Below are 72,089 nucleotides of genomic sequence, written 5' to 3' on the forward strand. Positions count from 1 at the left end.
CCTGCACACTTGGAAGAACAAGTTATTGTGTCAGATGTACAGAGACATCTAGCCGCCTTGGATGATGCTACAAAGGATTATACCAAAGCCACTAGCTCAAGTGTTAAATTCTTGATAGCAGAAAATGAGCGCATGGTTAAGGAGTTGCAAGCAGCCACACAAAGAGAGGAATAATTAACAGTATTCGCGATAGCAAAGATGAAGATGGCCATACTTGCTGAAGTATCGACTCTTGAGACATTCACGTAGAGATTGTATGAAATGTTCCACCATGCACAAGGAATATATCCACCTACAAGTTCATCCACAACGTTGCACCAAGATAACGTGAAAGCTAGCAGATATACATGCCGCAGTTGATCATGTATAGACATGGAAAAGGAGGTACAAGGGAGCCTCGCTTCACTTGCACAAGATTATGAAGCCACAAGTGGAGTTGGAAAAGGCACGCATCCAGAGTCGGATCTAGAAATATGTGGAACTCTCATCACTCATCACTAGTATCGAGGCTTCGTATGCACAGTTGTATAGGAGTTTGGATGTTGTGGTGAGGAATTATGGCACCCCATCAGTTGGTACACTGACCTAGGCCAAAGAGAAGAACCAAGTCAGACTAGAGTTCAATGCGTACTTCAATGAGTTGATACTCATGGCCACCAGTGCATATTTGCAAGTCAACCCAGATAACATGCAGATGTACATCATGGGTCTGGCCATGCTCAAAACTAAGCTACGCATCTTACAAGATGAGTTAAAACGACGTTCCAAATAAGTATATTGAGAAGCAATGGAGGCAAGAGTTCATTTCTAGAAGGACTTCATAAAAAATTACATGGACACCATTGCACACTATCAAGGATTGTATCAGTTCGTCATCGAGTGTTGGAAATACTAAGAGGGGGGTGAATCAGTATTCCTTAGCAATTAGCACTTTTAATATTTTCAAAGCATTAGTTAATATTCGATCATTATTAATGTTTATGCAATAATAACATTAAATAAAAGAACACAATAGGCACAATAATTTTAGGTGGAAAACCCCCTTCAGATCAAAAGCCACCAAACACTTTTCTAATAAATTCTTTAATCTTCAGCCCCAACTTAAATGAAAGCAATAGCTTCATAGAATTCTAGAAAAGCATTATTCTCTAGTTCCCATTGGAAGGACGCCCTAATGCCGTAGTTTCTTCAGTAATCAACTGAATGGATGCCCCAACACCCTAGCGAGACATCTCACCCTAGCACCACCCTACCACCTTGAAGTGTTCATAGGTCCCAACCTATAGGCAACTTCACACACCTGCCTAGCACCTCCCTGTCATCCTTAATGATTGAAATAAGAAAATACTATGGATTCTCAAACCAGGGACAATAATCCACCATATAATAAGATGTACAATGATTTTCGTGTACTTTACCAAATATCCAATCACTCTATGACCTACAACCCAACCATGACAACATCCCAACAATGAATCCTATACCTCCCAACACTGCCTCTTTGACTCTAGGTAGAATGATTCTTTGACAAATGACTCTTTTACAACTTTACAATGATGAATCTTTTACAAATGACTCTTTTACATGTTTACAATGATGACTCTTGGCCTTAACAATACTTCATGATATATAGATGGTTGTCATGTCTTAAAGGATGTCTTGTTGCAATGCTTCCTTTGATTTGATACTTCTACTCTTGAATTATTTCTTGATGTTGTACTTTAATCTTCTTCTACCTACATGCAAAATTCGCCCCGTGAAACCAATTCCAAAATGAACAAAATACCCTTCAACTTACCTTTGTCTGCAAAACACATGTAAGTGCATAATAATGAATAAATACAAATTAAATTACAATCTGTACCTGAAGTGTGATTGTCACTTCTATTGTTGACTTGTTGTAGTAGTAGACAAATAATCCCACTCTTGATATAGGTCTGGACTCTATGCAAGACTATATCCAAAACTGACCTAAAGATATATACAATAAAAACTTATGAGAGACCTTCAACTTGTGATGGACCATGTTCTAAGTACAAAAGCAGAGACCATTCTATTAGCTATGACAAGACAAGTGACATGAACTTACAACATCATATAGATTTAGCAGACATGGTGTGGCATCAAATCTGTAGTATCAAGAATAGGACATCCGAAAAACTAACTGTGACATATAGAGACATAGAGATATAACTAAGACACTATATATACTTATGTTGTCCTGAAAAAACATATGTCAGAGATGATACTAAAAATTCAAATGTAAACACTAATCATACATACCTTGTTGTAGGAGAGCTACCATTGTCTGTTGATGTGTGGTCATTACTGCAGTGATCCTTAAATGCATGCTTTTTCTATCTTTCTAGAAACTCGATATTGAATTTGTTGTATATATGTAATTTAGGATCTGCAAGGTCTGAAATTTCATCCTGTGGTAGCCATCTAAGTTTTCCTTCTAATCCCACAATTCTAATCAAGATTGGATTCTTCAAGAAATAGTTATGCCCAATCTCCCACGATGACTTGATTATAGACAAGTTCAGTAGAGTGAACATGTACGAAGTGCCATGTGTCATTGTTGCGACGTTCGGACCTGAAAACGATACCCAAAAGAATATAGTCCGTCCTATTTATTTCACTATTTACAAAAATTGAATCCAATGCTCAGAGAGAAAGTTATGATGATTTCCCAACATCACCTGTTTGACACGGAATTCGGGACCCTGCAAAAACCCTAACATCCTCAGATCATATATATGAAAATATAGCGAACCAAGATCTAAAATTTGGTCACAAGGTTCATCAAGATTTCCTATCAAATGGGTTTTACTTTAAGCTTCTAAAGCTTCGCATAAATGAAGGTATAGCGAAACGTCCACGATGACATGTTTGAAGCCACAAAATCCTTACTAGAGGAGGATATGAGGGTCACTATTTATATGAACGTCTTGAGTTGAGAGGGTCCTAAACAAGTGAACGTTGGAGGGGATTTAGGAGAAATTTTTTATTATTATTAATTATTGACTATTCAATGACCACAACCAATTATGAGTGTCGTGCCACAACCCCATGGGGTTTTATCCCACAAATTGGGGCTACTAACTTCAGACACGAATATCTCTCAAACCGTGAACAATTATGTGGCATGTCATATATCAACAGAAACATATCAATGAGTAGAATCCATATAGGAGATAGCTGACTTGGAATAGAGTATGTTGTCAAGTCAAAATTCCCATGCAAGATCGGCATAGCCCCTAGTGATGCTTGGGTTGACATCAATGACAACCACTGATAAACACTGAGGATCACGGAGAGAAGGTTGATGAGTTGGTATTTCCACAGTCGTCCGAGTCTTAGTGTTATATTTTTTGACTTACTTAGACCAATTTTGTCCCACATGGGTATATGTGGAAAATTTATAATTTTGTGGACATGATTTAAAGTGAAATTCCAAGTGTCATTAGTGGAATACAAATAGTCATATGTAAGGTAAAGAGTCATGAGGGTAGTCCAAGTGTCAGAAAGGGGAATGTCAAGGGTCACCCCCACCCTTTGCTATAAATAGAACCTCATAACTCATATAATGGGAGCCAAGATTTTGCTAGGAAATTCTTAGAGAGGGCTTGGAGAGTATTATGATGAGTTCTCCATAGTAAAAAGCGAGCACAACTCTTTGGAGGCGAAAGCGGTGTTGACTGTAACATTCCACTATTGGGGCTAGTGGCTATCATGGTTGTATGTATGGATGGAACCTTCACTTTATATAATATAATAGAGCCAGCATGTTTCATTCATATGCTGTAATTGTAGTTCAACTATTCTGGTTAATTTAGCAATGTATGTAGTTTTACTTATGCATTGATGTATGGACTATTATGTATGTGATTGTATGGATCTTATTGAAGTGTGTTGTTGGTTTAAATCATAACTTTGGATTGCCGGTTACTCTTATTTCCATCTTGTGATGTTTTTCAGCTCATGTGTTCCTTTCAGGCTGCGTACTATTATAGGCTTCTAAGAGACACACTTTTTTTCCCCTTCTGTGTATTAGAACCTCCCCATGCATCTCTCCTAACTCAATGCAAGGTCATGCACTTGCTTCTGACAAGGATATACTACTTACCTCTGTGTGCTATCGTAGTCAAGGCATAGATTTACTACCCACTACCGACACTCCTACTCCAAACAATCTAAGGTCCAGTTGGGACTTCTTACCAGGGAGATCCCCTGACATGTTGGTGGTCTAGTACCACCAATAGGATGATAATGATGAAGATCATGATGCCAGTCGAAACCATAACTAGAATAATACATGTGTCCATCACCTCTCCTATCTGGAGTGTATAACAACTTTCCATCTCTAATCATGTCATCTCTATCTGACCGGTGACCACCATAAGACCTGCTGCCATATGCACCATTAGCTTTTTCCTCCTACTCATGGCTGATCCGAAGTGGTCGTTGTCACTGCAATTCTGAGAAACTCTGAAGTAATATTGCATTAACCTCTACTTTTTTCTCTTGCATCTGCATGATTTTGTCATTGTCTGGCTTACAAATCCTTACTTCTTCCTTCAATCTTCTCAATGAATCTTCCAAATCAAAAGATAGCACAATACCACAATTCTCTTTCAATTCATAGTGAGAGTCTTTGTAGTCTACCATCTTGCTAGCCATTTGATCTCTTTCATGCGAGGCATACTATATCAGCTAAACCAAATCACCATAACTCAACATGCCTTAGCATAGTTAGGGGAGGATATCTCATCTGTAAGATCATAAAATCAACATGATACATGTACAACATAATCATGACATCATATAAAATATAACACATAGGCATGTAACCATATTTCCATCATTCTAGCTAGGGAGTAGTCATCAATAATCGAACATATCAACTACAAATATACCATGACTACATGAATGACAACCACAACCATAACACCACTATATACTTGACCACATGCAAACATTAAAATGTATAATAAATATGTAATTGACCACACACATGCATGAACACATATAATAAAGCATGAACGACGATACTTGTAACCAAACCTAAAAGAATGATACATGTAACCAAGCATCCAAGAATGTAACAAAACATATGAGAATGTAACCAAGCATACAAATGACACATGTTAGTGACATATAACAACATGTAGCCAGTCATACACTCATGACAACATGCTTCACACAACGACATCCTTATCCTCATGGCTATATCACTATGACCATGACCAACACCATTTATATCCAACAACCATTCAAGGATGACTCATTGTTGGGAAAGAAATCATTTCTATGGATAGAAACAATCCCTCTAGTCATATGGGAGGATCTAGCAACAAACTAAAACAAATACGTGCAAAATTTCCTAGTTTATACCAAAAACCACAAAGGAGCGTAGATGACTGACTTCACTCGGATGCTAACGTCCGTTGGTGTCATCCTGGATTCGTCTACTTCTAAGATCAATCTCCCATTCACCGTTGTGGATGAATACCTGCAAGGAAAATCATGTGGAGACAGCAAACACATACATAGAAAAAACCATTCTGATATAAACCATATAACAGATCAAGGAATATTATACTAAATGAGAAATGATAGACACATTTATGGGAAGGAAAAAAAATAATGTATTATTTATAGATGGTAAAGGGAAGCATTACAAACTCTTAAGCCTTGATGTTGGAAGCCTCCCTTAGGTGAGTTTCCAATTCCTAGCCTTAATGTTCAAGAACTCCTTTCTCCTTAGAAAAATGGGAACATTTGTGCATAGTTCAACACTAGGAAGGAAACCAAGCAATAGCCAACCAATTGTGGATAGTAGGGATCTCATTTATAGGGAAGAATAGGGAGTTAAGGATCCATAAAAGGAGGGAGAGGTTCCAAAAATCAAGGGAAAGATCCATGAAAGTAGGATCAAGGACCAAGAATGGGATATATCGCTCTAAAACGTATTCAAATGTAACCAACTCGTTGTTCTCGAGACTTCTAGTAAGAGAAGCTTCTTCTCCACTTTAGGAAAAACTTTCTAAAGAGGTTCAATGCAAGTTTTAATTATAAAATCCACAATGGCAGTGCTAGGTCAACATACTAAACAAGTTACCAGCATGGGTCACTAGTGGTGCAAAATGCGTTCATCCTGAAAACTAGGTTTTTGACAAGTTTTCTCAAAAATCTTTTAAGGCAAGTTTTTCTTCTTTTCTTCAGGGATGCTTTTGAATATGTTTCATGGTGAACATATTGAAATATTTCATCATTTTGACACTTCAAGATATGTGATGAGGAGTGCAACAAAATACTGTGTAACAGATGCCCCTAAAGCATGAAGGAAGAATAAGAAGTGACGGGTGAAATAATTTACAAGGAAAGGACCCCGTTAAACACCCCTCAGGAGACCTACAAATCAAACATGATACAAGATATTTGACATCTCTGATGCAAGGATTCCTAATAATACATCTCTGAGTAGGAATCTAGAAATGCATGAATCCATGGCATGGATGCAACCATCCGAATAGAAAGGGTCATGTGTATGGATCCATGACATGGATGCAACCATCTGAATAGAAAGGATCAAGAGTACAATCATGAATATCTAATAACTCCACGCAACCTAGATTTATCAAACAAAACCCAAGGTCTTTATATCTTTCTCGATCCAATCAAAATATAAATCCTGCCATGTGAATAAATGTGTCAAAGTCTAAATGGTAGAACCCACCTGATTACTGTTCAATGATGTGAACCATTTAGGCACAAGAGAAACCACCATTAATGACGATTGTCCTCAAGGTACAATAGCACAATCCATGAGTGTGAACAATGAAGCTGAATTTGAACACATGTAGAATCACTCGATTGAATCCAAATGATGTGAACCTATTGTCTAATGCAAAAACCTACCATTGAAGCATACAAGATCTAAGGTACTGAAAGGGAGTTTCTAGTTCACCTTCCTAGATAATGAGTTGGAGTCAATGGGAAGTGATCTGTCGAAGTAGGGCCATAGTGTTTCCCACATGAATGACTTGAAACATGGGATTTTACGTAGTTAGCAAGAGTGATTGATGATTGTTCCAAAAACATCAAACAAGGTATAAGCGGTTTGAAGTGCATATGAGACTTCTCTTGAACATATCGGTGACATGACTCTGGAATTTGGCACCATTTCAATCAACATAGGATCAGATGTCATGATGGTAATAGGATATAATCAAATGAGAGGAAAATGGATTCGCAAAACCTATCAAGGCAAGAGATCAAGTGAGTATAACCCAAACCCAACATGAGGAACAAATAAGTGTCATTTTCAAGAGTGGCATACTGCCTTTATACAAAATACAGGACATGTTTACTTCCATTTTTCCCCACTATTTCTAGCGAGTACCTCATTATTTTTAATCTCAATCTTGAAGAGGATGCCATATGCTTGTCATATAAGTTCATTCTTCAGATGAATCTGTCCTAGTATTTTTAATGAGCCCTATGAAGGAGTAGCTCAGTCTCATCATGGTGATAAGTCCTTCGTCATTTCAATTTTATGAGTCTGACGGAGGGGTAGCTCGACATCTTTTTCATGTTTAGAGAGTTTTAAAAGGATGCAAAAAGGAAACTCCATAGGTCCTTTTTCATAGATAGTCTCTCGAATATGAAAAGGTAGAAAACAATATTCAAGAGAACCTCTTAGCCTCATTCAACTAAGGTATTCCTTTGTTGTAGCTAATATATCTCAGTCTGGAAAAGGCTTGAACTTATACTGAGTAGATGTATCTTCATTTACTTTAATGAGTTCGAAAAGTCAATTTCTTGGTAATATTTTCATATTTTTGGAGTTTGAAAAGAGTTGAAAGAGGACTCCACCTCGAGGAACGAGTGGTATAAAAGGATAACAACTGGTTCCAGTCATGATAGAACTGCTCAAAACATGTAAAGGTCAAGAGGCTTTCTAATAAGACCACTCATCATAGATGTTCCCCAAGAAATGATAAAATAACCAAGTGAAAGTGTATGATTGGCCAAGGACATGGTGACGATGGAATGGAAAAATCAAGGCTCATCTAGCAAAAAGAGGTTGATAAAAATAACAATAACGAGGGGTAAAGTGCGAATGGTTTCATTTTTACATCAGATTGAAACATGGAAAGCTATGCTTGAGGATACTTGAAGATGGTTTCATTTTTTCACAAGCTTGCAACGTGAGAAAAAAGTATGTTTGGATTTCATTTCAATTTTACACAAGCTTGAAACAAAGAAAAACTATGCTTGAGATAAGTTTGCATGCCCCCAACATAATGACTCAATTCTAGGTACATGCCCCCCAAGCTTCATTTCATTCACCTAAGTAGATTATTGGTTACTAACAAGTGGATGGAATGAGTGTTCGTTTATGAGATCAAGTTAAAGTCTCTACTGGGAATTTATGAGATCTAATCAAAGACTCAAATTGGAAGGGGATTTGTTTAATTTTTTAATGAGCTTGACACAAGAAAAGAAACATTCTCATGACACCTTGTTTCATTTTTTAACGAGATCAACAAAAGTAAATGAACTGTGCTCAGACATCTTGTTTCATTTTTTAACGAGCTTGACACAAAACAAGGAACTTTGCTCCGACATTTTTTCCATTTTTTAAGGAGATTCACATAAGACAAGGAAATTTTCTATGAGAACCTTCATTCATTTTTTAAGGAGCTTCACAGAAGAAAAGGAACTCTGCTCCGACATTGTGTTTCATTTTTCAAGGAGCTTGACACAAGACAAGGAACTCTACTCTGAGAACCTTAATTATGGACCATAAGAGGACATGGCTTCCAAGAGGTTATCATCATATGGGAAAACAATGCTCTAGAAGGGATACATGTCAATGGATCTAATAGAAATATTAGACTCTAATTCCCTTAGTACATGATGCACTATATCACTGACTAGATCATCAGTAGACATGACCATGGAACATGTTGTCAAATAATTAACCTATGGTTGGGGTGATACAGTTGCATACAATAACCATTTAATGAAGATGGTTGATTGAGAGTCAAATTAGGATCAACGAATGAAAGTTGATCAATGGTCACGATTCTTCATTCACGAAAGAAACATATCACATGAAAGAGAGAAGAGACAAGAGCTCCCATGACATAAACATAGTCATGGCCAAGGAGAAAATTAAAATCCAAAGGGACTTGAACATCCATCACATCGCTATAGATGTTTTTTCCTCCCAAAGTAATAGGAAACATAGGAAGGATCCCTAACAGTTGACTGGTTCCTCGGTTAAAAGCCAACAAATTATGGGTAATAGACACAACCCGCAGAGAACCTAAAGCTTTCCAAGTATTTGAGGACAAAATACTAACAAATGAGCCTTCGTCTATGATTGTTCCATGTACGGGTATATTATAAACCTGTACTATGATCTAAAAGGGCAGATATGAAGGAAGACAATATCCTACAAGTTGAATCCAAACAAAGGAAGTGAGCATACTACTTGGAGGGGGTGCCATGGGAATGGGAAAACTACCCCCTTGCGTTATGGGAATGGAAGGATCTCCCCCCTATAGCATGGGAAGGAGAGGACTTCACCCCAGTTCATTGGAATTTGAAGAAACAAGAAGAACCTGAGTGGTATGAAGTTCACTCTCTACGGGGAAGGTATGATCAAGTGAAGGTGGAATCAAGTCAACCATTTTCTTAGCCAACAGTTGGTCAGGAATGGGCTCATGGGTTCACATCTAGAGAGAGTGGGATTGACTAGAGATGAATTGTGATCAATCACTTGATCAACTAGTTAAGGATTAGGGGAAAGATTTCGATAACCAATCAGAAGACGAGGCTAGAAGTTGTAAGGTTTTCCAACAATTTTGAGGCTTCATCCATATAAGGACAAAGGTGAATATGATGATTCCCTTCACATAACGTATAGTGAAATTTGACTTTACCGTTTCTCCCATGGAGCTTACAATCACTAGTTGAGGGTCTATCACCATCATGATCTCTAGAACCTAATGACAAAGGCAACTTTGAGTCAGTGGACCACACTTCTAATACCTTCAGAATACCGAGACAATCTCTAAGAAGGTGGTCACTGTTACACAACCGATAAGAGAATTTGACTTCACAGAGCTGATTGGATGACTTCTCCCTATGAGTCATATCTGTAGCAATGGCTTCTTAGTTACCCCTTTGCTTATTTTTCTTCTTCTTAATCTTCCTTTTCTTCTTCTTCTTATCCACCTAGTTACTAGCTTATAGGCTTTCACCAGATGAAGAGGAAGAATAGGAAGAAGACCGAACAAGAGAAGAAAGAAAAGAGTCAACTTTAGGATCAACAGGAGGTTGATATTGTTCAGGTGGAGGAGAACAGAATTGAGAAGCAGTTCAGACATTCAGAACCATAAGGGTCGAAAATAAGCAAACTGGAAAACCAATGGTAAATCCAGGAAGGGACAACGTTGTCATATCAAGAGAACCAACATTTCCAAAAGAAGGAAAAGGGCTAGGAATCTTGTCAAAGGGGTTTCCTTGATTGGTGGACTTGGGAACTATTGCCATTAGTATAAACCTAAGATTGACTAAGGAGTATTTCCACAAGAAGGATGTCGTTTTGTGGTCAATTAATTTTAGAACTTGACAAAAATAAATAAGTAAGGGGTAACTAGGCATAAAGGTTTACCAAGCAACTGTGAACTGCAATATACACCTTAGTGAACCATGGAATTAACGTAAGGCAACCAATCTTCTCGAAATTTTGTGTTCAATGTATCATGGTATACAAGGTGACAAACTCAGTTACCTATGAATGGATAACAACCTATGGGGAACTCCCAGAATATACTCGACAGCACGTGGGAGTGTTGTCCATAGTAGTGTTGTCTAATGCGTCATTGTTCGATGAGAGTGTTCCCATATACTTACCTTTCGTGGAGTGCATCTGATATACCCAAAGGTACTGGAGAATGGTCATATACACTTCTATATGTGGAATGAGATTTCACCCCTGGGATGCAACGCTGGAAAACAATGAAAACTCCTATCTTTAGTGATGTCAGAACATGTATCTAGCCTATAACTCTAGATGTTTTCATTAATGTTCCAAATGATCCTTAGGTTAATTGAGATATATTTTAGACTTGATCTTGAATTAAGTTTAGGTTTTAAGGCTCAAAGATCGATGTCACCTGAACACCCTATGACACAACTAGTATGAGAAAAAGATTCTTTCAATTTCAATGAAGCCTATCTAGCATAGGGAAGAAGTTGAAACATTGATACAACAAACAAGTATGTAGCAAACAAAGCTTCCTAACTAGATATTTCACTTTCACTATTCCAATGCACCCACCAAAAGTAAAACGAATTTTAATTCACTAAGATGCACCTACATGAATTTTTCACTTTTCTTTTTAATGAATGAGAATGCACTTTTCAGCTTTCAACACTAAGAAATGTAATCTATGCTCAATGATAATCCCAAAAATGACTTTTCAATACAATGTAATCTAGTGCAATTTCGAAAAGTAAACCTTAAGATGAAAGCTAAGAAAATGGAAATGAATTTTTTTTATGGTTTTCAAAAGAACTAATAATGATTTAACCAACAACAAATCAATATTCCTTCCACACATACAAGAAACAAACAATAAATTCAATTGACCCAAAGAACTAAAGACCCAACCAAAATTCACTTTCACTTCTTTAAACAACGGGATGGCTTTTTTCAAACCAATAAGAAATCAACAAAAATAATGGAAAGTTCTATGCACACAGAGAAGGAGGACACTTTAGACATCAAGACACACTAGAGCTTTCTGGTAGAAACCCTAAAAATTCTCCCTTTTTGGACCAACGTTACTTTAATGGTCCAAAGTCGTGCTGACGGGCGTTTTCAACACTACATTAATAGTAAAAACCCGTACTGACAGGTTGATAAGGTCTTCAACATGACAATAATGGTTAAAACCTGTGTTGATAGCGAGATTATTTCTGGACAAAACGCGTTGTGCGAGAAAGACTTAGGAAAATGAAAATAAACTCAAATATAAATCCAAAATTGACACTCTAAAGAACATACTACTTAGAATGCAGACCCATAATGAACCTAAGTTACATATCACTAGGATGTTGGCCAAACTAAACAAAAGGACAAAACATATAAAGGAGGTTTGAGGGGTTATAAGCTCCCCAATGGAGTCGCCATTTTGTTGTGTAGACAATCCTTTCTGTGAAGATAAATGATCCCTCTAGTCCTATGGGAGGATATAGCAACAAACTAAGACAAATATGTGAAAACTTTCCTAGTTTATACCAAAAAACACAAAGGATGATAGATGACCTACCTCACTCTAATGCTAATGTCCATTGGTTTCATCCTTGATTCTTTTGCTTCCAAGCTCAATATCCTCTTCATCATTATGGATGAATATCTACAAGGAACATCATGTGGAGACAACGACCACACACATAGAAATAACCATTCTGATATAAACCATATAATAGATCAAGGGGTATTATAGTAAATGATAAATTATAGACACATTTATAGAAAGAAAATACATAATGTATTATTTATAGATGGTAAAGGGAAGCATTACAATCACTTAATACTTCATGTTGGAAGCCTCCTTTAGGTGAGTTTCCAAGTCCTCATGTTAACCTTGAAGCACTCCTTTCTCCTTAGCAAAATGGGCAGCATTTGGGCATAGTTCAACACTAGGAAGGCAACCAAGCAATAGGAAACCAATTGTGGGTAATAGGGATCTCACTTATTGGGAAGGAGATGGAGTTAAGGATCTATAAAAGGAGAGATATGTTCCACAATGCAAGGGAAATATCCATGAAAGTAGGATCAAGGACCAAGAATGGGAGATCTTGCTCTAATCTTTATTCACCTGTAACCAACTCGCCATTATTGAGACTTCTAGTAAGAGAAGTTTCTCCTCCACTTTAGGAAAAACTTCCTGAAGAGGTTCAATGTGGGTTTTCCTTATAAAAGGCATGCTAGCAGCACTATGTCAACATAGTGCCACAAGTTACCCACATGGGTCATGAGTGGTGCAAAACGCGTTGATCTTGAAAACTAGGGTTTTGACAAGTTTCTCAAAAATCTTTTAAGGCAAGGTTTTTTTCTTTTCTTTAGGGATTATTCCAAATATGTTTCATGGTGAACATAACACAAAGATTTTTTAATTTTGACACTTCAGGATACGAGATGGGGAATGTGAAAAAATATTGTGTGACACTGACATATGTGCAACTGACATGAATGCATGACAAACACATTCACCAAAGGATTGTGCAACCATGCTCTGATACCAATCTGTAATCGCCCTCCTCCCACATCTACCAAAGTAAACAAACAACTAGGGTAAACATGCGATAAGAGATACCACTATAATGGATTCAACCTCCTTAGTGACCTTAAGGAAATGGAATCGACAAAACACATCAACCAAACCTTACACATCAAGAACAACAACCCCAAGAGACATCTCAGCCCCTTAGACTTCTTGCCCCTGGGTCCCATTGATCTTTTATGCATCTTAAGCTCTGGATGCTCTTGTGCTATAGGAATTCTAGCATCCAGGGACCTCTAGACACTCTCACAGGCCTGCAAACCAAAATCCAGGGACTTTTCCCAACAGACTTGTGCCAGTGCCTGCGGAATTCATGGGACATTTCTAGCCCAAAATTCTGGCCACTGCCCATAACTTGTTATAACTTCCAGAATCCATCAAAGATGTGACGAAAAATCTAATAAACTAGAAATAAACCTCAGGACTAAGCCTAACCATCCCCAACCAGGACTGACATTCTGTCAAACACTTGGCATCAATGAAACCTATAAGTCTAATACAAGACAAAGCATGAATGACTTAAAACACTTATGAAACATGACAAAAAGGATCGCGACCTTCTCCATTAAACTGTTATAACATCTATTAGACCTTGCATCCTTCAATTTAACAATTACAAGTGAATACATGAGATAACCATGACATGAACCAGTCAATTAACCATGCTTATAACCAGCATAAGACCACTTAAATAACAAAGATATGACAACCATTAAATCCACATATAAATAAGTGCAAAATTAAGAGAACTTATCTTTCATTAATCATAGGAAAATCTGACCAGGTTCGGGACTTCCACGTACCACCCGACTGTAGACATGGATGAACCAAATCTTTCTTTCAGCCAATCACTCCCATGCCATATTCCAAGCATTAATTTGGGATCACATGGATAAACCAATCCAAAAACAATCGAGGTAATGCAGAGGCTAAACCACCTCCACCATCACCAAAACTTGATCACACCAAAACCAGTGCGTCAATCACAATCCAACTGAACTTGGAATGCCATACATAATCCATCACTATCCTTAAGGAATTTTTCATCTCCTTATTTCTCAAGGTTTACCAAAATCCAATCCCGGATAACTAGGCCCTAAACTAAGACCAATCTCTCAGCCTTTACCATAATCGAAACCCAGATCACTAGGTCCTAAATAGATACTTCTCCCTTAAGCTTTACCATGTATCCCACTAAAACCAGTTAAAGGATTCCTAGGCCTTTAGGAATGAACCTTTAGACCACATTTGCCTCGGATTCTAAAATCCATCCAGCAAGCCAAACCTCAAAACTGAGATAAACATCCCAACATACCATGGTATCTGGAAAAAGGAAATGATAGGTTGAAAACCACTGTCATAAAGCTAGCAAAACCATGCCACAGAGAGCGAGAAAACCATACACCAACATGCAAAGCCATGCATTTAAAAAATAGTGAGGAAATCGCACATGCAATGTGTTACCTACAAGCATTCCTGTTGAAGCTGCCTGATCCTACTCTTCCTTCCTTGATCCTTGTAGTCCTTCCTTTCCCTTTGCTTTCTTTTCCTTCCTTGATCTAAAGCTATAGTGCTCCAATAAAACTCTAAGTGACCAAGAATGAGAGAAAGAGAGAGAATAATGGGAGAGCTCCAAAACTTGAGCTAACAAAAGGTCACCCACTGATCCTCAGAAGCCTTTTTATTAATGAGGCCTCTATTTTCTTCATTTTCCATTATTTTCTTTCATTTTCCTGCTCACATGCAACATGTGACCTTTCACCTTACTTTTCTCCAAATTTCCTTTATTTTCATAAATAAATGTACCAAAAATACATTTTTTCTTTTTAATGTATTTTCCTTAGCCTTTGTCAATCTCCTTAGCCATAATAAACCAAAATGAACACCCACACCAGGGTGTCTTGCCCAACACCTAGCTTGGAATAAGTTTCCCTTAACCATGGTCTTATTTTTCCTTTATTAAATTCTATTACATGAAGTTTTTCACCAAGGTTATTACATCTCTCTTTATTTCTCTCTCTCCCTTTCTTTCCCCCATATCTCGCCCACCCCACCCAATCTCTCTCTCTCTACCCTCCAACTCTATCACTATCTCCATCCCTCTCTCCTTCTCTCTCTCAAGTCCTCTCTCTTTTCCTTGCTTTGTCTCCCTTTGTCTCCCCCATCTCTCCCTTTCCCCCTATCTCTCTCCCCCCCTCCCATCTCTCTCACCATCTTCCTCCCTGTTATGAAACCAGCTCAAGAAAAGATAGAAAAGAACACCTTAGAATTCAATCTCTTTGAGGGGGCAACCTCCTTTACATTACATAAATGAACAATTCTTGGATGATACAAATGAAAAGACTTCCTTTCTATATATAGGAGTATAAGGGGTCATAACATAATCAGAGCCAACATAACAATAATAATGTAAGGGCACAATAATAACAATAGTGGGCTTCTATGGGGCACAATAGTAACAATATGGGCACTACATGGGTACATCAATATAATAAGTGGGTTGTACTAATAACAATAAGGGGTTACACTAGTAGTATAGGGGCCTAACATGCCCCTCTCCTTCAAAAAGTGTTGTCCTCAATGCTTGAGTAGTTCTTGATGCTTCTGTATAAAATTCTTGTCCTCCCATGTGGAATCTTCAACAGGTAAGTTCTTCCACTTGATGAGATACTATGAAATTGATCGATTTCGTAGCTGTCGAGTTCTTGTTTCTGTGACTGCTCCAGGTTCCGATATGATTTTTCCTTCCTCTTCAATTTCTAGCAATATTGTTTGAATTGGGATCTTTTGCAACTTTTGAATAAGTGGCCACCATTCTTCGTCCTTCTTCCATTCATCCCTTGCTTTGTTTATCGAATCTGGTTGGATAATAGAAATAGCACAAAACAATGCTTCCACATCCTCATCCTTGAAGAGTCTTCCAATTTGGTAAGGTCGCCATTTTTAAGTGCATGTAGTATTGCCAACATTTCCTTCTCATAAATAGCTTGCTTGAGATGTAGAAGTAAAAATACCCAATCACCTACATCAAAACATTTTTCACTACGATGTTGATCTACCTGTTGTTTCGTTTGATTTTGCACCGAAGTGGCATTATCCTTTAAAAGTTGGAGAACTTGTTGTTGATGCTCGATGTGATCTTTCATTGCTTGAACCTTTTTCTTCTTGATATTTCCTTCTATCTCTAGAGTTTGAGGAGTGGTAATTTCTTCCAATCCTTTACAAGATATGGTCGGATTCATTTATTGATGCTCAATGTGATCTTTCACTTCTTGAACATTTTTCTTCTTGATATGTCCTTCTATCTTGATAGTTTGAGGAGTGATAATTTCGACCAATGAATTACAAGATATGGTTGGATTCATTTCTTCTTTCTCGATGTGATATTTCACTTCTTGCACCTTTTTCTTCTTGATATGTCCTTCTATCTTGAGAGTTTGAGGAGTGGTAATTCTTGCCAATGCTTTACAAGATATGGTTTGATTCATTTATTCTTTCTCTGGGGTGGGGTCCTGGCATATATCTTCTTCTTTTGATGTTTCTTGATCCTTTTCTACCTCCTCTTCATATTCTATGTAAAATAATTTCTTCTCAGCACACTTATGACCTTTAGTGCATTTTCTATCACAATTGTAACAAAGCCCTTTTTCTCTTTTTTCTTCCAATTGTTGTGGTGTAACCCTTGTAGGTTGTGGAAGGCTACGAGAAACAACACTTCCATCTTTATAGTTGTGAGGGGTATGCTTCTTGATTTCCATAATTTTGCTTTCCACTATGTCACAAAGCCCTTTTACTCTTTCCAATTGTTGTGGTGTTGCTCTAAAGAAGATGTTTCTCTTTGTATCCTCATAATGTGCTATCATTTCCTCCGTGAAAATTGACCACGTCACAAGTTGTTTATGAGAACAAAGCCCTTCATACCATAAAAATTGATCCGGTTCTAAATATGAAGATGCAATACATACCTTTTGTAACAGTGGTACACCATGTAGATCAAAATATTTCTCCATTTGAAGTATCCAATTTACTGGATCCTTGCCATCAAACTTCCTCATCTTGCTTTTTCTTGATTTTAGGAGCTCGATCTTGAAACGACTGTAACTCTGTACTTTGGGATCTTTAAGTTCTGAAATTGTGATTTGTAGTAGCCCTCTGCATCCTCTTTCCAATGCCACCAGTCTTATCCAAATTGGATTCTCCAAGAAAGATTTATGCACAATCTCCCAAGATGACCTGATTATAGACCTTTCCAGAAGAGCAAACTTGTATGAAGTGCCATGTGTCACTGTTTCGACCTTTGGCTTTGAAAAATATATACAAGAAACTACAGTTCGTCCTCTTTCTGTATCTTCTTATGAAATTTCAATCTAATGCTCAGAGCGAAAGTTATGACAATTTTCCCCAGGTCACCTGTTTGGAATGTAATTCAGGAGTCTGCAAAAAGACAAACTTCCTCAGATCATATCTCCGCAAATATAGCGTGAAAAGCTCTGAAATTTGGACCCGAGGTTCAACGCGATTTCTTCTAAAATGGGTTTTGTTTTTATCTTCTGAAACATCGCAGAAAACAAGTTATAGCGAAAATGCCACGATAACCTATTTGGAGCAGCGAAACCCTAGAATCCAAAGCTCTGATACCAAATGTTATGAAACCAGCTCAAGAAAAGATAGAAAAGATAGATCAACGCCTTAGAATTCAGCCTCTTCAAGGGGCAACCCCTTTACATTACATAAATGAACAATTCTTGGATGATACAAATGAAAAGACTTCCTTTCTATATATAGGAGTCTAAGGAGTCATAACATAATCAGAGCCAACATAACAATAATAATGTAAGGGCACAATAATAACAATAGTGGGCTTCTATGGGGCACAATAGTAACAATATGGGCACTACATGGGTACATCAATATAATAAGTGGGTTGTACTAATAACAATAAGGGGTTACACTCCCTCTCTCCTTCTCTCTCGCCCCCCTCCATCTCTATGTCTCTCTCTTTCTCTTCCATTTCTCTCCCTCTCTCTCACATCTCCTCTCTATCTTCCCTTCTCTCCTCTCTTCCTCTCTCTCCATTTCTAAATTGTCACTCTATCTATCTCTACCTATATATCTCTATGTCTTTGTTCTTCCATCCATCTCTCTCCCCCTCCAAATCCATTTTTCTCTTCTTCCCTCCCCTCCTCTCTCTCTCTTCATACCTCTCTCTCCCTCTCTTTTACGCCTCCATCTCTCTCCCCTACCCATCCCTCTCTCTCTCTCTCTTTGTGCCCTCCAATTTTGTCACTATCTCCCTCCCACTCTCCTCCTACCTCCGCTCATCCCAATCCCATCCCCCTTTCTCTCTCCTATTTCTCCATCCATATGATGGAGAATTTTCACTCTAACCAATGCTATATCTAATGTCGAAAATATTTTATATTTTAATTTCTTATTGTGAAATTGGTTATGGTTTTCTAGCATGTTGTATTGAGAATCCATGGTAATGGTCCATGATATTATAACAAAATCTATTTACAAGTTAATAATATCGAAGGTAAAGTGGGGTGGATATTCATGGTTAAGAAGCTTCTTATATTGTAAGTTGATTGTAAATATTAAGTTTTTATGTGCTTATTAATTAAATTTAAATATGGTTAGGTAATCATTACTAGTCCCTGCCAAGGTAAGACTAACAATTTAGTTTAGTATTGATGAATGCAAATAATAATGTGTATCATTTGCAAAATATAATGCCATGTGCATAAATGACTTACATATTTTATGCCATAAATTATGAATATAGTTGCAATATTCATGCATGATTTTTAAATATTTGTGTAGTGATTTTTTATTCTTAACCTTTGCAAAAAAACCATACAAAAATAAAATACTTGAAAATAACCTATACTCAAGTAAATGACATATCTACCATCAATTACTTACTCCCCACCATAATTTAAGCCATTCTTTCCATAAAAAATGAACAGGAATAAGATGTAAAAAATATACTTGCATGAGTTACTTCCCACTGTTAACTATATTTTTCTAACACTTATATAGAAGTAAAATAGTAAATGTGTAGACATCTACTACCCACCAAAATTTATGCTAATTTGTCTACTTGAACAAGCAATTTACTTATCCAATTCACATCTCAATTTAACTTATAATTATTTCTCTAGATAGTCTTCGAACATAATTTTTAACTTGATTTTCTATGGAAAGAAATAAATATTAAAGTTATCTTCCTTTTCAGATATTTAAATTCTTTAAACGTGATGATAAACATTTCTTCCCATTAAAGGTTTCTTTCTCAAATAATGATTAAAGTGGGTGGATATCGAGATTTTCCACAACGAAATATCATGGTTGTCATTATGCAAAAGTAAATTTTTCTTTTCCCAAAATATTGACATCTCAAAATCTTCTCATCCCCATTGCATTCAATTTATCTTGTTTCCATTTAAAGCATGTCAAGCTCATAATAATTGGAAAGCCTTTTAAGATGATTCTTGCGCAGTTCCACAATAATGGCCATTTCATTGCGCAATAAGTTACGTTACGCGCAACGAAAAGATAATGAAAACGAAATGTTTGACAACTTACATAAAAATTCCAAGAGAGTTCTCCAACCCTATGAAACTTACCTTTGTCATCTTCATCAGGAAGGAAATGGGGCTCTGTGATGTACAATGCCGACTTTGTATTTAGTGCCAGAGAGAAAGATACTGTATCATGGAGCGAATTTTTTTTAACTGTACCAAGTGATACAAATTTGGATTATAAATGTATACTGTAGCTTTCGGATTTATTCATTTGCTGTGTCATGATTTTGTTCGGACAATTAGGGTATTTAGTGCCACAGAGAAAGATACTGTATCATGGAGCGAATTTTTTTAACTGTACCAAGTGATACAAATTTGGATTATAAATGTATACTGTAGCTTTAGGATTTATTCATTTGCTGTGTCATGATTTTGTTCGGACAATTAGGGTGCGGCACCGATTACTATAGCCCTGTTAGGAAACGATTCGGAGGATTGGAGCACTTTGCTCACCTACTCTGCTCGCGAACAGCTAGATTTGACTGAAATGGCTTATCGGATCCCACTCCAATAACATCAGTAGCACGTCAGCCTCGATGCAAGAGGGGTAGAAAGCTTTCATGCCCATGTATTTTGCACTCTTCCGGCAGCAATATTCATTGATTAGAGCTTTTTGGAAAAAATAAAGTCTTTATCTTTTTGGCTTGAAATTGGTAAAACTATTTTTATCGGATTTCAGTAAAAAAAAATGGATTTTTTTAAGTTAAGATTTAATAAAATAATGGTTAGTTAAATTTCCCTATAACAATTTTTAATTAAGTTATTTTAATTATCCTTAAAAATAATTACATAATTTTATACTACCTCCATCCGCTGATAAAAGTCTGGATTCCATTCTTAATATCGATATAGAGTGGATGCAGCAATTTTGCGCTGGCCAGACGAAACCGGTTGAACCCAGCCGATCTAGGAGCACCATGGACGAACAGTTAGAGATAACGTTCATAAATATCATCAACAACACCAACAAGCGCAGTCGCATGATCGCTGCGCCAGACGCCACTACCAGCGCGATCGGTTTTTGTGGATTGTCGGCGGGGGTCGAAATCTGAACTAGAAATGCGGCGTATCGCAGCCTCGCTTATGGGCAGCGTGGAGGCCACGTCTGTTACCACCATGGCGGTTCCGCGGAGCACCAGCGGTCTGAGCAGCAACATTAATGTTTCTGCCGCTGAAAATATCTCTGCCTTCCACAAATCTTCATCGGCCTTGCTAGGCGGCGTGGTCGCGGCTGCAGATTGGTCGGGTCGTGGGGCAGGAGGGGTGAAAAAGAAGAAGAAGCGTGTGAGACCATCCCGACGCGTGCCGACTGTGATGGTGAAGACGGACACCTCCAATTTCCGGGCCATGGTGCAGCACTTCACTGGACTCCCCACCACCACTAATACTACTCAAGATTCCACTCTACCTCCCTCTGCCTCCTCTTCCCCATCGTCTACTATCTTGGCCACTTCTCCATAATTCCTTAAACGCCTCCTTTCCCCGCCTCGCAGTTTGTAAAATTTCCAACGCGCCACCACTTGAAACACTACTACTTGTCCTTCGCCTCTCGTGCCCCTTCTCTTCCTGCCTGCTAGTCACTGCCCGAGATACCCTTCATGAACACCACGGCCAGTAGGGAAAACTCTGATGCTACTTACACTGTTGACTCGGAAGAGGGTGCTGCTGAAAACGAGGGAATACCCATGCCTCCATCAAGCGTAATGTATATACTGTCTGATGATATGTCTGTTTTTAAGGTGTTTTAATCATTTTAATTTCTTTTCTTATGTTACCACTTTGTGATTCAGCAAAATGCCGATCATCCAGCAACCCAGCTAAGAAAATACTTATGAGCTATCTGGATCTTTTAGATATCATCACCCAGCTTCATGTAAACCATAGTTAAACCTATCTGATCCTTCTCTTTGATTGGGCATATGGTTTGTGTCAGTTGTGTGCTATATGACATTTTTTCTATGTTGTGTTAATTCTAATTTGGTAATAAATTAGCTATCACAATCTTGATATAATTAATGACGGTTTTGAAGTTATTTGTTTATGGGTAGCGTGTAACCTACAATATTTGGTCATAATATTTCATATGATAAAGCTTATTCAATAGTTTATGATATTCAACTGGAAGATACCTGATGTGTTACGCGTGGAATACGTCTCAAGAGTTAAGATGCTGGCCTATAGAGACAAAGGTGAGTGGGTTATTGCATGGTATGGCATGTTGTAGCACTGGTGTAATCTAGAAAATCAGCAAAAATGAACTTGTTGCTCATTATTCGTGTTAAGAGCATAACTCTCGATATGTATGAACGTGTTGTTCATTATTCTTGTTAAGAGTATAACTCTCGATATGTATTGTTGATCGGTGTGGGTTATAAGAAGGTTAGCGTGGGTTATAAGAAGGTTATTCTCTTATAGCGGTTTTTCCCATGAAATTTTGTTGTTTAATGGGTTGTTTTTTTTGTTTGAAATTATTTTCTAAATTTTTATTGATTATTTTTTTACTTCATATTCATTTCATTTAGAACTATAATATCTAGAATTCAACATCATAATATTTCGGATTTAATAGGTTAGGAACTAGGTCTTTTGATTTAATCTTGATTTGAGAGGTAGCCATGTAGAATGAAAAAGTGTTGCAAAAAAATTACAAATATAGCAAGAATTCAAATGCAGAGTGAGCTTGAAGAGTGTGGCTTTGTCCTTGAACATGGATGGAGAATCATGAATTTATGGGTAGAAGGATAGATCTGCTACTTGGATGCTTAAACTTATTAAGATCACATAAGGACTCAGTAGATGGATAGATATACCACTTGGATGGTTAAACCTATTAAGGTCACATAGGGACTTGATCTATATCCTAGACTTAAAGGCTACAAGTCTCACATTTGTTGTACATCATGTATGATTTGTGGTACATCATGTGTGAGATGATGATGCCATGGACTCAATCTCTAATGGATCTATTCATATCTATAGTATTAGTATTTATAGGACCAAATATATTGTTATTCTATTGTTGGGAGCCATGAAGAAAACATTAGACTAAATACATGGAACATCATGGAGAGGACCATGTGGAGCCCAATAAGCTCTTTGAAATAGATAAAATACAATGGTATGATAGTTACTTCGTTAATAAGTGTTTGGTTTATGTAATTATATTTAAAGTAGGAGGCATTAATGAAACAATATCACATGCTTGAGCATTCAAATGTAAGTATTTTTTATGGAGTTTGATTTTATTCCATAAGTAAATGGGTAGATGGTTCTAAGACCTATTTAGGAATGAAAATCCTGAGTTTGATGGTTCACAAGTGTTAAAATCTACATGAAGACTTTGGTGATAGGGGATTGTTTTATTCTCATAAACCTTGTTAATAAAATTTGGTTTGGGGGTGTAGGTAATTATGCCAAGTCAAGTTCAAATGAGGAATGTTGGATTAATCTTGGCTAGGTCATAAAAAAAAATTAGGATAACCTTAATATGACTAATGATGGGTTTCTTTTTCATTATTTAAGTGGCTATGGTATTTTCTCATGGTATTTTATATGATCAAAACATATTTAATTTCTTGTTATATCGTAATGCAAGTTTTCTTATGGAATAGGAATTTCTTATGGAATAGGAATAGAGTAGGTCTTAAGAGTTGGGATTTTAATATATAGAGGTTGAGGTGGCTAGTGTAGTCTAAAATGCACGATGTAGTGTGATGTAACACTAAGTTGATCTAAAGAGAAAATAATAAGCTTCTTGCTCATTACTCATGTTAAGAGCATAACTTTAAAACTTTAATGTAATCATTATTCAACACTAAAGGCTACATTGAACTTGATTTGGAGTTTGATTTTTTTCTCTTGGAAGGATATTCCCTACGAAATTGTGTTGTTTAATAGTTTATCATTTCTTTCATTTGTTTTCTACTATTGTAATCTAAACTTTTGCATAATATTGTCATACATTAATGGAGGAAGAATATGCTAAACCTCTACCTTCTTCCATGTTTAAGATTTATTTAAAGAAGTAGTCAATTTTATTGGTGAGGTTGTTGGGGTAAAACAATAAAGGAACTTGTCACGAAGGCCAATTGATCTTGCTTTGTAGGTCAATTGGTTTGTGCCACTAGGATTTGTTAGATCACACCTCCTGTCTATTAGATATAATGTTGAAGCTTTATTAAAAGGAAGTAGTTTCTTTCTTTCTATTCGTTGCATTCTCTCTCTCTCTGCCATTTTACTCTTTTTTATCTCCTTCCACTTAATGGTTATTGGTCCACTTGGAAGATATTAGTGAGGTTATTGGGGTACAAAATAAAGGTCACAAGCGTCAAGAAAGCACTAAGGCCCCAATTATTAAGATCTAGTAAATCCCATATATGAAAGGAGTATGCCACTATCAGTAGATGAACTTATCGGTATGGGGAAAATCCCTCATGGAAATTGAACCTTTCCCACCTGTTTGACTTGATGGCTTGAGACTGCGGTTGAACCTTACTTTCTAAGATTTCATCCACTTTTATGTGTTTATTACTTTGACCACTACCTCAAGGTTATCTAGTGGTCCAGGAATGTTCCCCACAGGAGTCAAACCTTGCTAAGTTTTCCCACTATGTCAAGATGACCCCAAGGGTTTAGGAAAAGACTTCATTAGAGTTGAACTTTTCCCTATAGTGAAAATATCTTCACTCTTCAACATTAGATCCAAGTTCTTAGATCATTTTTAAGGAGAGAAAAAAAGTGGCATTGATCCATTATTGACTACATATACCAAGAAACGGTTTAATATAATCACTTTGCTTCAGGATCACTATTATGTCCAACTCCTTTAGATAAATAAAATTTTCTTAATGTAAATGTTATATAAGTTTGATCTTTTCTAATTACTCAAAATAATAAGGGATATTAATATTTTCCTATTTTAAATCATATATCACTCAAAATAATAAGGGATACCAATATTTCTTATTTTAAATCATATATGAATGAACATCAATATTTTATTATTTAAAATTATATATAAATAATTTTTATTTTTATATTAAAAATAAAAAATTAAATAAACAATAGTAATAATAATAATAATATACTTTCCAATTTTATATATCTAATTCAAATATTTAAAAAGAGCAAACACAGATGCATTGCTTTATATATTTTAATAAAAATGTCATATATTACATATTTTTATACTTAAAGATAAAGATTAGAGATTAGAAACATCATAGCCATTTTTTTATAAGGCGTTCTCTGTGAGAATAACTCTCCTCCCATGCCATGTGTTCCACTTTGGGCCATTGATTTTGGTGTTAGACGATAAAAATAATGTCTACCATAAAACTGAAAGCAAATATTAGTTAGTTAAAATTCATAACCGTATTCTCTACCACCAAGTTTTCCCTATCTAAATTCATTCATTTTTCCTTTATCTAAATGAGAGACTTGAATACCAAGATTCATCCACACAAATCTCTTGTTTTCGGCTGCAACTTCGTGACAATTAAGCTATGCTTAGTTTAACCAACCTACACACCAAATCTATCACTATAAGTTTCTTTTTTTTTTCTCCTGGGTAATCACCAAGAAGGCAGATTGTTCCAACCGAATTGTTAGGAGTTTCTTCGGCACATCGAAACAATCATGAAAAAAGAGTTCAATAAAATGATAAATGTGGGGGAGGACAGGCAGTTTTCAAATCCCATAACTAATCAATATCAAAAATTCATAGAAAGCTACTCAAAAGACAACATGAGTATTTCACACTCATCATCAGTGGACGGTATAGATGATTTAGATATTGATAGCATTTGAAAAATAGATGGCCATCTGACCAAAGCTATAAGTTTCCTTCATCCAGACTTTGAATTTGTTTGAGCATCCTCATAGCTTGGGTGAACACTAAAAAAGAAAAGCCATGAATCAAAGCGGCCACATTAGGGTTAATACTCTTGAGTTCTGTGATAAAATAATTTTTGAGTTAATTACTCAAACATATTTATTATACTACAAACTGGCTCTCGTAAATGACTTAATTTCATTTGAGTGAATCGATTGTGTTTCTAAATTACTACACAAAGAAGAATATTGATTGTGGCTTCGTACTTATTATTATTTGAGGAAAAAGGTCTATTTATAATTCTAAATTGTTATTCTATTAATAAATATGAGGAAAAATTCGTAGAAGATCTGCAATAATCTATGTCTCATTAATGAATTGATATTCTATTTTTCCATAGCTTGTTATATGATTTCCAAGGTTTAAATTTGAGGAACACAATCAAATTTTACCATGATTTATTCAAATTTTCATATTAAATTTTCATATTTCTATACTAAAAGAGTTTGGAATTTTAAAGTATTCAAATTTTCTTATTAAAATGTGAACGCTCTGTGTTAAAATGAAATGAGTCAGAAATTTTAAAGTTATATGTTTAAAATTTTCATCAGTATTGTTACACAAAATTTCTATTAAATTTATGAATATATTTATTTTTTTCTCAAAATAATGGTTTTTTCATAATTTAATTTATTACTTTTTCCAGAAAAAAAATATTTTTATTCTTAAATTAATGAGAAATTACATTTTCATTATTTTGTATTCACAAATTAAATGAACATTATATTTTTTTATGTATACACTTCACTTAATAGTATTAATCTAATGAACAAATCATTTATATACCACTAAAAACAATCATTAATCCTACATTTGTATACTTAGCAGCTTTTACCATCATGTCACATCCCTTTTACTTTGTTGATTTTAACTTCATGCCATGCCATGCCACACCTTAGAGAAGGTTCTACAATGTCTATTTATAATTCTAAATTTTTATTCTATTAATAAATATCAGGAAAAATTCCTAGAAGATCTACAATAATCTATGTTCCATTAATGAATTGATATTTTATTTTGCCATAGCTTGTTATATGATTTCTAAGATTTAAATTTAAGGAACACAATCAAATTTTGCCATGATTTATTCAAATTTTCATATTAAACTATCATTTGTCCATACTAAATGAATTTGAAATTTTAAAGTATTCAAATTTTCATATTAAAATGTTAGCTCTGTGTACTAAAATGAAAAGAGTTAGAAATTTTAAAATTATATGTTTAAAATTTCTTCAATATTGTTACACAAAAGTTATATTAAATTTACGAATATATTTATTCTTTTATCAAAATAATGTTTTTTTCACATCTTAATTTATTACCTTTTTCCAAGAAAAGATAAATATTTTTATTCTTAAATTAAAGAGAAATTACATTTTCATCATTTTTATTTTTTTGTGTGGTTCACATCCATGAAGAAAATATGGGTTGATTGAGGTCAACAACTAGGCCTAACCCCAAGGGCTTTGGGAAGAATGGGCCAACAACTAGGCCTAACCCCAAGGGCTTCGGGGAGAATGGGCCAACAACTAGGCCTAACCCCAAGGGCTTCAGGGAGAATGGGCCAACAACTAGGCCTAACCCAAGGGCTTCAGGGAGAATGGGCCAACAACTAGGCCTAACCCCAAGGGCTTCAGGTAGAATGGACACTGTGACTTCCTGATCCGCGAGGCACTGATTTGACCTGTTGAGCTAACCCTTGGGGCTATTTTCATCATTTTGTATTTACAAATTAAATGAAAATTACATTTTTTATTAATACACTTCACTTAATAGTATTAATCTAATGAGAAAATCATTTATATACCACTAAAAAACAATCATTAATCCTACCTATTGATACATAGCAGCTTTTACCCTCATGTCACACACCTTTCACTTTCTTGATTTTAACTTCATGCCACGCCCTAGAGAGGATTCTACAATGTCTATTTATAATTCTAAATTCTACTTTTCAAAGTGATAATGAGTTAATAATTTTTTATAACAATGAATGTTCTTATATTCATCCTCCTTTTATCTTTTTTAGAGGCGGTTCATTTTCCAGTGCTCATCGTGATAGTGAAGGCTCCACAATCATATCATCTAAGGTAATATATTATTCCTTAATGTATATTTTGGAATATACATTATTATCCTTGGTTGATCTTAATGTATAAAAATAATGTGATTTTATCATCTATATCATGTAAAAAAATGTTTTTACAAGATTGTTATCATATTGATTTTGATTTTTGTCCTTTGATCCTTTTATATTGAGATTGTTTTTGGCCAAAGTAACCCTAAAGATGTTTTGTTTGTTGGGAATGCCCATATAAAATTTTCCTTAGTTAAGATCATTTATTTGAATATACACTAGTTCATCTCATCACATCATGATCATATGTATAAAGACACAATTCACAATTTTCTATGCTCACCAGCAGGTTTTCTGAATATTTTCTTAACATTTTCAATGCATTCTTAATATTTTCAAAGTTAATAAATGACAAAGACGAAAAGGTAAATCTAGAAGGAAAACGCAAATGGAAATCTTACTAATACACATAATGAGAGGGTCAATGTAAATATACAAGGGAAACATAAATGGCCATCTTACTAATATACATAATGAAAGGGTCAATCTAACTTCTGGAACCATGGGTTCTCCTCCAAAAAATAAATCACACTCCTTAAAATTTGTCTTTTAATCAACAATGTTGAAAATGATACAAAATAAAAAAGAGTATTTAGAGCATATATATATCTCATGTTGCTTCATATAGGTAGAAAAGGTCCACTAGTATAATTTTTGATGTGAGAGGCCAAACAAAATTGAAACTACAAATGTCTAAAGATGATTTATAAGAAAATATAAGATTTGTAACACTTTCTTTTAAGAATTCCAAACCTGAAGCAACATTTGATTTATCCACTTATACACACTAGAAAGAGTAGAATTCAAAATAGCTAAAAGAGAGGAATATTGTCTAAATGTGTCATTGAATGAGACAAATTGTGGGGATCAAGGAACTCCAATTCACGTTGTTCATTTGGAAAAGATAAAAGCCAACATGAGATATTAATATCTATAAATGTTGCAATCAAAGAAGAAATAGTGGTCATCAAGGAATATATAATGAAAAATAAGTCATTGTCACTTACATATCTCATAGGAGCTACAATTTTTACTCTAGAACTACCATGTAACCATTAGAGTTCACACACAATAGTAAGGTCTTCCCTTTGTATATCCAAGAAAAATTTTAAAAACTATCTAAATCATCCAATCTCTCTCATGCAAATACTTGCCTACTTAATTTTTTAAACATGTGTCTCATCAAAACAATATTGTAGACATTTTATCAACATTTTTGTAGCATAAATTCTATAAAACACTTAACAAACATTATTGTGAAGGGAGAGAATGTAGAAATCATCCATGTCTTTATAGTGATCCAGAGTGGCATTGACTCTACAAATATTGATGGGGTGTTTTGGAAAAATGTAAAGAGAACTATTAAATCCATAGTTTGAATACAAATGAAAAATGAGAAATAAATACCCCAATTTAGATTGAAAACTCGAAGCACAATAAGTTTATTGTCATGCAAACCTACATTTTCCCATTTTTAATAAATAGAAGATCCCAAAGTTTTTTTTCTAAAAAAATCCAATCCAAATCATAATTATCTATTATTTCCCTATGCCACATCTCAAAAAAAATATTCGAAAAAGGCCCTTCCTCACTACAAGATTCCATTATAGATTCCATTATATGAATACAATCGTTCACATTCATTTCTTTGAATTAGGAAGAAATTGCGTTTTTTATTACAAGTGAAAGATTCAAGTGAATAAGGTATCAAAGTGGATTTTGGTGGGAATTTTCTCTAGGTTATAATGTAGTTGTGCATTTATCCATTCTTTTATGCGTATCACACATACATATATGTATATATGTAATTTTTATTTAATTTTTTTTATTTATGTTAAAATGATCTATACTTAACTTGCTTCATTTATTATAATAATAAAAATCAAGGGTTTTGATAATAATTGAGATCATGTTTTCTTTGGAAAGTGTTACTAGTTTGTATTTAAATTATTTTATCATATTTCTTAATAAATTGATCTATAAAATGTCATGGATATTTCACTTTAATAGTTCATCATAATATATTATATAATATTATCTATTCTCTTGTTATGTGGAATTTTAGTTTTGATTTCAGATTTAAAATTACTAGGAAAATCACAAAATGTTGAAATAAACTAAAACTAAGATGAAAAAATCTAAAATATAACACAACATCTACACAATAAACATATTACTTTTGTCAAATATATATATATATATATATATAATTAGATTTCATCATTTTTTATTCACAAATTAAAGATGTATACACTTCACTTCATAGTATTAATCTAATGAACAAATCATTTATATACCACTGAAAAGCCATCATTAATCCTACATTTTTATACTTAACAGCTTTTACGCTCATGTAACACCTGTTTCACTATCTTGACTTTAACTTCATGCCACACCGTAGAGAAGGTTCTACCATGTCTATTTATAATTCTAAATTCTTATTCAGGACAAATTCGTAGAAGATATGAAATATTCTATGTTTCCTTAATGAATTGATATTCTATTTTTCTATATCTTTTTATATGATTTCCAAGGGTTTAAATGTATGGAACACAATTAAATTTTTCCATGATTTATTCAAATTTTCATATTAAGTTATCATTTTTCCATACTAAATGAGTTTGAAATTTCAATGTATTCAAATTTTCGTATTAAAATGTTAACTCTTTGTGTTAAAATGAAATGAGTCAGAAATTTTAAAGTTATATGTTTAAAATTTCTATCAATATTGTTACACAAAATTTCTATTAAATTTATGAGTATATTTATTTTTTTCTCAAAATAATAGTTTTTTCACATCTTAATTTATTATCTTTTCTGAGAAAAAATAAATATTTTTATTCTTAAATTAAAGAGAAATTACATTTTCATCATTTTTCATTCACAAATTGAATGAAAATTACATTTTTGATGTATGCACTTCACTTAATTGTATTAATCTAATGAAAAAATAATTTATATGCCACTGAAAAACAATCATTAATCCTACTTTTTATACTAAGCATATTTTACCCTCATGTCACATCCCTTTCACTTTCTTGATTTTAACTTCAAGCCACACCCTAGAGAAGGGTTCTACAATGTCTATTTATAATTCTAAATTCTTATTCTATTAATAAATATCAGGACAAATTCTTAGAAGATCTGCAATAATCTGTGTTTCATTAATGAATTGTTATTCTATTTTTCCATAGCTTGTTATGTGATTTCCAAGGTTTAAATTTCAGGAACACAATCAAATTTTGCCATGATTTATTCAAATTTTCATATTAAATTATCATTTTCCCATACTAAATGAGTTTGAAATTTTAAAGTATTCAAATTTTCATATTAAAATATTAACTCTATATTAAAATGAAATGAGTCAGAAATTTTAAAGTTATATGTTTAAAATTTCCATCAATAATGTTACACAAAATTTCTATTAAATTTATGAATATATTTATTCTTTTCTCAAAATAATGTTTTTTTCACATCTTAATTTATTATTTTTTCTCACAAAAAATTAATATTTTTATTCTTAAATTAAAGAAAAATTACATTTTAATATTTTTTACTCACGAATAGAATGAAAAATACAAATTTTATATACACACTTTACTATTAATGTAATGAACAAATCATTTATATATTATAAAAAACAATCACTAATCTTACATTTTTATACTTAACAACTTTTACCCTCATGTCACATCTCTTTCACATTCTTGATTTTCGCCGAGAAGATTCTACAACGTCTATTTATAATTCTAAGCTCTTATTCTATCAATGTCTATTTATAATTCTAAATTCTTATTCTATTAATAAATATCAAGACAAATTCGTAGAAGATCTGCAATAATCCGTGATGAATTAAATTCTTATTCGATTAATAAATATCAAGACAAATTCGCAGAAGATCTGCAATAATCCGTGTTTCATCAATGAATTGAATTCATTATTCTATTTTGCCATAGCTTGTTATATGATTTCCAAGGTTTAAATTTAAGGAAGACAATTAATTTTTGCCATGATTTATTCAAAATTTCATATTAAATTATCATTTTTCCCTACTAAATGAGGTCGAAATTTTAAAGTACTCGAATTTTCATATTAAAATGTTAACTCTTTGTATTAAACGAGGGAGAAATTTTAAGGTTATATGTTTAAAATTTCTATCAATACGGTGACACAAAATTTTTATTAAATTTATATATATATATATATTTTCAAAATAATGTTTTTTTCACATCTTAATTTATTATTTTTTCCCAAAAAAAGATAAATATTTTTATTCTTAAATTAAAGAGAAATTACATTTCCATCTTTTTTATTCACAAATTGAATAAAAAATGCATTTTTGATGTATACACTTCACTTAATAGTATTAATCTAATGAACAAATCATTTATATACCACTGAAAAACAATCACTAATCCTATCTTTTTATACTCAGCATCTTTTACCCTCATGTCACACCCTTTCACTTTCTTGATTTTAACTTCATGCCACACCATAGAGAAGGTTCTACAATGTCTATTTATAATTCTAAATTTTACTTTTCAAAGTGATAATGAGTTACTAATTTTTTATAAGAATGAATGTTCTTATATTCATCATGTCCTTTCATCTTTTCATTTTCCAGTGTTCCTCGTGACAGTGAAGCCTCCACAATCATATCTTCTTCTCTATCTTCTAAGGTAATATGTTATTCCTTAATCTATAGTTTGGAATAGACATTATTATCCTTGTTTGACCTTAATGTATAAAATTATGTGAGTTTATCATCTATATCATCTAAAAAAAAGTTTTTGACTAGATTGTTAGCCTATTGATTTTGATTTTTGTCCTTTGATCCTTTTATATTGAGATTGTGTTTCATGAAAGTAACATTAGAGATGTTTTGTTTGTTGGGAATGCCCATATAAAATTTTCCTTATGTAGGATCATTTATTTGAATATGCACTAGTTAATCTCATCACATCATGATCATATTCATGAAGACACAACTTACTATGCTCACCATCAGTTATCTGAATATTTCTAATGTATTCTTGATATTTTCAGAGTTATAAATGACAAAGATGAATAGGCAAATCTAGAAGGAAAATGTCAATTGTGATCTTACTAATATACATAATGTGATGGGGCCAGCCCACGTGGTCCCGCGCTATCCCAACTTACGTGGACCTACACTATTAAACTGGCTCGGATATATGGTAACTGAAAATTGATTTTGGTTTTAATTAACAATCAAACCACGGTACCTGGTATTGTTTCTCCTTATGAAACCTGCCCTCCTCGAATTTGACAAACCCTAATTCACTTTTTACTGCCCGGTTCGCGCCTCTACCGTCATTCTTACCTTCGCTACTTGGTCTCTGCGAGCTCTGTATGGTTTTGGCTCCGCCTCTGGGTTGTCTTTGTCTGTGGTGAAACCTTGTCGAATTTCCGCCGGTCCTGTGGTGAAATAATGCTGCTTAGCTATGTCTGGTCATTACTGTGAGACTGTATATTCGACTCCAGGTTGTGTTGGTGAGTTACTGTGACTCTATCGTGCATTCGGTTCGTTTTTAGGACTATAAGAACATTTCTGGGTTTGTTGTTGTGGATACTGTCGGTTCTGGTCTTCTTAGCAAATTTGTGGTGAATGCCTGTAATGTATCATGTCTGGTCCGCTCGGTCGACAGATGCACAGGTCAATGGTCTCTCAGCTTGGTTCTTCTCCGGCGCTCGGCTCTGTAGGCAAGGTATGCCACCGCTTCATGCTGTCATTCTTCTTTCTCTGTTTGCGCTGGAACTAACATTCCGCAGCCCCTCTGTGGACAGGGTCTCTGTTTCGGGTTCTGTTGGCCTTTTGTTCCGACACATTACCAGGTATGGTTCTCCACCTTCTCTGTTCTCAGGGTTTCATATTCACAGTGTTCTGATTTCAATTTCTTGTGCAAGGGTTTTGACTGGGTAAAACCCTAACTCCACCTTCTGTTTCGTTTGCAGGTGTGTCCGATTCCCGTGCTTTCGCGAGGGCTTCTGTCGATTCCACCCGGGTAGCTATGTTCTCGTTTTACTTTCTTTTAATGACTCTCGGTCTTAGTCGCGTTTGCAATCGCTTGATGTGTGAACTGCTGGTTGGTTTGTCGAGTCTGGGCTTGGTGGGTTTTCTCAAACCCTCAGCCGTAACGTAGGAGGGTTTCTATGAGTCGTTGGTAACTTGGTTCGGTGAACCCTCGATGTACAGTTTATGTAATTTTTTTAATGTAGAAAATGCAATGTAATACACAGCGATATATAAACTTGTTTACAGTTAGTTCTGGTGGCTTACCCGGTTACTGTTGCAGTCTAGTTTGTCCCTCTGTGTTTGCTGGTTCTTTCCGCCTTGTGCTCACTTTCGTCTCGGCCAGTTAATAGATTCTTGGATACTGTAAAACACTGTTATTATATTTAACTGAAATGAAATGATTATACAGCACTGTACATGTGGATTTTTGTTACTGAGGACATATGTATATTTGAACAGTTTGTTTGCTCGTGCACTCAATTAGATGAAGGGAAAAAAAATGTATATTTATTATTCTCATGCAAATGCTCCGCTGCTGAACCCCTCTGGGTTATCTCGCTTGTCTTTTTATACAATATTTTTTGGGCAGTTTGATAACTGCTGGTAGTTATTCTATTACAGTTTATTTTGCAGTTACTGTAGGCATGATTTTCTTGACTATCAATTTGTTTACTTTGTCTGCCTTTCTACCATAGGGGTTCGTTGTTTACATCACCTATTGACACTAATCTACTCTTAACGTATCTAACTAAGACCTGTTACAATATTTTAAATAAAATGAACAGAAATTTAAAATAACAGAAATTAATACTGTAGCTGACCATGAAAGAAATAAAACAAAAAACATAGGAACTTGACAGGCTTGCTGTCCGTTCACTGAACTGTTTATCATTCCCAATCTTCTTCAGAAACTGTGTTCGCCCTCTCTCGGTCTTCACCCTGTTGACCAGATGCTCCTGCATCAGGCTGCCGGGGTAAAAGAGAGATCTCATGGCTCCGTTCCATGAGCTCCTCCACCGAGTAGCCAGCCTTCCGAATCTGTGTCTCGTCGAGCCAGGAGCTGTCCTCCATTGGACGGTCCTTCCACTTGATGAGGTAACGCAGATACTCCTTCCTGCGCGTCTTCTTGGATGCCTGTGTGCTGAGGATTCCTTCGATTTCATGGGTCCGGACCGAAGGCAACTGTTTCTTCCAAAGACTGCTCTCGAACTGGGTGTCCCATTGTGGCTGTACCATTCTATCATCTTCCGACTGGGCATGATATGGGAACAGGTCTGCCACGTTGAATATAGGTGATATACCTATATCAGGTGGCAACTGAATTTCATATGCATTCGCTGAAAATTTCCGCAGAATTTTGCATGGGCCGATTTTCTTGAATTTCAGCTTGTTATACGTACCCTTAGGAAACCGCTCCTGGCGCAGATGCGCAAGGACTTCATCTCCAATCTCAAAATGTACCTCTCGCCGCTTTATGTCTGCATGCTGTTTGTATTTCTGCGTGCTGTCCTGTAATCTTAATTTAACCTTTTCATGCAGTTCGCTCATTGCTTCGGCAAAATCTTCTCCGTCTGCACTTCTCCTTTCTAGCTGTCCCAAATCCCGTAGTTCATGTACTCCTCGCGGATGCATACCATACAAGATCTGAAATGGGCTAAAACCGGTGCTCCGATTGGGCGAATCGTTATAAGCGAATTCTGCCTGGGCAAGAGCTCGATCCCATAATCGCGAGTTTTCTCCTGTCAAACTTCGTAACAAATTGCCCAAACTCCTGTTCACCACCTCTGTCTGTCCATCAGTCTGCGGGTGATACGCAGAACTGAAATTTAACTGTGTGCCCAGCTTTTTCCACAGGGTGCGCCAAAAATGTCCTGTAAACTTCACATCCCTGTCTGAAACTATAGTTCTAGGTAAGCCATGTAATCGAACTACTTCTGTAAAGAAGAGGTGTGCCACGTTTGTGGCGTCGCTAGTCTTCCGGCAAGGAATGAAATGAGCCATTTTTGAGAACCTATCCACCACCACCATCACTGAATCATATCCCCGCTGCGTTCTAGGCAATCCTAGGACAAAGTCAATGCTGACCGAATCCCACGGCCTGCTTGGAACAGGTAGGGGTGTGTACAGCCCAGTGTTCTGGCTGTGTCCTTTCGCCAGTTGGCAGATTTTACACCTGGTTACATATCTCTGTACGTCCCGGCTCATTTTTGGCCAATAATAAAAATGCCCGAGCTGTTCCAATGTTTTATCGATGCCAAAATGTCTCGCTAGTCCGCCACTGTGTTTCTCTCTTACTAAGTTTTCCCTCATCGAACAGTCTGGAACACATAGCTGTCCTCCTCGAAACAATAATCCTTCCTGTAAATTGAAATCTAGCCATGGGCTTGTATTCCTCAATACGGGATTCTGGCATGCTTCAAAAGCTTCTTTGAAATCCGCGTCCATCTGGTACAAATCCTTCAAGTACTCAAATCCCATCACCTGTATGCCACTTTCTTGTAAGAGCAGGGCTCTTCTGCTTAAAGCATCCGCCACTTTGTTGGCTTGCCCACTTATGTGCTTCAACACAAAAGTAAAACTCTGCAGGTATTCCACCCACTTGGCATGTTTATGGTTCAGTTTGTGCTGCTGTGTTATATACTGTAACGCTGAATTATCAGAGAACAAGACGAACTCATTGCCTAGTAAGTAGTGCCTCCAATGCTTCAAGGCTTGAACCACTGCATAGAACTCTTTGTCATATGACGAATACTTCTGCCGACTTTCATTTAGCTTTTCACTAAAAAATGCCACTGGTCTGTCCTCTTGACTGAGCACAGCGCCAATAGCTGTCCCGCTTGCATCACACCGAACCTGAAAAGGTTTGCTAAAATCGGGCAGTCTCAAGATTGGCCTCTCCGTTATTTTCCGCTTCAGAAGTTGGAAACTGTTTTCTGCCGCCTTAGTCCAACAAAAAGGTTGGCTGGCCTTTTTGATGGTCTCTAGCATTGGTGCGCAGATTTCACTAAAATTCTTAATGAACTTTCGATAAAAACTTGCTAAACCGTGAAAGCTACGTACCTCAAATAAATTCTTAGGTGACGGCCAACTTATGATCACTGCAATCTTTTCTGGGTCCATCTTTAACTCGTTCTCTGCAACTACAAATCCCAGATAAATTAACTCCTTCTGCAAGAAAGTGCATTTCTTCAAATTTATCAGCAGTTTGTTCTGCTGCAGCTTCTCGAATACCCTTCGAATATGCTGAAGGTGCTCTCTTTTCGTCCTGCTGAAAATTAAAATATCGTCCAGATAGACTATCACGAATTTTCCAATAAATTCCTTTAACATTTCGTTCATTAGTCTCATAAAAGTACTCGGAGCGTTACTCAACCCAAATGGCATGACCAGCCATTCGTACAGTCCTTCGTTGGTCTTGAAGGCTGTCTTCCATTCGTCTCCCTCTCTAATTCTGATCTGATGGTACCCACTCTTCAGATCTATTTTTGTAAAGTAAGCTGCCCCACTAAGACAGTCCATCATGTCATCCATTCTAGGCAAGGGAAACCTGTATCGAATGGTAATTTTGTTTATAGCCCGCGAATCTGTGCACATTCGCCATTCTCCACCTTTCTTGGGTGCAAGGACTGTAGGTACTGCACAGGGGCTTAGACTTTCTCTGATCAGTCCCTTATCCAACAACTCCTGCACTTGTTTGCGTACTTCTTCATTATCTTTTGGACTCATCCTGTACGCTGCCTTGTTCGGCAAGCTTGCTCCTGGTATAAAATCAATGTGGTGGCTGATGCTCCTTTTGGGAGGCAACTTATCAGGTAGCTCATCAGCCGCAATGTCTTGAAATTCTTCTAACAGCTCTTGTACTTCTTTGGGCAATTCTGATTTTTCTAAGTTCAGTAACACTGGCTTCATCCTCCTCACAACTGCAAAATTAATTTCATTTTCCTCAACCTGCTTTATAAACTGTTTTCCTCCAATTAACAGCGCCTTTGTTCCGCTTGATTCTGCTGAATCTTCCTCTTTGATGGGTACAAGTGTGTGTTTGACCCCATCCTTCGTAAACTTATAACAATTAGTTTTTCCATCGTGTGTCACCTTCCTATCATACTGCCATGGTCTTCCGAGCAGTATGTGGCACACGTCCATTGGCATAATATCGCAAACCACTGTATCGTGGTACTTGCCAATGTGAAACTCTACCTCGCATTGTTCATCAACCAACAGCTGGTGGCCTTTCTGCAGCCACGACACCTTGTAAGGTGTGGGGTGCTTCAGCCGCTTCAACCCCAGTTTTTCCACCATCTCAGTGGCAACCAAGTTGTCCGTACTCCCGCTGTCTATTATCACTTTGCAGCACTTTCCATGCGATTTACAGACTGTCCGGAACAGTGCTTTCCGCTGCGTTGGTTCAGCCACTTCCTTGGTTGGCTTTAACAACACTTTATTCAAAATCAAAGCTTCTCCTGTTTCCGCCATGTCTTCCACCTCCCGGGGTTGTGCTTCAGCTTCTTCAGGCTGTGCCATCAGCGTTCCCCTCTGACCGGCCTGTTCAACTTCTGGACACTCAAAGGATCTGTGCCCCCATTTATGGCACCTGTAGCACTGGACACCAGTCCCTCTTCCGCGGCCATTCCCTCGTCCTCTCTGATATGACCGACCTCCTCTGGTGCTATCTCCTTTTTCTGCTGTCCCTGAAGTTTTTGAACTGCTGCCTTCTTCGCTGTTCGCAGCATTCCTTCCTCTGCCGTAGGACTGTCCCCGTCCTCTGCCATTTCCTCTCCCTCTTCTGCTGTTCTGTTTCCTGTTAATTTTTTCCTCAGCCTTTACAGCGCTCTGAAAGGCTTCTTCAATATTCCGGGGAGAAAGAATACTGATTTCATCTAATATCTCCATCCTCAATCCATTTACGTACCTTGCTGTCTTTTCTGGGTTATCATCAGTATAACCAGCACGTAAATTTACTCGGTAAAACTCTTCCGTGTACTCTTTGACAGTCATTCCCCTCTGCTTTAAACTCTGCACTCGCCGATATAATTCCACCTGGTAGTCTTTTGGCAGAAATCTGCCCTTCAATTTCGCTATCATCCTTGACCATTGTCGTATCGGCGACTTATTCATTCGTTTTCTGTCCGCTTGGACACTGTCCCACCACAAGAGTGCGTGTCCCTTTAGCTTAGTGGCAGCGAACTTAACTCTTTTATCCTCACTGACTTCTTCGTTTTCAAAATATTTGTCCAGTTCGCTTATCCAGTCCAATAGGACATCTGCGGACAGACTGCCATCGTAATTAGAAATTTCTGTTTTGGGTTTGCTGCTGGCCAATAAAACCTGACGCAGCAGTTTCACTTCCGGAGCTTCTTCATCAGACCCGTCTGTAGCAGCTACCACTTCCTCCTCACTGGTATCTCCAAGTTCTGGGTCTCTTCGTCTACCCGCTTCCACTGCTTCCAAACGAGCTGTAAGAACTCTAATCTGTTCCCTCAATCCTTCATCTGCTCCCCTACGTGCACCTCTTCCACGTCCTCGTCTTGGTGCTTCCATCCTCTCCTATTTCAAAAAAAAAAAACTGCTCTGATACCACTTGATGGGGCCAGCCCACGTGGTCCCGCGCTATCCCAACTTACGTGGACCTACACTATTAAACTGGCTCGGATATATGGTAACTGCAAATTGATTTTGGTTTTAATTAACAATCAAACCACGGTACCTGGTATTGTTTCTCCTTATGACACCTGCCCTCCTCGAATTTGACAAACCCTAATTCACTTTTTACTGCCCGGTTCGCGCCTCTACCGTCATTCTTACCTTCGCTACTTGGTCTCTGCGAGCTCTGTATGGTTTTGGCTCCGCCTCTGGGTTGTCTTTGTCTGTGGTGAAACCTTGTCGAATTTCCGCCGGTCCTGTGGTGAAATAATGCTGCTTAGCTATGTCTGGTCATTACTGTGAGACTGTATATTCGACTCCAGGTTGTGTCGGTGAGTTACTGTGACTCTATCGTGCATTCGGTTCGTTTTTATGACTATAAGAACATTTCTGGGTTTGCTCTTGTGCATACTGTCGGTTCTGGTCTTCTTAGCAAATTTGTGGTGAATGCTTGTAATGTATAATGTCTGGTCCGCTCGGTCGACAGATGCATAGGTCGATGGTCTCTCAGCTTGGTTCTTCTCCGGCGCTCGGCTCTGTAGGCAAGGTATGCCATCGCTTCATGCTGTCATTCTTCTTTCTCTGTTTGCGCTGGAACTAACATTCCGCAGCCCCTCTGTGGACAGGGTATCTGTTTCGGGTTCTGTTGGCCTTTTGTTCTGGCACATTACCAGGTATGGTTCTCCACCTTCTCCGTTCTCAGGGTTTCGTATTCACAGTGTTCTAATTTCAATTTCTTGTGCAAGGGTTTTGACTGGGTAAAACCCTGACTCCACCTTCTGTTTTGTTTGCAGGTGTGTCCAGTTCCCATGCTTTCGCGAGGGCTTCTGTCGATTCCACCCGGGTAGCTCTGTTCTCATTTTACTTTCTTTTAATGACTCTCGGTCTTAGTCGCATTTGCAATCGCTTGATGTGTGAACTGTTGGTTGGTCTGTCGAGTCTGGGCTTGGTGGGTTTTCTCAAACCCTCAGCCGTAACGTAGGAGGGTTTCTATGAGTCGTTGGTAACTTGGTTCGGTGAACCCTCGATGTACAGTTTATGTAATTTTTTTTATGTAGAAAATGCAATGTAATACACAGCGATATATAAACTTGTTTACAGTTAGTTCTGGTGGCTTACCCGGTTACTGTTGCGGTCTAGTTTGTCCCTCTGTGTTTGCTGGTTCTTTCCGCCTTGTGCTCACTTTCGTCTCGGCCAGTTAATAGATTCTTGGATACTGTAAAACACTGTTATTATATTTAACTGAAATGAAATGATTATACAGCACTGTACATGTGGATTTTTGTTACTGAGGACATATGTATATTTGAACAGTTTGTTTGCTCGTGCACTCAATTAGATGAAGGGAAAAAAAATGTATATTTATTATTCTCATGCAAATGCTCCGCTGCTGAACCCCTCTGGGTTATCTCGCTTGTCTTTTTATACAATATTTTTTGGGCAGTTTGATAACTGCTGGTAGTTATTCTATTACAGTTTATTTTGCATTTACTGTAGGCATGATTTTCTTGACTATCAATTTGTTTACTTTGTCTGCCTTTCTACCATAGGGTTTCGTTGTTTACATCACCTATTGACACTAATCTACTCTTAACGTATCTAACTAAGACCTGTTACAATATTTTAAATAAAATGAACAGAAATTTAAAATAACAAAAATTAATACTGTAGCTGACCATGAAAGAAATAAAACAAAAAACATAGGAACTTGACAGGCTTGTTGTCCGTTCACTGAACTGTTTATCATTCCCAATCTTCTTCAAAAACTGTGTTCGCCCTCTCTCGGTCTTTACCCTGTTGACCAGATGCTCCTGCATCATAATGAGAGGGTCAATGTAAATCTATAAGGATAACATAAATGGCCATCTTACTAATATACACAATGAAAGGGTCAATCTAACTTCCGGAACCATGGGGTAACAAAAAGATCTGATCTTCCAAAAAATAGATCACAGTCAAAATTTGTCCTTTAATCAACAATGTTGAAAATGATACAAAATAAAGAAGAGTATTTAGAGCATATATATATCTCATGTTGCTTCATCTAGGTTGAAAAGCTCCAATAGTATAATTTTTTATGTGAAAGGCCAAGCAACATTTTAACTAAAAATGTCTAAAGATGATTTATAAGAAAATATGAGATTTGTAACACTTTCTTTGAGACCTCCAAACTTGGAACAACATTTCATTAATCCGCTTATACAAAGTAGAAAGAGTAGAATTCAAAATAGCTAAAAGAGAGGAATATTGTCTAACCGTGTCATTGAATGAGACAAATAGTGGGGATCAAGGAACTCCAATTCACATTGTTCCTTTGGAAAAGATAAAAGCCAACATGCAGTATTAATATCTATAAAGGTTGAGAAACACACAGAGAAAATACTCGGTTTTCTAGAGAAGGGACGGAGCGATGGAAACGATTAGGGTTTGCTCCTGCAGAGTTATGATTGTTGCCGCTTCGGTCCTAAAGCCCGCCGCAGGGGCCAAAGGCGATTCAGGGCCTGGGATAACAGAGAACGCTGCTGGTAGACTGTTTCTAGCGCGATTGCCTACAGTGGAATGGCCTGTCATCCGCAGTCAAACGCCTCAAATCTTTCCAGATCTGCACGGCTACGTATCTGTGGAGGCTGCAGTCAAAAGGAATCAAGCGATTCCGGATCGGGGACGAGAAAAAAGCGTTCAGCGAGAATGTGAGGCGAGGAAAACAACGGAAGCCCTTTTCTCTGCGTGGATATTTGAGGAGGGTCTTCTCTCACGAAAGAACGAGATCCTGAAATGCGCATTCGAACAAAGAAGATCTTGTGGCATATGGTGCTTAGAGAAAAGGCCCTGTCAAAGCAAGAATACTCAGAGAAACGGCAGAGGGGGACTGCTCGATGCAGATCCGCTCTCTCTTTCATCGCATGGACCCAGCTACTACAGTATTGGCTTAGATCTACTCGATCAAGCCTTTACCCGAGTACAGTTTGTCCCCAGGCCTCAGATCGAGGGAAAAAACCATAGATCGTGCAGAGTTTCTGCAGATCCGGGCATGCACAAGGAGGAACGAACAAAATCAGGGCCAGATCTGGGGTATAGCACGCCACCAGAGCAGGTAAAAATAAATAGTTTCCATATTCTGATAAAAACCCCTCAGGGGAAATCTCGTCTACTGTGGGTTCATGCAGGAATTACCATTATGCAGCTGAAATATCAAATATGGGCAGAAATGGGATACCCTGTTCAGATCCAACATCTGGTCAGTGGTAGGCGGTCTCTCCAGGACTGCAGATCGATGGAAAGCTATGAGATCGGCCTAGGATCGATCATTATCTTAAATCTTAGACTAAGAGGAGGGGCTCTGCCTCAGGGACAGACAAGCTCCTCAGGGGGAGACAAAGGGAAAAAAGCAGCAGCCCAGCACCTACCAAAGGGATCATACAAAAACATCTTACAGGGCAGCAGGAATTCAGGTTTCTCTCCAGATCAAGGCGGACACATGCCCAGGCCATACATAGTAGATCAGTCAGAGAAAACCCCAGCATTAAACCTAGATTCTTCAGGGCTTGATGATTACGTCAAGTCCTATGAAACGAAAGCCCTAATCTGCCGTTTCAACAGCTTTTGGCCAAAACCTATGGATCTGTTCCACTGGATCTTCAACAACTGGACCATGGAATGCGACATTCATTTATGTGCAAAGGGTTTCTTCATAGTAAGATTCACATCCAAGGAGGTCAGAGATACAGTCATCAGTGCCGGACCATGGTTCTGGGGAACATTGGGGCTGTTTGTGACCCCATGGTTCCCGGACTTTGACCCAAATAAAATGACTGTAACCAAAATGCCAGTATGGGTTAGACTACATAATCTTCCTTTGCACTTTTGGGACGAACGAGTGCTGGAAGGCATTGGGAACAGCATAGGGAAATACATCAAAACAGACCTGGAAAGGATCGATGAAAGGATCTACACCTTCGTACGAATCTGTGTGGAAGTAGATTTAAGTAAGGGGCTGCTTGAAAGTATAAGGTTGATCTACAAACAGCAGAACTGGATGCAGGTACTAGATTATGAAAACACGGCTTTCATATGTAGGATCTGTAGGCAGACAGGACACTTACAAAGTTCATGCTCAGAAGCCAAGAATAAAAAGAAGCAGCAAGGGAAGCCGAGGAAAGGATGGCATTTTTCTCCTCCAGATTCAGATGATGAAGAATCAGAAGCAGCAGAGGAAGAACTCCCAGCAGAGAAAACTGAGGTAGCCCAAGAAATGGAGAATCAGAAAGAAATCTCATCAGACAACAAGGCAGTGGAGACAAGCATGCAACCTAGTACGGGCGGCATAAAACGGCACCACCTCTCAGATACTTCAGATTCAGACAAAGAACCTGGCCCACAGAATACAGAAACACAGCTAGTCATTGCTTCGATCGAGCCCTCACAAGGAGTGTGGCGTAAGGTCGAAAAGAAAAAGGGGCGAAAAACTTGATGCGTGAGTTCTACTCACTGCCGGATTCCAGTTTTTGCCTCACATTCTCTCTCCTCTTCTCTCGTTTCTTATTCTTTGTGCACGTTAGTTTTCTAACGTTGCGTGGGGTGCGAAAGCACTCGGGCCCTTGCGGCAGCGTACGGATTGCTTCAATGCTTCTGGGCACAAGCAATCTCAGCGGAATATTTACTCATTCCTTTTGTAGCTTTTTTATTTTTTGATTAATAGAAAAGCGCAGTTTTTTTTCCTCGGAAAAAATATCTATAAAGGTTGTAATCAAAGAAGAAATAGTGGTCATCAAGGAATATATATTGAAAAGTAAGTCGTTCTCACTTACATATCCCATAGGAGCTACACTTTTCACTCTAGAACTACCATGTAACCATTAGAGGTCACCCACAATAGTAAGGTCTTCTCTTTGTATATCCAAGAAAAATTTATCCAATCTCTCTCATGTAAATACTCCCCTACTTAATTTTGTAAACACGTGTCTCATCAAAACAATATTGTAGACATTTTATCAAGATTTCTGTAGCATAAATTCTATAAAACACTTAGCAAACATTCATGTGAAGGGAGAGAATATGTAGATCATCCATGTCTTTATAGTGGTGAAGAGTGGCATTTATTCTACAAATATTGAGCGGGTGTTTTGGACAAATGTCAAGAGATCTACCAGATTCATAGTTGCCCGATCCATTGTTTGAATACCAATGAAAAATAAGAAGTAAATACCCCAATTTAGATTGAAAACTCGAAGCACAAAATTTTTATCATCATCAAATCCTACATTTTCCCATGGTTAGTAAATGGAAGATCTCAAAATTTTCTTGCTAAGAATATCCAATCCAAATCATAATTATCTATTATTTCCCTATGCCACATCTCAAAAACATATTCAAGAAAGTCCCTTCCTCACTACAAGATTCCATTCTATGAATACAATCATTCGTGTCCATTTCTTTGAATTAGGGAGAAATTGGGTTTCTTATTACAAGAGAAAGGTTCAAGTGAACAAGGTATCAAAGTGGATTTTAGTGGGAATGTTCTCTAGGTTATAATTTAGTTGTACATATATCCATTCTCTTATGCATATCACATATACATATATACATATGTAATTTCCATTCAATTTTCTTTATTTACATTAAAATTATCTATACTTAACTTGCCGCATTTATTATAATGATAAAAGTTAACGGTTTTGATAATAATTGAGATTATGTTTTCCTTTTAAAGAGCCACGAGTTTGTCTATAAATTATTTAACCATATTTTTTTAATAAATTGATTTATAAAATTTCATGGATATTTCACTCTAATAGTTCATAATAATATATCATACAATATTATCTATTCTCTTGTTTTGTGGAATTTTAGTTTTGATTTCAGATTTAAAATTACTAGGAAAAATCATAAAATGTTGAAATAAACTAAAACTAAGATGCAAAAATCTAAAAAATAATATACCATCCACACAATGAACTTATTACTTTTTCTCAAAAAAATAAATATTTTATTATTAAATTAAAAACTGTAAATTAATTTTTTATTATAAAATTAATTTTTTATTCACAAATTGAATGAAAATTACATTTTTGATATATACACTTCACTTTATAGTATTAATCTAATGAACAAATCATTTATATACTACTCAAAAACAATCATTAATCCTTCACACCCCTTTCACTTTCTTGACTTTAACTTCATGCCACACCGTAGAGAAGGTTCTACAATGTCTATTTATAATTCTAAATTCTTATTCTATTATTAAATATCAGGACAAATTCGTAGAAGACATGCCACACCGTAGAGAAGGTTCTACAATGTCTATTTATAATTCTAAATTCTTATTCTATTATTAAATATCAGGACAAATTCGTAGAAGATCTGCAAAAATTTGTGTTTCATTAATGAATTGATATTCTATTTTGCCATAATTTGTTATATGATTTCCAAGGCTTAAATTTAAGGAACACAATGAAATTTTGTAATGATTTATTCAAATTTCGATATTAAATTCTCATTTTTTATACTAAATGAGTTTGAAATTTTAAAGTATTCAAATTTTCATCTTAAAATGTTAAATCTATGTATTAAAATGAAATGAGTTAGAAATTTTAAACTCATATGTTTAAAATTTCCATCAATATTGTTACACAAAATTTCTATTAAATTTATGAATATATTTAATTTTTTTCTCAAAATAATGTTTTTTTACATCTTAATTTATTACCTTTTAGTAAGAAAAGATAAATATTTTTATTCTTAAATTAAAGAGAAATTACATTTTCTTCATTTTTTATTCACAAATTGAATGAAAATTATATTATTGATGTATGCACTTCACTTAATACTATTAATCTAATGCACAAATCATTTATATACCATTGAAAAATAATCATTAATCCTACCTTTTTATACTTAGCAGGGTTTACCCTCATGTCACACCCCTTTTACTTTCTCGATTTTAACTTCATGCCACACCCTAGAGAAGGTTCTACAATGTCTATTTATAATTTCAAATTCTGCTCTTCAAAGTGATAATGAGTTACTAATTTCTTACAACAATGAATGTTCTTATATTCATAAAGTCCTTTCAACTTTTCAAGTGGCAATGCATTTTTGAGTGCTCCTAGTGATAGTGAAGGCTCCACAATCATATCTTCTTCTCTATCTTCTAAGGTAATATATTATTCCTTAATTTATAGTTTGGAATAGACATTATTATCCTTTGTTGATCTTAATGTCTAAAAAATATGTGAGTTTATCATCTATATCATCTAAAAAGTGTTTTTGACAAGATTGTTAGCATATTGATTTTGATTTTTTTCCTTTGATCCTTTTATATTGAGATTGTGTTTCACGAAAGTAACCCTAGAGATGTTTCGTTTGTTGGGAATGCCCATCTAAAATTTTCCTTATGTAGGATCATTTATTTGAATAGACACTAGTTCATCTCATCACATCATGATCATATGTATAAAGGCACAACTTACTATGCTCACAATCAGGTTTTCTGAATATTTTCTAAATATTTCCAATGTATTCTTGATATTTTCAGAGTTAATAAATGACAAAGATAAAAAGGTAAATCTACAAGGAAAATGTAAATGGCCATCTTACTAATATACATAATGAGACTGTCAATGTAAATCTATAAGGAAAACATAAATGGCCATCTTACTAATATACATAATGAAAGGGTCAATCTAACTTTATGAACCATGGGATAACAAAAAGACCTGCTCCTCCAAAAAATAAATCACACTCCTTAAAATTTGTCTTTTAATCAACAACGTTGAAAATGATACAAAATAAATATGAGAATTTAGAGCATATATATATCTCATGTTGCTTCATCTAGGTTGAAAAGCTCCACTAGTATAATTTTTTATTTGAAAGGCCAAACAACATTGAAACTAAAAATTTCTAAAGATGGTCTATAAGAAAATATGAGATTTGTAACACTTTCTTTGATATCTCCAAAATTGGAACAACATTTGATTTATCCACTTATAAACACTATAAAGAGTAGAATTCAAAATAGCTAAAAGAGAGGAATATTGTCTAACTGTGTCAATGAATGAGACAAATTGTGGGGATCAAGGAACTCCAATTCACATTGTTCCTTCGGAAAATATAAAAGCCAACATGAGATATTAATATCTATAAATTTTTTAATCAAAGAATAAATAGTGGTCATTAAGGAATATATATTGAAAAATAAGTCATTGTCACTTACATACCCCATAGGAGCTAGAATTTTCACTCTAGAACTACCATGTAACCATTAGAGTTCACCCACAAGAGTAAGGTATTCCCTTTGTATATCCAAGAAAAATTTAAAAACTATATAAATCATCCAATCTCTCTCATGTAAATACTTGCCTACTTAATTTTTTAAACATGTGTCTCATCAAAGACATATTGTAAACATTTTATCAACATTTTTGTACCATAAATTCTATAAAACACTTATAAAACATTCCTGTGAAGGGAGAGAATATGGGAATCATCAATTTATTTATAGTGATCAAGAGTGGCATTTATTCTACAAATATTGAGGGGGTGTTTGGGAAAATGTGAAGAGATCTGTCGGGTCCATAGTTTGAATACAAATGAAAAATGAGAAGTAAATACCCCAATTTAGATTGAAACCTTGAAGCACAATAATTTTATCATCATCCAAGCCTACATTTTCCCATTGTTAGTAAATGGAAGATCCCAAGGTTTTATTGCTAAGAAAATCCAATCCATATCATAATTATCTATTATTTCCCCATGCCACATCTGAAAAAAATATTCAAGAAAGGCCCTTCCTCACTACAAGAATCCTTTCTATGAATACAATCATTCGTGTTTATTTCTTTCAATTAGGGAGAAATTGGGTTTGTTATTACAAGAGAAAGATTCAAGTGAACAAGGTATCAAAGTGGATTTTAGTGGGAATGTTCTCCAGGTTATAATGTATTTGTACATATATCCATTCTCTTAGGCATATCACACATACACAAACATACATATATACATATGTAATTTCCATTCAACTTTCTTTATTTACATTAAAATGATATATACTCAACTTTCCACATTTATTATAATGGTAAAAGTCAAGGGTTTTGATAATAGTTGAGATCATGTTTTCCTTCCAAAAGGCCAGTAGTTTGTATATAAATTATTTTACCATATTTGCTTAATAAATTGATCTATAAAATGTCATGGATATTTCACTTTAATAGTTCATCATAATATATCATACAATATTATCTATTCTCTTGTTATTTGTAATTTTACTTTTGATTTCAAATTTAAAATTACTAGGAAAAATCACAAAATGTTGAAATACACTAAAACTAAGATGCAAAAAACTAAAAAATAACACACCATCCACACAATGAACATTGGTATATACCCTAGACAAATACAATAGAGGACAAAAATATATATAATGCGATGAAGGTTCTTCACTATTTTTGTCTTGTTTATGAAATGAAGATATAAATAAAGTGTAATCGTTATGGAGTTGTTGGAGACACCATGGTCTCTACGACTAATGCAAATCTTGAAGTCCTCAATTTTACTTCAATATCCCACTGCTATATGCTCTATTCAACTATGGAAAATCAACATTAAAATATGAATGGAACCCTTTCCTATAGGCTTATCGAACAATATTTAACATCTAAGGTTAGGGTTAATGTTTTTGCATTCTCTAATTCTCTATTATGATTAGGATTTTGTACCATGTAAAATATTCTTAAAATACCACAAGTAACTACATCCACACATGTGTGTAACTAAAATTTGTATGATTGAAAGGGGTTGCGAATAAAAGGGATTAAGTGTTTTTTAAATGTATTTTCTCTTCACATTTTTTATGATGAAATTTGAATTAATAATTTGATAGGAACTCCCCAACTAATTTTATTTTATCAATAGTGTATGGAATTATTCTGGAGTGAGTGTAAGTCATTCTTTTATTATTTTATAACTATTTAAGAATACAATTTTTTTTCCAAGGAATTCAAAGAGTAGTAGTCAAATACGGATTTGGATAAATCTTGGAATATAACTTAACTAAAAAATATAGTACACAAATCAATAGTTGGAAAAATTAATTACAATAATTTGATTCCTTCCCCGACCATATCATGTAGACTTCAAGAAGGGTTACTCATGTAAAAATAGTTCCATCCCTTGCCAAACCATATCAGGTAGACTTCAAGAAGGGTTACTCATGTAAATGGGTAGAAATTTGCAAAAGGCTTAACAAACTGAAAAGTAATGGCACCAATATTATAGTTGAAGATATTGGTTGTCAGGTATAACTTTCATTGTGAAATGGACAATACTTTTAAGAAGACATCATCTCTCTCATGCCTTTGTCAATATTTATTTTGTATTGTTAATTGGTTTTCAGTTCTAATTTTTAGAATAGATAAGGTTGTTGGTGCTTACTTATGGTAGGAGAATCCCAAGTGTAGAATTATTTTCTAGAATAGATACAGTTGATGCTACTATAGTGAAGCGAGTAGCTAAGTGATTCATCTTTCACGGGCTAAGTTATATGGATCTTTCATATTGTCCCCATGAATAAGAACTTAAGAGGCAACAATCTATATTTTCAAGACTTGCATTTCATGAGTTTATTTTTTTGCAACTAGAGGATGTTGCTATTGTAGCAATGGGACTTATTTAGAGCATTCACGACTGAAAATGGTTCTAACATCACATTTACTAGCTCAGTTACTGGATCAATTATTCATTGTCCCTGAAACAATGAATATTGATTGTTAGCCTTATCTTCCATTTAAACATAATGCATTTAATTTGAATAATGAGAACACAAAAATTGAGATTTTTTTTTAAATGAGATGGCAAGTCTTATAGTGTCAACATCGTTAGATGCTAGTATCTTAATATCTATGTAGTTTTTTATGTCAATTGAAATGCAATTCACTTATTTGGGGTCATTGTATAAATTATAACTAGAAAATTGAGATCATTCCAAAATATTTTCCTCAAAAACATACATTTAGTGTCATATGGAGTGAACCAGTGATGGGGTAGTATACCAGTAACTCCAACTAAATGTGTGAAGTTGCAACAACTATTTCTATCATATAATAGGCTCACAGGGAACATGCATCATGTCGGATAACAATGCTTCAAATTACAACAAATGACATCACTTGTGAGATATTTCTTGTGTTTTTTTGTACGAGATGCATGCCAAATGACACAAGAGAATTGTTTCCAATGTTGGTGGCAAATTGACAAATTTGTCACATGTCATATTGCTTATAGGGTTACATTTGTTCAAGTAGAATATGGTGATTTGTCGAATGCCTTCAATTTTTATTTTCCTATATCATGAATATTTCTTAATTGTTTTGGGTCTGAACATGAAATGTTGCTTCAACCATGGGCCATCTATGCTTGTCTTGTAGAAGGTCATAGAAGATATTGTACCATGTCTTTTTCTTGAGAAGAGATGCGATTTCTCAAGTTAAATTAAACTTGTTCTAAAGTTAAATTAATTTATTACTTGTTGTTAGACACATCAATTTATGTTTCAACATAAATAGTTCCAAACTAGACAACATCTAGATCACATTACATTTCACATCTCTCTTCATTTATACTCTTCTTCCATATGCTACTGCCTTATAGTGTTTCCTTTGCAACTTTTGGTGCAATTTCTAGTTTATATATTAAAAAAAAAATAAAAATTAAACACATATTAGATCCATCTAACACTAGATATATCATGCATTGAGAGGGATCAAATCTCTCAATGCAAACCTTCTTTATGGAGTGTATAATTTGAGAAAATTTTTGCACCTTGAGGGATTTGATCCCTATCAGCGCTTGATAGATGTGTTAGATGGATCTAATATGATTCCAATTGAGGGAAACAATGTCAGTTTTTTAGATTATCATTATTATGTATATGTTTGAGATTAAATTCAAAATTAACATTATGTTTTCTTTGCTTGTCATGACCATACTATTCACTTCTTTAATTTAGTCTGTGTTGCTTTTTTTGAATGGTCTATACATCTATGTTTGGATTCTTTGAGTGGTTTGTGTGTTTATGTGTTTGGATTTGGATGATAACGCTTTTGAATGTTAGAGTTGTTTTGTTATATTTTTATGTGTATGCAATCTTTTATTATTAATTAGTTGGTGATGAAGAAGGGACACATTCTTTTCAATAGTTTGCACGAGGATTGATACTGCACATCTATTTAATTTAATTTTAGGTATCACAACTTCTGACAACTAATTAATTCTCAATAGTGTCCCTCCACGTATTACAAAAGATATCTTGAAGAGTATTCTTAACATTTTATTTTTTCAAGATTAGTGTCAAAATAGTTTTTTTTTGCTAATGTTTGAAATAATTTATTTCCTTCAAAAATATTTTGATGATTTTTTATCTGTAGTAAGCAAAGTCAAGAAATAATATTTACATTATTTGTTTCTCCAAACAATTATCAGATCTACTTCAAGAATATTTTCATTTATTTTGAATGTTTACAAATATATCTTTTCCTCTTATAATTATTATGAATAAATTATTCTATGCAATTATCTATTAGTTTTTTTGAATATATGTAATTTTGAATATATTTTGGATATATGTAATTGTTTATTAGTAATTAGTTGGTGATGTAGAAGGGAGACGATCTTGTCAAGGATTAATTTTCACTTTGTAGGAGGATCCATTATGCACGTCTATTTCATTTTAATTCTAGGTATCACAACTTTTTCTTAATAATTCACAACTTCAAGATTAACAACATCTAATGCATCTAATGCAAGAAATCAAATAATATTAGAAAACAACATCTACAATGAAATCAACGCATCTAATGCAAGCAATCAAATGAGATTAGAAATCAACATCTACACTCAAATCAATGCATCCAATGAAAGAAATCAAATACGATTAGAAATCCAAATCTACACCAAAATATATGCATCTAGTGCAATCAATCAAATAGGATTTGAAATCAACATATACACTGAAATCAATGCATCTAGAGAAAGTAATAAAATAGGATTAGAAATCAACATCTACACTGAAATCAATGCATATAATGCAAGAAATATTCTTCCCTCTCTCTTGCCCCCATCTAATCTTGGAAAAATATTTTTAATAATTTATAGTCCCAATATCAACAGCATCTAATCCATCTAATATGAGGAATCAAATAGGATTAGAAAACATCTACACTGAAAATAATGTGTCTAATTCGAGAAATCAAATAAGATTAGAAATCAACATCTACACTGAAATCAATGCATCTAGTGCAAGTAATAAAGTATAATTAGAAATCAACATCTATAGTGAAATCAATGCATCTAGTGCAAGCAATAAAATAGGATTAGAAATCACCATCTACACTTAAGTCAATGCAACTAAAGCAAGCAATAAAATATGATTATAAATAAACATCTACACTGAAATCAATGCATTTAGTGTAAACAATCAAATATAACTAGAAATCAACATCTACATTGAACTGAATGCATCTATTGCAAGAAATGAAATAGGATTATAAATCATATTCTACACTGAAATCAATTCATCTTGTGCAATAAATCTTCTTCCCTCTCTCCCCCCTCCATCTATATCTATATATCCCTTTATCTCTCCTTCTTTGTCTCTCTATCCCGCCCTCCCCCCCACTCCCCCAACACACACACCCTCTCTCTCCATATATATCTATCCCTCCCTCCCTCGCTCTCTCTACCTCTCTCTTCTTCCCTCTATTCACCTCCCTTCTATATCTCTATCTCCATGTGCCTCTCATTTCTCTCTATATATCACCCCCAAAGCATACACATTATTTCTCCACATATATCTATCTCCCCCTCGCTCTTCCTCTCCCTCTCTCCCCTTTCTATTTCGCATCCATCCTTTTCTCCTCTCTCCCCCTTCTACTTCTCTTCCATCCTTCTCTCCTCTCTCCCTCTCTTTCTCTGCCTTATCACTCCCTCTCTCTCTCCACCTTTCTCTCTATATTTTTTTCTTCATACCTACCTCTCTCTCCCTCCCCCTCTACTCTCTCATGTCCTCTCTCTCTCTTCATTCCTCTTTGTCCCTTTCTCTCCCGCCTCACTCTATCTCCCCCCTTCTCTCTTCGCCCTCCAACTCTATCATTATCTCCCTCCCTCTCTACTATTTCATGTCCTCTTTGTCCCTTTCTCTCCCACCTCACTCTATCTCCCCCCTTCTCTCTTCGCCCTCCAACTCTATTGTTATCTCCCTCCCTATGTCCTCTCTCTTTCTCTCCCCCCTTCCTTCCATATCTCCTTATTTGTCTCTTTATGTCCCCATAGAACATACCCACTCTCTATTCATCTCTCCCTTGTCACTCCCCCCCCCCCCTCTCTCTCTCTCCACTTTTCTCTCTATATATCTTTATTCTTCACTCCCTCTCTCCTCCTCCAACTCCATCTCTCTATCCCTCCCTCTCTCCTCCTCTCTATATCAAGTCCTCTATTTGGTCCTTCCCCTCTCTCCCTTTCTCTCCTACATCCCTCTCTCTCTCTCTCTCTCTCTCTCTCTCTCTCTCTCTCTCTCTCTCTCTCGCTGCCCTTCAACCTTGTCGCTATCTCTCTCCCCCCTCCATATTTGTGTCTCCCCATCTCTCTCTCTCTCTCTTACCCTTCTCTCCTTCTCTCACTCCTCTCTTTCTCTCTCTTTTCATTCCTCCTCCTCCCTCTCCTTTATTGTATCTCCCCCTCTCCCTTGTCACTCCCCCTATCTCTCCACCTCTATCACTCTCTCTTTGTTCTTCCCTCCATATATATCTATAGTTAATATATATCATGATATATTAATATATATTGTAATTTAACAAATTTAATATTATATTAAATTTAATGTTGCATTAATCCAAAGTTATTAAATTTAATTAAATTAATATTACATATTATATTAATATTATAATATCAATACTAGATTTAATGATGTTATTTACATGGCATGATAACAAAATTTATAATAAATCCACATCAAATTAAGATTTTCAAATATTACAACTTTGATGTGGAAATATTATGTCTTTAAGGATTTTAATATATCCCCACCATATGATTTTTCCTTTTAAAGATTTATTTTACAAATGTTTAGTTAAAATAAATATCAAAAGATTTTGGACCAAGATTCTCGATTCTTTTTGTTGAATTAACCTTTTTCCTTTGATTTAAGAAATGACAACTTTAGTAGAGAGTAAAAATGTCTAAAATTTTACCTGATTTGGAATTTTAATGTGGTGAAATTTTTTGTTAAAGGTGAATTTATGATCCATTCAAATTCACATATATGATAAAGGAACTATTAAATGCATGAGATAATTTACTATCCGTTCAAATACATAGTTATATTTTAATCATTAATCTTAGTCCATTAATAAGATTAAAAAATTATATATTTTAAGATTGGTTGACATTAGTGAAAATTATTTTTATTGTATTTTCAGGGCTTGACATACTTACACATCGGGGTCATACTAGGTTGTAGAATTACAACTAGTGCAACCACATTTAAGTTTAATTTACACCTAGTACAACCACATTAAAACTATTAATATGATTTATATAGCCGAAGGTTTCACTTTTATCTACCATTGATAAATATATAAAAAGAAAAACTATTGAAACAAAAATATCATTATTAGCTATTACAACAAAAACATTATTATTAACTTTGATTTTACTTAACCCTTAAGAATCTTGTGTCCATAAAAAAACATAAGTGTTGAACAGTTTCTATCTTTTACAACCAAGAAATAAGACCATTTTTCTAAAATTAGGTATGCTTTGAAATTCCTAAAAAATCGGTGGGGTTCCACCATTTAAATTTTTTAAAATTCAATGCAACCTAACAAACTCTCTAACACACTACAATCATTGATAAGTATTCAGATGAAGAATATGCTAAGCATATTCCATTGAGAATCAATCTAAGTCGTTAATTAAAAAAAAACAAGTCAAGAGATCCTCATTCACTTTAAATTGAAACATAAAACTTTCAACTAACTAAGTTATCTTAGCCAATTCTATATAGCTAATTCTTATATTCAAATAATACATCCCCAGAAATATTCATGTGTTTTATTTATATCCAATTTATTTCCTTTGTGATAATCAGAGTTACATGTTTTACCCTGCAATTTTTATTTCAATTTAATTTAATAGAATGATAATAGTTTTTTTTAATAATCATAATTTATTTGTTTCAAATGAATTAGATTAGTTTGAAAGCATTGAATGAAGTTCGATAGTAAAATCTGATTTTTGTTAAAAATATTGAAAGATTACCCAAAAATGAACTTGTTCTTTTCAAAAGAACCTAGACTTTATTATGCTTGTCGCAAGGAAGTGGATATTACAATAGGTTTTTGATCAAACCCATATTAGTTTAGGTTTGATCAAAAAAATTTGCAAAAAAATATATAGTGTAACATTACACATTGAAATATATGATTTTTTAAAAATAATTTAATTTATTTTTATTTAATTTGAGTGGCTATTAAATTGAACATGTTATTGCCCTTTGCCTATATTAATGTGCACATTATCTCTATTAATTAATCCAAAATACATAGATCACATCAAGGTGTAGGATGAGAATTTATGATACAATTTGTTTTGGGAAGGTGATAAAATTATTGCTAATGAGTATAATCATTTTATATTCTTATTTATAAAAATGGCTAATGATTAATATCTAATAAAAATTATATTATTTAAAATTACATATATAATCTAAAATGATTATTTAAAATCACATATGTAATTTAAAAAAATTTGTTAATGGCATGTGAGACATATATTTTATTTTTACATTATATTTTTAAGGGGTAGAGGTCACTTAAGTTTTCGTGCGAACTTAAATATATATGATAGATTTTACACTACTCAAATTAATAAGACGTTTGTAATACAAATAAATATAAAATTTACCATATTCACAAACCAAGGTATAATACAAATCTATGATAGGACCTCTATACCTAGGTCTAATAATAAGATTTTCATAAGACCATATTCACAAACTATAAAAAGTTAAATGTAAACTATTAATAATTAATTTTATGTTGCAATACAAATAATGTTAATTTACACAAGAAAGTTGGAGAAAAGGAAGTCGATGGTGCGCACTCGTAAAGGGTTGGGTTAGGGTTTTTTTCGGTTCCTGCTGCACCATCACGGTCTCTGATCAGGCTTCTACACATCCTTCACCATAGGAGTCTACACCTGTTGCTCTCGGATATCGATCTGGGGACAGGATGGCAGAGAATATGGAGCTGGAGGTGGTTGACTACTCGGAGGAGCCATTCCCGGATCGAATTATTTTCGATAACCCTTGTTTCTCATCTATCCCTCCGTCTATTACATCTCCTCAGGCAGCCGGACTGGATCCGTCTTTGCGTCCGCCTGTGGTTTCACTTCCTCGGCACAATTCTGTTCTGCCTATTACTGGGACGGACCCTATAGATCCCCCAAACTTTGAAAGCTCTCCTCTCTCTCCGGACGCTCTTCCCACTCTCTCGACTCACACTCCCCCCTCGCCCTCATTCGACCCGCTTTCCTCTGCTTTCTTCGCGGCCCCTGCGGCCATTCCACCGACCTCTGTTACAGCTAATACTTCATCTGCTGGACCCCGCCCTTCTGGATGTTTCGAGTCTTCTGCCGTCAATGTAAATCCCTCAAAACCCTCCCTGCTGGAAGGCGTACCTAACCCCCTGGTGGACCATCCACCGGCTCCTCGCACCAGCAAGAAGAAATCAAAATGCATCAAGGCCACCTCAAAGAACATTACGATTAGGTTTGGAGAAGCTTTGGCGATTAGCAATCTCGCTATCATGGCATCCACAGTGCTGGTAGGGCACGTCAGGGGAAGGGCATATTCAACAAAACGGTTATCTCAATGGGTGAAAGAGATCTCGGGGGGCTTACTTCTTGATCTTCCAGAAGTTCATGTCCTGCCAAGAGGATGGTTCTCCTTACATTTCTTAAAGGAAAGCTATTCGAACCTGGTTATGGCCAGATACTAGCACATTGAAAGGGCTCCAGTTCTCCTTAAAAGGTGGAGCCCCCTATTTGACCTTGAACGCGAACAAATCGGAGTCGGACCGATATGGGTGCATTTGCCGGGACTTCCATTGCAGTTCTCGGGTGAAGAAGTTTTCATAAGAATAGGCAATGCACTAGGCACCTATTTGGATCATGACCACACTTTCGTGGAATCTAGGAGCAGGACTCTCACGCGCATATTAGTTCACTTAGACACCCGTGAAGGGCTCGAGGAAAAGATTACTCTACAGTGGGGGCGATACATCAAAGAACAGCTCCTAGATTATGAAGGGGTACCGTTCCGCTGCAGACGGTGCCACAAGGTCGGTCACCTCTACAAGGAATGTCCTCTCATCAGAAAATCTGAAGACTCCCCGAAGATCTCGCTGCCACCTTCCAGGGCTGCCTCTCCGGTTTCCCCCCGGCCCAATGCTACGGGCCAATCTCCTGCGGCTTCCTCACCTGCGGTCGATCCTGGATTAAGGCTTTCCTCATTGCCGTTGACCAGGGCTCCCACAGTAGCAAAAGCCGGTTCTGTCTCGGTTTCTCCTCTGCATCCTTCTATCTCTGATATTGATCATGTCATTACTGAATCTGGTCCCATGTATCAGACTTCCGTGGCTCATTGTGTTATGACATCTCCTCCCCTCATGTGCTCCACTGGCCCTTCCTTACGTCCGCCCTCCTCTCCCTCTGCGTCTCCCCGGTCTCCCTCTGAGTCCTCCCCTCCTCATCCATACTTTTTACGCTCCAGATCTCATGCTAAAGAATTATCTGTACCCCTGGCAGGCCTGGGTATTTCTATGCCAGAGGCCGGTACCCTGCCTACCAGAGGCAGGAAATCTCATCTTTCTAAGGCTATTAAGAAAGCAGGGGCGGAGGTTGTCTCTGGCCGCCAATCCACCATTGATGGGGTCCTTAGAGCAGGACATGCCCCGCGAGGAGTTCCTCCATGAAGTGTTTATCCTATAACTGCAGAGGATTGGCTAGTTCCTCCAAGAAACTAGCCATGAAGCGTCTCATCGAGACCGATCCTATTGACATCATTATGCTCCAAGAAACTCTCTGCTCGGCTGATCATATCATCTACTCTATGCATTCTATTACCCCTGGATGGTCCTATATTGCCCTCGACGCTGCTGGGCGCTCTGGTGGTCTGGCCATTGGTGTTAACCCGCGCACCATTAAGGTGGAGGCCTCTTGGGGGGGGCCGGCTACCTGGGGATGGATATTTTCACCGCCGAACTGGGAATGAACTTAAGGATTGTGAATGTTTACGCCCCTTGTAATCAGAGAGAGCAATTCTGGCAGAGGCTCCTCCATCTCAACCTTTTGGATGATGAGAAGACTATAATTGGTGGGGATCTCAATTTTTCTTTGGGATTTAGGGAGTCATGGGGATCGGCGGCTCAAGTAGATTCAATCTCTGATTATATGACAAGCCTATTAGAACAGACAAATTTTGTGGATGTCCCCATGCAAAAACTTCTTCCTACCTGGAGAAATAGGAGAGTGGGCGAAGCTGCACTAGCCCGTAGACTTGACAGATTTATTATGAAAGATACACTTCTTCAGAGGCTGCATCATTATAAGCAATGGGTGGGCACGGGAGGCATTTCGGACCACTCCCCTATATATTTGGAAATTCTGGGTCCCTTCAAGAAACCAAAAGCCCCATTCAAATTCAATCATACTTGGCTGAAGGACCCAGCATATGTCAAGATGATCTCTGATTATTGGATTAATCATCCCATTAATGGCACAAAATCTTTTGCAAAAGGGTTCTGCAGAAATCTCTCAGAGATCAAGCACCTCTCGATTAAATGGGCAAAGGAAAAGCAAGCTCGAGACACCTCTCAACTTATCAACATTGAATCAGAGCTGAGCGCTTTAACGGATGAACGGGGACTGGGATTTATCTCTGCAGTGGACAAGAGTCATTTGATAGAATTGGAAAACCAAAAGGCCAGCATTCTTAAAGAGCGCGAAGAATCTCTGCGATTGAGAAGTAGGGCTATTTGGATACAAGCAGGAGATGACAATTCAAAGTTTTTTCACAACTATGCCAAAGGCAGAAAGGTATCCAATACCATTTGGAAGCTCCCTACTCCAGAAGGAGATATGGTTGACTCCTTCAACAAGCTTGCTCACCTGGGCATCTCCCACTTCCGCGAGCTCTACAGATGCCCACCTGCAGCCAATCTACCAGATATCATCAATGTGGCGAGTCATTTTCCGAGATTTGTTCAGGAGGAGGATGTGGAGCTTCTTAATGCTCCAGTTACTACCGGGGAGCTGGAAGGTATACTAAAATGGTTCAAAAAAGACAAGAGTCCTGGCCCGGATGGGTGGACCATAGAATTTTACTTAGCTTTTTATGATATTCTGGGGCAGGATCTTCTGAATGTCGTGGAAGAAAGCAGAACTTCTGGATCTATCTACCACGCTATCAATTCGACCTTCATAGCCCTCATTCCGAAATCTGACTCCCCATCTTCCTTTGATGATTACAGGCCTATCTCATTGTGCAACTGCCTTTACAAGATCATTTCCAAGACCATCGCCAGCCGACTCAAACCAATTCTTTCCAGACATATCGCCCCCCAACAATTTGCCTTCCTCGATTCCAGACAGATTCATGAAGCCATTGGATTGGCTCAAGAAGCCATTCACTCCATCTGGTCTAAGCATCTCAAGAGTATCCTTCTCAAGATTGACCTTTCCAAAGCTTTTGATCGTGCCAATTGGTTGTATATCAAAATGATTCTTATCCATCTGGGATTTCCCCACTCATACATCTCTTGGATTATGGCCTGCATTACCTCCCCATCATTCAGCATTCTTATCAATGGCTCGGCCTCCCCCTTTTTTCACTCTGAAAGGGGACTAAGACAAGGATGCCCTCTGTCTCCCCTGCTCTTTCTGCTTATCATGGAAGGACTTAGTCGTCTCATTGACTCTGCAAAAAGGGCAGGTGACATCCGGGGCCTCAGGATCTCAGAAATTTTCTCACTCACTCACCTGCTCTTCGTGGACAATGTACTCATTCTAATGGATGGCAGCATTCGCGATTCCAGATCGTTTTCAAAGATCCTTCTTCTCTTCTCTTCTGCCACAGGTATGCTCGCAAATCAATCCAAATCCACTATCACTTGCTCGCATACCTCTGTTCAAGAATCATTTTTTGCACAGCAGGCTTTTCCCTACAGCATTCACCCCTTGGATAGGGGCCTCAAATATTTGGGCTATTGGCTAAAACCTACTTGTCAAAGAATCGTCGATTGGGTTTGGCTGGTATCAAAGTTGGAGAAGAGACTAAATGTATGGAGTTTCAGATATTTATCAAGGGCCGGCAGACTGGTGCTCATTAAATCTGTCTTAGAAGCCACTCCGGTCTTCTGGATGGCACTTGCATGGATACCGCGGAATATTCTGGGGCGGTTAAAACAACTCTGTAACAGATACCTCTGGAATGGTAACCAGGACAAAAGATTATTTGCCTGGATCAGCTGGCAGAAGATTACCCTACCAAAGAAATGGGGAGGATGGGGGCTCAAGGACCTTCCTGCTTTCGCTCAAGCACTCTCTGCAAAAATGGGTTGGACTCTTATGACAAGTCAGAACCTATGGGCTCATGTGACATACCATAAATATATATGGCCCCAGAGGTTATTGGATTGGATCAGATTACCATCCTGGCAATCAAAGGGATGCTCATCGATATGGAAGGCTCTAATACATTCCCTCCCACTCATCCATGACAACTTGGTCTGGAGAATTAATGATGGAATGTTGAGCAGGATAGGGCTAGACCCATGGATTGGCAGTGGAGGAAGACACATACTCAGCAGAGAACTCATCAGACTCCTTAATGATCGAGAAATCAAGGTCTTTGCTGACATTGCTGATCAACAGCGTTCAGATATATTCTCACAGGCTTGGAAGTCGGCCCTACAACTCGATCTTCCTCCACAATGGCATCTGGAGTGGGACAATTTCATCACAGCATTAACTGAATCTCATATTCAGATTAAACAGGGGACAGACGAATTAGTATGGTGTATGGCTGATAATGGTATTTACACACCAAAGCAGGGCTACAACACTCTCATAATGCACAAAAAACCTGATTCGCTCTGCAACTGGTGGAAAGATATATGGCAGTTAAAAGCTCCTCCTCGCACCAAGCTATTCTTTTGGTGTGTACTTAAAGACATTGTTCCTACAGGAGAGCATCTCTCCCATCGAGCGATATACGGGCCATCTTGGTGTATCCTGTGCAAGGCGGCAGAAGAAACAACTATGCACCTCTTCCTTCATTGCCCGGTTTCACAAGCTCTTTGGCAAAACATCTCCTCTTCTATCGGCTTCACTGGAACTTGGAACGGGGTTGATATTCAAAGCTCATGGGACGATTGGAAACAAAGGCATCCAGGCTCAAAATTATTGAACCTTCCCTTAATTGTTGCTTGTCATATATGGAAAGTTCGAAATCGATATATTTTTGAGAACTTGTCAGTGTGCTGGCCTCGTACTGAAGCCAGCATCATCTCCTCCTTCTCTGAACTACCTGATCCCACTCCCACCAGGGTGAGGAGTATTCTGCCTCCTCCTATTATTGATATAACTACCCCCTAGGCCTTCTTCGACGGGGCAGCAAACCAAACTGGCTGTGGGGGAGGATTCGTGCTTCATATAAATGAACATCATAGATACAAAGTAAAGATGGGGCTTCGCGTGGGCTCAAACAATTTTGCGGAAATCATGGCCCTTCGCAATTTATTACACTTATCTCTGGAACATCAGTGTCTAAATCTTAATATTTATGGGGATTCGAAGATTGTTGTAAATTGGTTCAATCATATTACAATATGTCACATACACACTCTCAGCAATATAATGTATGAAATACAAACTTTCAAGGCAGCATTTAATCACATATCTTGTCTTCACATATACAGGGAACATAACAGCTGCGCTAATCAATTATCCAAGGAGGCCTCGGCACTACCCAGAGGAGAATGGTTAATATTGGAACAGCAAGGGTCGGAGGAGTACCGTTTCTTCCACAGGCCATATATAGACCAGAGAAACCAGTAGGGACAACAGTCCCGGATATCAGAGAAGTAAATGCACAAATCTGGAATTTTTTGACTATCTACGAATATATATAAATAGAGAAATTTGACCCTGCGTGGTCTTGTACAGGCGAACAAGCCAGACAGTTTTAAATAGGCTATCAACAATATTTTTGGTATACAAATGACAGATCACCCTGCGTGGTGGATCTTGGTATGAACAGTTTTAGCATATGCTACTGCATTTACAATATGTAATTTTCCCCATTAATGAAAATTACGGATTTTTCCAGTGGAAAAAACATGTTTATTTAAACAATTTAATAATGCATTTAATTTCAATTTAAAATTAGTCTAATTATAACATTTTTAATTTTTAATTTTTTTGTATTTTTATTGTTTTTACTTTAATTTAACAATAATTAAACTAAGTAGCAGAGACTACCTACTTTGTAGCCCTTGTTTGATTTTAAGTTAGTTTGACAAGATGATAATAAGTTGTTTGATGTGACAATAATTTTATTTATTTATTATATAATAGAATAGAATAGAATTATTTTTATTATAAATGAATTTGATTAGTTTAAAAATTATTAGTTTAATTTAATAATAATGATTTTTGAATAATTATAATTTATTTGTTTTAAATAAAATTAGATTGATTTTAATATAATAAATTGCCGGTTTTTTTATTTTATTTTATTATTTATAATTACAATTGATTTTAATATAATGAATTGCTGATTTTTTAATTTAATTTTATTATTTATAATTGCAATTTATTTGTTTTAATTGAATTTGATTAGTTTAAAGCCCATACATAGAGTTCAAAGGTGAAAAAGTGGTAATAGGGAATTTAAGTATCCGTTCCTGTAGTAATACACATGAAATATCTTAAACATGCGCTTGTTACATCCATGACCCATTTTGAACTATAACATAGGCTAGCACAAAATTTGCCAAATAACACTCAAAATAATGTGCATGCATGTTAGAAATGTGTGTCATTCCGTATAGTGAAGGTATGTTATTTAATGTACTGCATGTAAGAAATGTGTGTCATTCCATCATGTATAATGAAGGTATGTTATTTAATTTGCATGCATGTTAGAAATGTGTGACATTCTATAATGCATGTATGTTATCTTAAATATTAATAGTGTATTTCAATGATTTTGTTATAAATGTGTAACGAATTTTTTTTTGGGAATTCTTCATATCATTAAAAAAATATTAAAGCGATTCACAATGTTTATATTATAGTTTTTTTTAGTGTATTTTTAGTTTTGAAATAATAGAAAATGAATATTTAGGTCAGGACTAAAATCGCATATCATCACATAAACTCTTTAAAGGTGTTATATGATTTCCAATGATAATATAGGTTCTTTTAGGAGTTATTTTTACGTAAGGGCGAGGTCTCAGGGGCTTTAACATTAAAAGCGGATGCAAACATGCGAGTTAGGTTTTAAATGAATATTCTAGGCTCTGTGGACTATGAACAAGGTGTTAGATTACTATATGATTTTTAAAGTCGGTATTTAACTTCCAAGTAGAATATAGCTACTATTATCATGCTTTGGATGCTTGGGATGGGTATGAATACCTTTATCAATGGGCAAGGGAGGAAAAAAAAAGGCTTTTGGAATTGGATGAAGCTTCTAAGCATCAACAACATCTACCATCTAAGTATCAACAACCATGAACAAGGCTACAAATTACAAAACATGTTTTTTATAACTTATCTTGTCATTAAAGTTGGATGCGTGCACCATTAGGAGTCCTTATGTACTAGTGATGAATTTTAAGGCCTTGACAATGACTAGGAAAGAAATCCATGAAATTAGGCCATAAACTAAGATTTTTACACCAATGGACCATCATTATGGTTTCAAAGAAAAACATGGAACCTCTAATGTGGATGTGTGGCACACGAGTGGGACATTGCGATGACTAGGGTTTTTTTTTTTTTCTTTGTAGAATAGGGATTATAACATCGCAATTTTTCTCCTTTCAAAATTTGTAATCAAAGTTTTTATAAATATGCATGGATATTTTTATTTTCTATTATGTTGATCATCATAATCTAGACATATAATGGTGTTATAAAATTTGAAATATTTTTAATTTTACAGTTAATAAAATTTTGATGATCAAAACCAACCTACATGAGTACCTATGGGGGTTATGATACCACAAGTGGAGAAAGGAAGGGGGTATAAGCAATTTCTTCATTTCTACTTCTATATATCCTACCTTATCATCTTCACCTTGTTTAAGCTATGAGAGGTGGAGAAAACAAATTCCTAAAGTTGAGCCATCACTCCTATAGTTTAGGAAGGTATATCCCCTACATTCTTGGAACAAGAAGAAGTGGGGGAAATCCTTGTTGGAGGGAGATGCATAGGAAAATTGAAATGGGAAGAATGAATTTAAGAGAAAGGGAGGAAAAGATCAGTTTTAGAGATGAAAATAGAAGAAAACAATGTTCCATAATATTATATATTAAACCAGGCAGAATAATAAGTATCTATACACCTCAAAAGAGTTAGGAAATTAGGAAAATATGCAAGAAATTTTGTGACATCATGTTGATGTTTCCATTTCCTCACTAAAAAGAAGAAGAAGGAAAAAATTCTAAGGCACTGACAAATAGAGAAGGAAGTGTTCTATGTGTTTTTAGAGATAGGTAATGTAGGTAGTTGGTGTGATTATGTATTTTGAAAACTTAACATTAAAAGTTAGCCCAGTTACATTATTTGACATCAGTGTGGTCGTATCATAACTTAGAGAGGGGGTGGATTTTTAAGTGAAATACCTATGGTTGAGTGGAAATCACTCGTTTTTTTGTTTTTTTAATCATATTATTCATTACATTTAGATAAATTTCTATTTCTATATCTATCAATTCTTTATATTATTCTTGTTATAGGTTTTGAATATGTTATGGTTAAACAAATAGAAATTTGTTGTACATTTTGAATTATTGAATCTATAAAATTTAATGTATTTATTAGAAGGAATGCATAATATATAAGTTTGTATATATCCTTACTTGTATTTCTTGTGGAATATACAAAGAGAATAAGGGTTCCTAATACATCGTCATAGGTCTCTTTCCATGTGATTTAATGAAAATTGCATTTGGTAATTTCCTTTAATCCCTCATTATCTTAAATTACATCATTCCAAGTTTGTTCCTATCACCATTATGATAATTTGTTGTTAATTTGTATTTGGTTATAGAAAGTGAAACAAGTCTATGTCAAAGTGCAAACTAACACATTTGTTTTTCAAAATTCTTGACTATTATTTCAAGTCCAAGTTAGCAAAACTTTAGACCTTAGCCATATTTTTTATTGGAGATTTGGAATTGATGGATTTACCATTGGACCTATTTGACGAGATTTGTTACCACTTTGGCCATTCCAACCTACCCTTATCTATGACTTAAGAGTATATATAAGTAAGATGGGGTACTTTTATAGGCATAGGCACTATTGGGCCAAATTCAGTAACATGTCTCTCACTAAGCTTTACAAAGAGCTATAGGAACTTTGAATATTCATTTGAATGTAAGACATTCCATCAAACAAATTTTTTTCCCATCTTATATCTCTCTTCACTCTAGAGGATCGTGTCATTTACATGACCTCTTTTTCCTAGTATTTCATTGGGGTGAAGAAGAAATGACAAAAACGGAGCTTAAAATGAGATAGAGGTGGTAGTGACAAAGGGATCACAGTGGAAAGGTGGATAAAGGGTGAAGATCCAATGGGAAGAAAACAATCTTGTTATTTTGATTTTATTGTTAGTGGGAATTTTATGATGTTCCACACATTTGAGCACCTGGAAATTTATTTAATTAACATTCAAAGAAAAATTTAGATAGTGGAGCTCTCAGATGGGAGAAACCTCTGAATACTTGAGGCATGCATGTGGAACAAGGATGACATAACTACATGAGTGCAAAAGTTTGAGGACATCCATGATTTTCGTAAGTCTAAAGCATAGAAATATTTCAAATATGGTTTGGATATCTCTATATTTCAGCACTCTATATAATCAATTAAAAGGAAACCTTTGAAATTTATAGATAGTGGATAGCCCAAAGGGTTGGAACCTTAAACTTTAGAACCTCACACACCCTTTTCATAAATTTTAGAGATTATTTTTCATTATTTCAAAGAATTTAGATATCCAAAAGATTTAGATTCTAACAACTCACCCCTTCCACTAGTCGCTAAGTTTATTTCCCATCATTTGATAAAATCCAAATATTTGAAGGATTTAGAAGTAATTTATTTATCTATATCTAGAAGTCCAAAAATATGGAACTTTTCTAAATTTCACCTTCCTAGAAAAACCTAGACTAAAATCCAACTCGGCCAAGCTATGTGGGTCAATGTGGAAGAGTCACATTATTGTTGGTGATGTGGCATGTTAATGTAAATGAGTGATGTGTCATGCTAATGTATCATGTTAATGTGGCGAAAAGGACATGTTTGGACAACATGACATGCTAACGTGGAATAGTGACATTGCATGATGATGTGGTGGGGTACTATGGAACTATATTGTAGAGGAGTTGATGTGTCAGCAAGATGGAAGAGATGATGTGGAATCCAAAAGCTTGTGAATCTAGAGTGCTATAAAAATGACCCTTTTAGTTTTTTTACCTAGATGGATCGAAAGATAGGATTTATCAATGAATGAAAAAAGCTTGAAGAGGTAGATGTCTGAATGAGTGGACGATTGACAAATTTGACGTGGTGAGGTTTACATGGAAACTAGAGTGTGATATTGCTGAGTTGGAGGCCATATGATAGGCATCATGGTGGTGACATGGATTTATTTGGATTTTAGATTATATAGATATTTAGGAATCCTAACTTTTAGTTAATTGGGACTTATGATATTTTCTTAGATCTATATGTGACCATTGATGAAGCACTTTTCTCAAATTTGGATCTATCTAGATATTTTCAATTATTTTAATGAATTAAAATAGTAGAAATGGCTATGGGGAAAGATACCTAGACCTGGATAGGACATGGCATGATAAGGTTCATGGCTTATGGATGTGGCACTATGTTGTGGGGCACATGAATATGACTACATGTGTCTGCCACATATAACACCTTATCTTGTCACCTAGATTATAAATAAACATGTACATATGAAATAAATGTAACACCCTTACTCAGCCCTCTGATTTTAAAATAACATGTACATACAAAACCTAAGCTAGTAAGGTGAGACATATTAATTAGGCTAGTGATGTGAGGATTAATTTTGGGGTCGATGTGCCCATGTGCATATGTGCACATTTTTTATATATTTTTGGGCTTGAGATACTATTTTTGTAAATATGAAATTACATGCATGTTAATAAAATACAATATTGTTGCAAATTGATTCAAATGGAAATAGTAGTGGTTGCAAAGACTCCATGAATATTTCAAAGGAGGCTTTGTATTACTTAATAATTTATTAAAATTGCATATGCTTTTAACCTATGTCCACCATGTGAATTTAAGAGGTTCCATGTGCCAAGAGAGTGACATGCACATTAAAGTGTTGGTGTTGTTGTTATAGAACATACATTCTATAGGGTTTGATTGGGAAAAGGGATTGGACACCTCCGTATGGGAAATAGGGGATGACCCTATGATAGGTTGGAAACCTGGTGTGAGAACTTGGAGGGTACCTGGAGACCCCTAATTGTAGCAGGAACTCCTACAAGCCATGGGGTATTGATACATCCCTAGTCAGTTGTGCTAAACATCCTAGAAGTAGTGGCATATCCCAAAGGAATATGAGTGTAGAGAGATGGATGGACTATTGAGTTGTGGGGTTGATGGGGGATGTGAGACTATAGGTTCGAGGTTGTTGGGGTTTTGTACCTTGGCCATGTTCATATTTGTTACTAGGCATGCACCTAGTTCTGGTTGAGCCATTTCCCTATGGATTTGAAGACTAGGCTTGTGGGTGACCTATCGCTGAGAAAATATAAGAAACATGGTCTATGGATCAGAGAAACATATAAGGTCTAGAGCCATTTTGTATCTTTAATTAGATAAGTGTCAGTTTAAATGTTTACCTTAATTCTTTTGTAACTAATATGTAATTTTATCTCTTGCATATGCATAAAAAATAAATGTTATAGTTATGTGCTTATACTATTATGCATGAGATCATTGCATGGTAGAACACATGTGGTTATGCATATCATACATATAGTGAATTAAATAAAATAAAATAATTCAGAAAATAAGGTTAAGGGGTAACAGGTACAGTAGTACACCCACTAGGTGGCTATCAGTGCATTACAAAGTGGTATCAGAGGCTAGGTTTAGAACACTCAGACCATATGGGTCAAACTTCACTACAGAGGAAAAATTGCATATTGTTAGGCAACCATTGATAAATATTATAGGGAAACAGAGATGGAAATTTTCCCAAATTTAGGATGAAAACCTTCGAATTATAGAGATATGCATCAATTTTATAGTTATAGACTTAGAATTAGCAAGTGATGGGTAAATTTTAGTAGTGGAATTACTAAATTTTATTCAAATAGAAAAATATTAACAAATAAGTCTTATTAATGCAAAGAAAATAACATTTTTTTTTAAGAAAAAAAATAAGTTTAAAAAAAATCCATATTTTGATGCCAATAGTGAGATGGTAGTGCTTGCTAGCAATTGAGTTAGCATGTGGAGCAGATAGGTGGAAGACAAGTTGCACAATTGGATACCATAAAAAGATGATTAGTTGTTGAACCCCCTTGCACCTTCAAATGAAATATCAATATAAGTTGTTGATCCAATTAGATGTTAGCGGTAACATCCTTTGGGGATATAACTTCATGATATCCTCTACACATGTTGGAACCTAATGTACAATTTTTGCTATTGATGGGAAAGGGTCATGGCCATCATATCCATTGAGGATGTAACTTCATGATATCCACTATGTGTTAGTGTCAGTCTTTGCAGCCTTCCTCCAGTGATCAAACATGCTCTTATAAAGTGATTTTAAGGTGTCAAGGTCAAATTTTGTCATTTCAGTTAGTCTTCAAGCAAAATTTGGTCACTAGGCATTAGGTCTAGGGTTTGCTTTTACTCCTTTCATAGTTGTCCAAATGTCGGTCCATGTCACCATTCAGCTGAGTGCACCATCATTCAAAGGGTTTTCATCATCATGTGAGGTTCCAATGGGTCATTTTACACCTTGTTCATGCTTCAGTTGCACCTAGGTAAGGTTCATTTCCCTCTCCTAGGGTTTTGAAGGCAATTTCTCTTGGATGGTCAAATCATTAGAAAAACTTGTATCTGTATGTTCATACACCTTCCCCTATCCTTAATTTACCTTATTAAACACTTCCCATCACTGAGATCCCCCGAATTCCTCATTTTTGCACAAACCCTAGTTTCTTACTACAACTTGACAATCTTCTAGACTAGGCCTGTGTTTTGCCCTTTTGGACCCCTTCCCCTCACTCAATATTTGACATTCCACTTTCTCCTACTTCCTAACATCCCTCCCTACTTCCCAAAATTTTCTCAGGAATTTATAAGCCACTTATCCCCTTCATTTCACTTCATTTCAACAAATCCTCTGTTCCACACATCGGGATAGGTTTTACTCCAATGATGTTTCTGAAAAATAAAAGATGAATTTGAGAAACCTGAGAGAGGATTTTGTCCATAATAGGCCAAGGAAGAAAAACCTCCTTCAATTTTTACACAGGTGTCATGGTTTCAGAGAAATGTCAAAATACAGTTGTCCCGGGAGAATTGATGCACCTCTGAAGTGACCTTGGGAAAATCAAGTTTTCTCCTAGCTTGGTTGGCCAAATGACTTTATTAATGAGTCAAATGATAACTAGACACAAAGATATTTCCAATGAGCTATCATGAGCTCAATTTGGGGTTGAGGAAGACCTTCAAACGTTAACTGCAATAGCACTCTTCCATTAGGCAGCCTCATTCTGCACATTTTGACTAGTCTTGGGAGATTTGATTTTTGACAGGGTAAATAAACTCCAAATTGAAAAATTCTAGTTAGGTTGGAAATTAAACTTAATAACCTTTTCAACGAACTATCCTGTGCCCAATTTGGACACTAGGAAGGCCTCCAAAAGTCTCCTGCAAAAAGCACTACGCATAGGATTTGGTGGCGCAGTGCATTGGGTTTGTGGCACGGCGCATAGAGCTGGAAGCCTGATTTCACTCACAAACTCTCCCAAATTGCAAAATTTGCTCAATATTCTTGTGTTCAAGTAAGTTAAAATTTCTCCCATGACCAATGAATGAGTTACCTTGGTGTTTATGGTGATTTAGTGAGAAATTTTTCAAACCCTACCTCCTTACAATTTTTCCTCAAAAACAATTGCTTAGGGTTTGCAGTTTGAGTTTTTGTTGTCAAGTCCACTTCATCACTCCCTCCCTGATTTATTTTTTAGCTTCATAAACCCATTCCCTAACCCCATATCCCTAATTCACATTATCCCAAACCCTAGCTACATGTTCTTAAACCCTAATTGCTGTCCCAAAGAGCCTAAATACTATTCCTTAAACCCCTTATTCCCCAAATCCTGTTAACAAACATTCACAAAACCCCTCATATCCTCTCCCTCCATAGTCCCTTATACATTTTCATACATTTGGCAGCAAAAGATCAAAGACACTTAAATCTCTTCATACTCATCCAAGACAACACAAACAGTTGGCAAACATGGAATCTGATCCTTCCTATGACTGAGATGAAGAGACACACAGTGACTCTCCTATAGAAATGCATGCACCAAGGAGGCCTCACAAAAGTGGAAAACATAACCGGGTGGAGCTCACTTCACTTGAGCAAGAGATTAATGCCAATCAGGAATCATGGCTTGAAAGATCCAATATCCACTTAGAGAGGTTGTTGGAGAAGGCCAACAAGGAGAGTACATTATTGAGACATATGCCATATCATTACATGGCGAGAAACAAAGTCTGCAAGGCGAGAATCAGGAGCTTAAAGGAAAATTTGAAGAAGGCATCAAAGAGGCAAAAGGAGCATGAAGGACTTCAAATGTTGGCTGAGGCTTCCTTGGCCCAACACAATGCTTGATGAAGAAGGCTCAGCCCAAATTTCAAAAAAATTGGGGCACTTTTTTCATTTGTGAAATTTCTGGCAAAAAAAACAGATTTTTCTGCCCTATGCTCCGCGCCACATGGAACTCACTTTTTCTAGGAGCCTTCAAATGAAAAAAACTCAACATT

Source organism: Pinus tabuliformis, chromosome 8 (genome assembly GCF_031772625.1).
Source record: "Pinus tabuliformis cultivar Carrire ecotype Pingquan chromosome 8, CPIR1, whole genome shotgun sequence".
In the NCBI taxonomy this organism is placed as follows: domain Eukaryota; kingdom Viridiplantae; phylum Streptophyta; class Pinopsida; order Pinales; family Pinaceae; genus Pinus; species Pinus tabuliformis.